The sequence below is a fragment of the Thermobia domestica genome, chromosome 13, assembly GCF_964235325.1.
Source record: "Thermobia domestica chromosome 13, izTheDome1.hap1.1, whole genome shotgun sequence".
Taxonomy (NCBI): Eukaryota; Metazoa; Arthropoda; class Insecta; order Zygentoma; family Lepismatidae; genus Thermobia; species Thermobia domestica.
Genome location: NC_137466.1, coordinates 55,751,499 through 55,823,587, shown reverse-complemented (window position 1 = coordinate 55,823,587; position 72,089 = coordinate 55,751,499). Strand labels below are relative to the sequence as shown.

At 36.5% G+C, this 72,089-nt stretch overlaps 1 protein-coding gene across 2 annotated transcripts; it reads right to left on the bottom strand.

Moving 5' to 3' along the window:
* Window positions 1-12,746: 12,746 nt before the first annotated feature.
* Window positions 12,747-67,950, bottom strand: LOC145669196 (sarcoplasmic calcium-binding proteins II, V, VI, and VII-like). 2 transcript variants are annotated; one of them, XM_081737520.1, is made up of 5 exons: window positions 67,589-67,950; window positions 60,124-60,314; window positions 35,277-35,463; window positions 17,998-18,095; window positions 12,747-13,046 (listed from the first exon to the last, which is right to left on the bottom strand). In XM_081737520.1, exons 1-5 carry the CDS (start codon window positions 67,680-67,682, stop codon window positions 12,918-12,920), a joined length of 699 nt encoding a protein of 232 aa, XP_081593646.1. In that variant the 5' UTR covers window positions 67,683-67,950; the 3' UTR covers window positions 12,747-12,917. The 2 variants fall into 2 exon arrangements, with proteins under 2 accessions (XP_081593646.1, XP_081593647.1); XM_081737521.1 differs by lacking the exon at window positions 67,589-67,950 and adding an exon at window positions 63,778-64,211.
* Between the last annotated feature and the right edge of the window lie 4,139 nt (window positions 67,951-72,089).

Genomic DNA, 72,089 nt, shown 5'->3' with positions numbered 1-72,089 from the left:
AATATTTACAACAGAACTACATGACTGCTTCATTTGTTAGTGTTGATTGCTATCATTGTTTACCGAAACAATCTATTTCGTTACATAAAGTTGTTTGCATCTTGCAAAAATGTAGACTTACATATATTCAAACACTTTATTTGGGCGATGGAATGCGCACACATGATACAAGACAAATATTGGATGTATTTACTGTCTACCATCAAGACTTTACATGTACTGTTAAAAACAATTTCTTAAATTTGAGAAACTGATTCTTTCTCTCCGAGACAATATTTTCTTAGAAATGAGATTTGGCAATTCTCATTCATAAGGAAAGTAACAGTATATTTTCTCGTTTCGTTTTATACAACCTCATCTACTTTTCTTCATTTCTCATTAATGAGAGTTTCAAACTCTTGTTTCTAAGAAAAGATATTCTCGATGCACAGATAAGAAATGGTTTCTCAGTTTTAAGAAAGTATTTTTAACAGTGTGCGTTACACCCAGAGTTTCCTTCAGACATGTTTTTGGGGGGCCACTGCCTCCCCCCGAAGTTCTGAGATTCCCCCCCCTCCGGATGAGACCAAAATAGCCATCTGGGTCTAATATAATAATAAACAAAATAGTACTACCATTGCCCTGCGGAATACTAGGTGTGCTCCACCGGAACACTTTTTCTGAAAGGGGGCAACTGGTTACACCTGCTAATAATATTTCTCTGTTTCCCTTTTTGTCTGCAATTCTTCAGAAACTCACGACAAAGTTTTGCGTCACCTTATTCCAACCTATTACCACGGATGACATTATTGAAGTTTTACAATCTGAGGAAGGGAATAGACCTTTATGCTGTGATGGCTTATATTTCTACTTTCGCAAAACTTACTGCAATTTTGTAGATTCAGTTCTTATGACCTTTTTCAATGCCTTTTTACAAGGAGCATACTTCAGTCAGTTATTTTTAATACCGAGAAAAGACTAATACTCGTACCATTCTCGATTATCGCCAGATTTGCTCCTTGTTTATTATTAAACTCTTGACAAAACTTCATAAAAGAAGACTGAAAATTTGTAACTTATGCGAGCCTGTATCAGATTTGCATCAATTACATAATATATTTTACACTTTGTTTTCTTTATGCGAAACTTTTGCTTATTTTCGCTTGCGCAATCTTTCAGCTAGAACCTTTAGTCATAGATTTGAGAAAGTTTACGACAATTTAATTACTTAAAATTATTTAAAGTATTTGTTGCAGAGTTACAATTTTCCTTTCCCATTTTGTTTCGTCATTCAAAAATTATATGAGTCCGCCACCTTTCAGTTATAAGTTAACCAGCACATTCCTGATATTCTCATTTTAAAATGTTTACGCCAAGGCAAAGTGCTCCAGGAAACCTGAAAATCAGGTTAAAACCAATTTCTTCCAGTAAAAAGTGAAACCTTGAGCGCTTCTAAACTATAATGTTACATTGGGACTGAAACAAGACAGAATGACCCCATAATTTAATATAATTATGGAAATACTTATGTACATCATAGATATATCTGAACGTGGCTGTTCTAAGACATTAGTTTGACTCATCCGCTGAAGACAGTGGATCAGGTTCTTTTATCCCTTTTAGAAGTGGAAACACAAATGGAAACATTTTCTGTGTGTGTTTCTAGGCTATTGGCTCTCTAAGTTTTGAGATTTTTGGATCGCATGTAACGAGCAGGCGTAATAGTACATCTCACATAGTTTCCTCTCTAGACAACTTTCTAGAATAGTGTTCTCGATACTATTTCATGTGCTTCTGTTGTATCTCTTGAGCCTCTTCCGACATTTGTCCAATGAGTAATATATAATGGCCGATGGTCGAGAACTCATGAGCCAGAACTTCGTGAACAGACGCGGGTATGTACAACCACGACTGTAATATTTGAGGTATAGGTGAAAAATGTTGTTTTCATATGCGTGAAACTTGTCTGGATCGGTGGCAATCTCACAAAACAAGGGCTGCAGTACCACGGCAGAGATTCTTCGTTGGATTCTGAAAGAAATGTCGAGCTGTATTGTCGCTATTCGTGGTACCGTTGCCGTCTTACCTCGGTATATCTATGGTGACCCAGAGCTGGACCTTCATGAGCCGTTGTATTTTCTCTTCTGCACGACCAGCTTGTCTTCTTTCTGCATCTGTCATTTGCAAATATATAGTCGGTGCCCTCATAAAGCATCCATGAAATGAATCCACGCATGGAGAGCAGTGGCGGATCTAGGACAGGGCCGGGGGCCTAGGCTCCCTACTTTATTCAGTGACAAAATAATTTAAGCTATTATTTATATCTTTTTGAAAGTTTATATATACCTATCATAGTCTTGGTACTGCCTGGCCCTCCCAGTTTCTACCTTCTAGCAGCGGTGTAGCGTAAGGGAACGCCGGTATGCCCGGCATCCCCTGTTAATAAGAAAAAATACGTATTTCATTGTATATAAATTGTTTGCTTGTAATTATCACAATTATTTCCACTGCAATCTTCTAGATGTGCTCTCTCGCCTTACTTTGATAAGCGGAACCTACGCATGCGCGTCACTCAGATGCACATTTTCTATCTTTCCTCTTGTCGTATGCTATGTTCCTTGGGCATCCAGGCCTACTGCAAGAAACGGGGTTTTCGTCTGCTTTCTGTGGAGTGCGCATGCGCAACTACTTGCTTTCTTAACTCCCTTCACCCCTTGCAACTCTACATTTTGCTTTAGATATACGCTGGCATATCTTCAAGTATTTCCAACTCTATCTATTTTGAACTAAGCTACAGTTTATGTACAGAACGTACGAGCGTTAACGTCAAGGAAAGACAACAAAACAGAAATGGCTAGTTCAATGCCTTTTTGAAGCATGTCGATTATGTAAATAATAGTATAAAAAATAGTTATACTTTAATCGTAATTAAATGCATCGTAATTGTAATCGTAATTAAAGGCAAACTATTAATCTTCATCATAAATACATAGTATGTCCAGTGGCGTGGCCAGAAATTCTTTGAAGGAGCTCACACACACAAGCATAAATATAAAGCATTCTGTAGAATCACGGTCACCGATCTGGTAGACCAAGAGAGCCAGCATTCTCGCCCCTTGCAAAGATTGCTTGGGCCCTTCAGTCATTAGCACATATCACGAGGAGATGAGGGGGACATGTCTCCCTCTTCCACCCGATTTGAAATTGTGATGATTTGCCCGAATGCCACAAAGGAAAGTGGGATGAAATTGTTTCCCTTGACTTGTTTCATTTTAAAAAAAAATCGTGTTTTTTTATTTAATATTTCATTATCATTTATTATTGTTAGTCTATTTTCAACTATTTGTTTAATTCCTGTAACGATTCCTATAATGCTATTGTGATCATCATAATTTTGCTCAAATAAGAGTATTGTTGCGCCATACATAGTTGATTTTCTTTCATAGTTTTGGGGAAGTCATTATTTATATTATTACAAAACAAGTGTCCTAAAATTTTAATGTGGATCATTGTGGATGCGTAAATAGGAACATATCAATTATAAATATGCATGTATTCAGATTTCAGAATGTGTTCACGACACTTGATACGTATCACAATTTTATCTACATCGCCTGGTATATAATATACAACAGGTTCACCTCAGAAATCAGATTCATCTACCGTAATATGAGTTTCATTACCCCTCCCCCCAGAGTAAGCCTCAAATATGCCCTCCTCCCTCCAATCTGCTCTCCTCCAAATGTTGAAGACAACTCTGATCCTCCACAGCATTGTTTTTCAACTTCATAAATATTTTGAACATCGCTTTAAAAAATGGGAACGATCTTACCCGTTCACCGAACGTTGAAGACAGATTTGCGCCCCTGCCTTCAGTATCTGGATATCTGACAACGAAATACATACTCAGAAACAGGCCCCCAGAGCTGGTTTAAGTGTTTTCTATTTACATCTTCAAATGATATACGTATACACTCAGGCCCATATTCACGAATGGGCGTCTGAATTTCGGACTCAAGATGACAAATTTCTAGGGGTGACTTTTTAAAGAACGAGATTGAAGTATGGTATGCGGAAAAAGAAGCTGCCCACGAGAAAGAAATAAAGGGAACTATACTGGAAATAATGTTCATACAACAGCGGAGCCAAGTTTTCTTGTCACACGGTAGTGGTAAGAAGAAGCTGAGACAATTGCTTATTGGCTTCTGACGTAATCCACGCATTTGCTTCTGTATGCCCCACTAGGCCACCAATTAGGGGGCCTCCCCCCTAAATTTTTTACAACCCTATATTTCCCATCGGTATAGCTATGTATTGCTGATTTTAGTAGTATTGTATCGCACAAGTGACTAACTTTGGCATCCCCATTTCGGAATACCACGCTACGCTACTGCCTTCTAGATCCGCCACTGATGGAGAGTAGTCCATCCAAACCAAGCATGGCAAATGTTTGGGGTTTGGAACCCTGCTGTTTCAACGTATTCATCCCATTTTGAGTAGCACCACATAAATAGCAGGTTTCTGCTGACTTGGTATTAATAATGGAGTAACGGTCTTTTCAACCATTGTGAAGGCGCTGGATTCGGTGTTGAATTGACTGGGTTAGAGCACACATTTGGTTCAGCATACGTTCATATTCTACTTGTACCCCTTTCTCTGTTTCGTTTTTGAACTGTATCCTGATAGGACGACAGATTTGTCAAAGATGGCTTTCTATTTTGCAAACCATAACTCGACCTCCTTTATATTATAGACTAGTTGTAAAAGCACAACAGAAGTAAAACATATTTCATCATCTGTAAAACCTTCTTTGTGAATTAACTGTTTGAATTTGTCTTGTGTTTGTATTTGTCCGGTTATCTCATCAAATCCCCACTTGGTGACTAGCTGAAGAGACTTGTGATATACACTGTTGGAACTATCTGGAGCACGCGTTTCTGAGACTACTGAATTATTGCAGCTGTATGGGCTAGGAGAGATTCAAGAGAAACCTCGACTTAATATTCTGTAACTTAATAGCTTCAGTGCGGCACTGTTTCTTTCTTTGGTTTAAGAACATGATTATAGGCTGATATATATCGTGTTATAAATTCCTTCCATCGCTTCTCAGTAGCTGATATTGGTGACGTATCAGTTTTGTTTCTAGTAGTAAAGCGGTGGCCTCCTCCGCAGTAAAACCTTCGCTCATTTCCTCTTGGGAATCTACCCAGGACTTTCTAATTCTAGCAGTCATGGTGTAATTCTTCCTTTTCTTTAAAAACTTTTATTTCTCATGCTGTCCCTTCTCTCTCAATTTCATATCAGCACCATACACTAAGAAACAAACAATCTCTTATGATTGTAATTTCTCCTTTTTTCCTCTTTGAGTGGTTTCCACTATACGTTAACACGTCTTGACCTCTTCCGCCAAAAATTAAACTTTTTAAATTACACTTCTACCTCTTATTTGTAAAACAATATCCTCTAACTCAGTGATAGTTAGTTTATAAAGATTGCAGACCAGGCCAAAATTAGAACCATACTTAAGGGTGAAGGAATTTTCCTTTCTTCTTCCATAATACGATGATTCGTTTTTGCTGCTTCTTGTTTCATGTGTCCATGCCAATTAGGACCAGAGATACAAACATTTGATAGCAAACTATGAAATCTGTTTCTCTAAATAAATAAATAAATAAATAAATAAATAAATAAATAAAAAGTACGAACGACCTTACCTTGCAGAATGGCCTCGGCAACCAAAAAGTTAAAGAAATCTTTTCACAGTTCAAAAACCAAGTCCCTTTTCAGATGTACTACCCAGCTTCATTCACCCTATATCATAGAGTTGAAAAGGAACAAGGCATACATTTTATCATGTTCATTTTAGCGGGCCGGGTGAAATATACTCGCGAACAACTATTGGGTATCATTGCTCTAACAAATAATGATGTAGTCAACTTTCATTCATTCTTGAAATCATATTACTTGGAATCAAGAAAACATGAACATTTTTCTCTCACAAGGAAATCAAATCCCAATTTAGCTTATGCTTCAGAGAAAAATTTTGTATTGAGCTAAGGCATTAAGCTTTGATATTCAGACTTACATGAAGAGTTTGCTAGAAACAAAGAATGTATGTCCTTGTTAGTTGTTTAAGAGTTTGTCCTACTACATGAGGGTAGAGCAATTCAAAGAGTTGTAGGTGTTCATTTTTTTTTTAAAAAAAAATATTATTTACTTTATTTTTGTTGTTATTCGTTTTCGGAAATCCCCTGATAACCGATTCAGCAATTTAGCTTGGTAACATTTTATACCACAAACTATCTTGAACAAATTTGAAATCACATTTGGAATAAAACTATCCGTACTAAGTAATCCAAGAAATTATTTATTAGAGATTTAACATATAACTCCGCACAGAAGGCGTGAATACTCGATTACTATGCCACATGAATGTAGCCGGTCAGTGTAGGCTAGGGAGGATATCTTCGGTTGGAGTCCATTGGCCGGTCATCCTGACTGGGAAGTTTTCATATTGTTTTATTCTTAGTTACACCAGGCGAAAATTAGGATTAAGAATTAGATTTCTGGTTCCTAATGGTCATGTTAGCCCGTCACGTGGGGAAATGGAAGGAAGAAAGAATTGGGGAAGAAAGGAAGCGGCCTGGAACCTATATGTTAGGTACTATCTCGGAATTTGCCAGGAGTGAATGAGCAAAACCTCACTCAAGATGGCTGATCAAAAATATCTTTTACACTTTTTCGACCGAGTGAGGCGAGAGTACGAACAGCGTCTTTAAATGGACTGCCCCTGACTAACATTCTTCGCATTTCCTTTCTCATTCTTGTTGTTGGTTATTGATCATTTCAACGGAAATTGACCTCGAAAGAATGTATCAGTGATAACTAATTAACTAAAAAAATCTATATATAACAAATGTGAGTGTGTTTGTAACCTCTTTACGCCATAACCACAAAAACGATACTTTGCATAATTATCCATCTTAGGTCTCCCACGGATCTTATATTAGTACATTGATAATTTCCGGCATGGAAATGGGTAGGATATGACATGTCAAAATAATCGAAAACCACCAACATTAGTGTCCAATCCCTAGTTTTCGAGACCACTGAAGTCAATAGTGGCACTTCAGATGCCACTTAAGTCCAAACGTTTACCCTACTAACATGGGACTGATAGGTGCGGATGGGCAAGGGGTCATATTTAAATATAATCAAAAACGACTTGTATTAGTGTCCATTCATAGTTTTCGGGGTCACAGAGATCATAGTGACATTTCCGATGCCATTTAAGTCTAAATTTATACCCCACTGGCATGAGGCTAACAGATAGTAATAGGCAGGAGCGATATGTAAAAATATAATCGAAAACGACTCATATTAGACCATAGTTTTCGGGATTGCTGAGATTAATAGTGGCACTTCCAGTGCAAGTTCAGTCCCTATTGACATAGAGGATGGGAACGATGTGACATTAGGGAACTTTATAATTATATTTTCATTGAAATGTGTACCCTAAGAGGGGAGGTTTTTAAATACTTTCCATAAATATTCTTTCCATGCAGAGGAGAGTCATTTAAGCTAGGTAATAAATACATTTAGTACTTGGAACATTTCATTTGATATTATTGACGATTTTGACATGATCTTTAATAATGTATTACTTTAGAACCAGAAGATTGCTGTATGTTATTCCCCCTCAATCACATGGAGTCTATAGTGGACAGTATTCCTTATTTAAACCAGGTGAATGCCGGAATGGTACCTGAGCCGGAATGGAACTGGATCCTTCCGCTTTCTTTTCCATTTTTTAAAAATTAATTGTTAACTATTCAGTGAAAATTGGTCTTATAAGATTAGTCTTGAACATTGTTAAATAATAAATAAATAAATACTGCATAAAATAAATAAATAAATAAATGGATTAGTCTATAACTTGTTTGTATTTTGACGATTTTGACATGATCCTTAGTTATGTATCAATTTAGAAACAGAAAATTCTTGTATATTATTCCATCTCAATTGCATGGAGTCTGTACAGTGGACAATATTCCTTACTTATGTTTGTATTACGTGTGTGTGTGTGTGAATGTGTGTACAGTGAATTGCATTCTACTCTCTGCCCTAGAGGTTTATCTTGGTAGCATCCATCCATTGGTCATTGTGGGATGAAGCAACGCGGTGTTGCGGAGCGTGCCAGATTTTTTTTTCACAACCTTCCTCCCCCTGCCTACATTTGCGTCCAGAGGGGTTCGATGTCCGTTTGCTGAAAGTTTTGCCTGCAGGGTTAACGCAAAACTCCCAGCTAATACTGTGAATCTGGAATGTGGTTGTAGCGATGCCTCCAGCTATACCAATGGATTGATGAAGGCTTATTGTTTAACGGGATTAACACAGGCATTTCAATTGGTCGATACAGTTCTTTTTTCTTCTTTTTCTACTTGCATCCTGGAAAGTACCACAGTATTGTTTCCATTTTCAGATATTTGTAATATTGTATTAAATGTCCCAGCGAAAGGGAAGCCGGAAAACTCGGTGTAGGAAAATTTGATGAAAGGTAACTGGATGCTCTTCGATCTCAGTGTATAGTAGTTTTGGTGTAAGGAAAATTCAGTGTAATTAAATTCCTGTAGTTAGAAAAAGAATTAGGTCTGAGGAATTTTCTGTGTGAGAAATGAACAATTGTATATGATCCAATGTTTAGAGCAGGACAAAACATTTTGAGCTTTATGCAGAGTCGTTCTGACGCGTGATTAGTGCCTTACTAAAGAGTTCGACTAATATATGTTTCCTGCAGTAGTTAGGCCTTTAATATGACGCTAATCATTCGTCAAACATAATATTTTAACTGCTCTACTATATTCATTTTAGATGTGCCTTTAATGGAACTTTGGATCATAGATTTTTTCCCTTTTATTGCTACGAAATAGGAGCTTTTGTTCTAACTACAGGACGGTCTAAATCAGCAATGGTAAAATGTGGCCCTCGGACCGATCTACTCCACGAATAAAATTAAAAATATATGGCTTCTTGCTTTTATTTCTAACTCCCTGCGGAACAGGATGAATGTAGCTGACCATCGTAATATATTTGAATCGCTGGGGTCCCGGGTTCGATCCCAGCCCCTGCCAAGTGAACTTTGTGGTGGACAAACACCGTGCTCGTGGGTTTTCTCGGGGTTCTCCCGTTTCCTCCCACTTTCTTCATTCCACCATTTCACTCATCTCTCATAATCACCGTCTCCTTTAGCCTAACCGGCATAAGCGTGGGACGTAAAACTCAAAGATTTCATTTCATTTTATATTTGAATCGCTATTTCACTTTTAATGGTTAAAATATTTTCTTTAAACTTTTGGATAAAAAGCACAGTCTCCAAGTTAAGATCGTCGGTACCGGATCGATTTTAAGAAAATGCCATTTCATGGTTTTACTTTTTCAAACGTTCGTAGCACAGTCCCTAATTTGTGATTGAATAGGTCTAGGGACACATAAAACAAGAAGCAGGACATGCAAAATGTAACAAAGATTTACAGAATAGAATATGTTCTTAAATGGATATTGTTGAATGTTTTTATCTATCTGGCTCGTGGTGCGTTATAAATCGGTCATAACTGGTATAAAATGTTTCTAAATACTATAAGACAGAATATTGCAAGGATCCCCACCTTATAGTGTACGTTACTTCTACGAACACACGTTACAACTATGAGCACGTGATATTGTTTACCAACACAATTACAAGCAGATGATAGTAGGAATAAACAGGAAGATAGGAAGCCGGTCCGGAGAAAACCGAAGATGGACGAACATCTCAGAGGACATCCATAAATGTCGACCGCAAGAGGATCAAAATATCTGTTCTTGACTGATCAATTAACCTACAACACCTTGCCCTGAGGTCGTTTTGGACGAGAGAGTTTCTAACCAAATCTTATCTCTGGAGGCCGTTCTGGGCAAAGGAGATATCCTTATTACAATCTTCCTTCCTGGGTTGCCATGAGCAAGGGAATACCTTATAAACCGTCTCCCGAGGTCGCAATGGACAGAGGAGACTCTTTTAACAAACACATCCCGGAGGCTGCCATGAGCAAAGGTGTTACGGTACAACCTTACTGAACCTTAAATGTTCGAAGCCATTGCTGTGTGCTAAACTTGGAACCAATGGCATATCCAGGGGGGCGATCGGGGCGATCGTCCCCCCCCACAGAAGAGGAAACTTTCTTATTTTATATATAAATGAAACCCATCCCGGTGTTAGGAGCTTTTAAAAGTAGCTCTAAGTAACAGTATTACAACACCCCCCCCCAAGTCCGTCCTGGATCCGCCCCTGCTTGGAACACTTTTTATATTACAAAGAAACTTTGTAAATTGTTTATAAAAACTTATTTTTTATAATAAATTGGTGATGACTTATCCCGGACCGTTTTATTCTGACTCTACCGTAAGATATTTCGATATAATTAAAAATCCCAGTAATACCATTCAGTGGTGGTTGCGAGTTAGTTTGTATGTTGAAGTTTAGTTATCCTTTTCACCACAGTGGCTATATGAACTGTGGACCTACAATTTGAGGTAGAATCCGAACTACAGAACATAAATGCTTTGGTTGTGAGCTATTTAATGAGTTGGTAGCTATTCTCAAATACAATACTCGTATGAGGAATAAGCATATATTATTAATCCACACAGTATGATTATTCATAGCAAACGCGTGTAATTTCCGTGTACGTAGTCTTGGGTTCGATTCCCGAGGAGGTGTTTGCCATTCTAAGCAGTACCCTTGTCTCACATAGCTTCTGATGTGGGAAAAGATAAAACTCAAGTCACTCAATCTACTTAGTATAGACGAAGCTGATACAATTATTCCTACACTCGTATTTAGTGCTGATTAATTATCCTGATGCCACATATAGTGCATAGCACACACAAATAGTGTGTTGTAGTATAAATGATGTAAAATCAGTGTGTTCAATAAGAAACATAACTTTTGAAATAGTGAATCAACTGTCAGAGGGAGCGCGCTGTGGCTACAGAGTGTATCTAGTGGCAAAATTAGACAACAAACTACCATTAGCCTCGTTTCACTATGACCGTTACTCGCCAAACTACAACCGCTGTAGTGAGGACGTGCACCATCCAAGTTTGATTTCCCCACCATTCAGGCCTCTTCATGCGCACAAATCCTTCTACGTGCTAAAATGTCTTGGTATATACACAATTGTTTGTTTACCACCTGATACAAATTCATGACGGACAATGCCTTTCCAATTAAAAAAAAAAAAAAAAAACATAATCAACATCATCTTATTTGACCGACTCATGCGTGCTTATTTTGGACGAGATCATGAAAGAATTGAAAAGAAATTGGAATGTTTCTGTAAATGATTTTGCCAAGTTTGTAAGAAAATTTCACACACCTTCAAGATCTTTAATTACTACTGTATCTTTAATGCGACGAACAGCTTGTGTACGTCCTCAGTTCAACGACTAATGGTCATTGCGAAACGAGACACACAGCAGTTTACTGCCTAAACCTACCGCTAGATACGTTCAGTACCCACAGCGAGCTCCCTCTGACGGTTAGCGCGCTATTTCAAAACTTCAGTATCTTGAAAAATGAAATGAAATGTTTGAGTTTTACGTCCCACGGTTATGCCGGCTAGGCTAAAGGAGACGGTAGTTCAGTATCTTTTTAAACACCCTTGTATGTTTACCGTAAACGTTCCCTAAATTAGACTCTTTGAAACGTGCTCTGGAACAGATATTGGCAGTCAAGTCAAGCAGAGCAACTCGTGGGAGAAATATCCCGGATGTCATTATCCACTATCGGATTATAATATTTAGCGTTGTAATGATGTAAAAATATTTAGGGTATATACAATATTTCCTTGCATATTAAATCTGTCGTTTATATTGGAACGTCTTTTAAATACCTGAATCGGTTGAATTAGTTACTTTGTTGATTTCTCTATTGAGTATCGAGACCACATGAGACGCGAGCTTCATGTGGGATTCGAGGACCACATTATTTCCTATCGGGAATCGAACCAGGTTCTGCCAAACGTCAGTTCTCAGCATCGAAGCTATATAAAAGTGGATGTATTGTTTAAAGTGAAACATTGAACCAAGAATTGCTCACTTTAATGAATAAGGTAGTCAACCTGTAGTCCGCAGCATGTATGGACTACATGAAATTAGGCACTCTACCTGACTCACTTTATAGAACTATGTATAATTTAAAGGGACACATTGAACCAAGAACAGAGTGGGCAACCTGTAATTCGTAGCAGGAATGGGCTAGATGAAGTTAGGCACTCTATTGGACTCACTTTATAGGCATCTGTAATTTATCCAAGAATTATAGATGGATCCAAGAATTGTTTATAACGATTGAAAATGCAAATGTTCACTATGCTAATGTATGGCACTTATAGCTCTAATTATTCACATAAATACAGAACTCACAAAACAAATACAGAATTACAAACTTGGTTGAGCGAAAGAAAACATAGATACATGCATAAGATAAACTGTAGAATAATTCATTGAAGAGAACACACACTTAATTTACTGTACATACGTAAAGTTCAAATAAAGGTATGATGTTTCTAAGTTCATAAATCCTATTACTTTCTATTAAAATAGAAGCCCTTTGTAAATATAATGTCTTGTTATATAAATTAATTAGTAACAAGCGATATATATTAGTACAAATATTTGATCACATACTTTGCAATCAGACATTTTATAGCATCTGAGGAAAAGCTCTCTCTCACACACACATATTAGTAATCGAAATTCATTCAATGTTACATTTACATATTCTTTTATCTGTACATTTATTGAGGATCCATCATAAACTTTATTCTCTAGATTGTGTAACTCTTCCAAAATGGCGACCATAGTGTCCACTTTCAGACTTAGAGCAGTTTGTCTAGTTATGCAGAACTATTTTCAAACACTAATCTTCCAGTTATAAAATTGCCAAGAGCAGCAGGATTGTCTGATAAAAAATATTCTTCTGTTAACTGACAGAAATATTGGAAATCAACTCGCTTCGTATTGTTCTGGAAGACAGAAAAGAAATTTATGATAAAATGACACGATGCAATATATGCATACAACAATTGGAACTAATTTATTTACGAATCAACACAATCATTTGCACCCTCTCTTTTAGCGAAAAACCAGAGAAAATATAATAAAAAGGATCACTGTTTATTTAAGTATATTTTGCATCAAAATACGTAAATCTTCTAGATTCTCTTTTTATTATTTATTTATATTTTTATTGCAAAAACAAAGATTGCAGAGCAATATGCTAATTTCAGAGTATTGTACTAGCACTAGGTAAAAAATTAATAATGTTTAGAAATGTAATTGATCAGGTATTTGTCGCAAGTTGCTTTGAACTACTCTAATCATATCCGATAGGAGACGATCACAAACACTCATATATTGTATATACACGCCATACATACTTCAATACTACACTTCAATCATATATTGTACACGTTAAATAAATTTACATAAACAGTGTTCGAAGTGGGAAAAAAAGCAGAGGCGGTATGTTTTATTATGATATTCACTCAACATACCGGATATTTAAATATTGTCTTGATCACTGAAAAATAAGAGACGGTATGTCCTCATTACTGAAAAACCAGAGGCGGTATGGCATACCACCGCATACCGTCTCACTTCGACCACTGTACGTAAATGTATGTAGTTTGTAGAAATAACAGTAAACTTCTTTGTAGTTTAAGTTTCTTTTCAATAACTTAAATGTACTTAAATGTATCTATTTAAACATGTGATGTGAAATACGCTTGCTATCACCAGAATTGTATCCAGGACCAAGCACACGCGACAGAAGTTTGTTTTGTCACAAACCCGCCAGGAAGGAAGAAAAAACCTTCGTTAAAATAACACTAAAGCACTTTTAGATAACAGATAACTAAAACATGTTTATAAGTTTACACCCCGAAGACCGTGATAAAGCAAAACACTAAAATGTAACAAGTGTGAACTAAATTAAACCAAAACCAACTAGCCAAATTATTACCCCGCATGCTGACATCTAGAGATGTGCACGAGGCGAGTCGAGTCGAGACGCGGCTCTTCCAATAGAAAAATATACATTTTTCGAGTTGAGACCCCCATCACTTTTACAGCACATTTTCGAGACGAGACAGCCACAAATCTTGTCTCGTGCGCATCTCTACTGACATCAATCTTTAAATAAGTAACTATTAAAGTGAGTTTGAAAACGAAAAACTAAACTTTCACATAAAAAGGTGGGTGAAAGCAGCGGAGATCATTTAGTGGAGTATGCGAATTTCCAAACATCAGACTACTTCTGGAGGAATGGAACTGAAAGTTGTGTTCGTGGTATGTAATTTTTACTTTTTCCTATCTTGAGCTATGGATAGGGTGGTAAAATTGATATCCCGTGAGGGGACAATCTATACTATTTGTTACTACCACTATACTATTTGTTAATTCTGTAAAAAAAATAAATAAACAAATAAAATAAAATAAAAAACGAAAGCTGCAACTAAACACATTTTGTTTAAATTGAGTTTATAATTCAACAACTGACCTTTCATTTTAATTATCACAACTGAAGTCAACAGTTAAAATATTGTACCTCGGAAAGATTTAAAATTCCATTTTTTTTTTAAAAAAAAATTGAAATACTTTACTATTCAGATACTTCTATGTTCAACTATTGGTAGTATTTGATTTGAATTATATATAATCGAAAAACTATATTTTTAAGAACTCTCAAATAGTAGAATCGCTTCTCTATTTCAGAGTATTTTAAAACATAACTTAATATTTTACCTATGAAAATATTTCATGCTCATATAGGAAAGGGAACTCCTTCGTAGTATGTGATTACTGTATGCGTCTGTTGCGCGAGAGACTCGAGTTCGAATCCCAATGGGAGCCTATGTGGTTTGAATCCTACATTAAGTTGTAGGTCCACGTTTCATATGGCCTCAGTAATGAATGGCAAGCTAAATTCTAAATTACTCAACCATTCAAACAGGAAAGTGAAATGAGATATCTTCCAGTTATATCGTCAAATTGCACAATAGAACTCATCATATTCACAGGCGGCAGTCAAATTTAGATTAAAGAAGAGGATAGAAGTTTAACACGTGGCATCATGATTCAGATAAGATATTTTTATTTGCTATTTTACATAAGTAAATAGCCTTTTGAGTTTTCTCCCTCTTGAAGTCTATCCTATAGTTATTACAAAATCTAGACACCACAGTCTGTCAGCCAGAACTAATTTCTACAATGTTATGCAAACTTCATAACATATAAGAATTCCAGGGCGCATCGGCATCCGGGCGAAAATATTCAAATATTCTTCATCCACACTATAAAAGAGAGCAGTTTGTCACTCATCCTACTTGCTAAACGTTCAAAATCAGGCTAATAGATGTCGCTAGCTACACTACCTTCTACTTGACGTCAAGAGATGTCGCTAGTGTGCAGTCAATTTGCTGACGAACCGAAGGCTTAGTGGGAAACAACTACTTTAAATAGTAATCAGGAGTTTTGGTCAATTCATTTTTCTCAATGAAACCGATAATCAAGTTTAGACCATATCTACTAACGGAAATGCTGATTGCAATCCTGAGTCCCATATCATGAAGGGCCCTGATTACTAACTAACTAACTAACTGTGGCCTATGGAACCCGGAGGTTCAATGCCGTGTTCAAGAAAGCTCTCCAACGACTTCGGTCATTAGCTAACTGGATGCAGTTTCTACTTTGTGTTCCTATTTTTGGGAGATCCATCTTAATATTATCCTCCCTTCTGCTCCTAGGTTTTCCTAATGGTTATTGATTTCCAGTTAGACTTCCAGTTAAAACTTTGAAAGTGTTCCTACTTTCTTCCATCCTACATGACGTGCCCACCTGAGCCCCCTAAGTTTACTTGGTGACCCAAACAATGTTTGGTGAACGGTATAACTTACGTAGTTTGTCGTTATGAAGTTTCCGCCATTCCCCATTTCCGTTAGTCTTGGGTCCGAATATTCGTCTCAGAATCTTGTTCTCAAAAAATTTCAGTCTACGTTCTTCTCCCGGAGTACGCGACCTTGTTTCGTAACCATACAGAACAACAGGGATGATTATCGTTTTATATATTCTATGCTTGAAATTCCTCGACAAAATTCGCAAAGAGAAAACATTACTCAAAATGAAAATACATGATTCGGGTTTGTTCCCAACAGTAGCGTCTCCGACGTCTCTAACGTGGATGTTAGGGCGTTGGCAAGAAAGGAAAAGCATATTAACCCTCATAACCATAGGCGATACTAGAGGGGGAGCACCCTCTCCCCAGGAACAAAGATGGGCCCACCCACAGTTTTTTACTGATCGAAAATATTGTGATAAATTTACCTCAATTTACGCATAACTATTTTAGTGGCATTCGCATTCAGCATACGAGTATTTAATAGTGACTATGCCCACCCATCGATTTCTTGAATATAGTCTGTACCTGGAAGTTCTCGCAATTTTCGAAAGTAAGGAACCATGATAGTAATCGCATAATGTCCTAGTTACGCCATCCTATAAATAACAATTTTCTTCTAACAATTTGGTTTGGAAATTATAAAGAGCAATCAAGGAGGATGTTATTACGTAAGGAATATATTTAATTATAATAATTATATCTACAGTAGTAAATATACCCTCAAAATATGAAACTGAAAATCAAAAACAAGCAATTGTTTACTTACAATTACGTGAATTTCAGCTCGAGTCGTCTTTCTTTGCGTAGAAACCTCTGGATTACTGCTTTAGAAACAGTAATAGGGCCCGAAACCGTAAGTCTTGAGGATGACCCACTAACGACAAAGTAAATGAAAATTAGGGAAATAAATAGGCAGAATGAAAAACCGTTCTGTAGCTTAACGTCCAGGCTTTTTTTTTTCATCAACTGACACTTCGAACACAACTTGCATCGAGAAAAAAATTGTTTCTTTTCAGCGTACTCCTTACATGTGTTTTAGGAAGAAGTCGATTGCACCATTAACTTTTGAATTGAATGATATGTTTAGCAATAAAAAAATGCGTAGATCATACTCCCTCTCCCCTCAAAAATGTTTTCCGTATTGCTATAAAATATCTGTACATCCACAAATAAATATACAGACTTGCCAACGCTTGAAGCAGAAAACTCAAGACGTTGATTTCCTAACCAACGCCTTGGATCACAGAAGCACGAGGTGAGAAACACGAAGCGCATGTGCAATAGGAGTCTTCTAAAGCAGTGAAAATTCAGCCAAACCGCTGCCAACGATTTACTCGCAGAGTTGCCTCCCTAAAATATGATGGAGACCGCACAGCACTTCTCTGTTCTTTTGCACTCCAACAGTTGATTCTGTCTTGTTGAAAATAAAAAATCCCAAGTTTTGACGATCCGTTTAATTAAATTAAAATATCGGTACTCTTTTCTTCATTTTTCGTTGGGCGTTAACACACGACTTGCACACCCAGAGAAGACGCTACTGGTTCCCAATCTAATATTTGAAGTCACTATTGAAGAAACGTCACTGTGAACCAAATTATTATTGACCTTTTAGTGAGACGCTATGAAAACTCGGACAGATAACTATTTGTGTAGCGTCATACCTAAAGGAAGGCCACGATGGAAATAAATCAACCAAATAACACAAGATGTTAAGAACTAAAGATACATGCAAATGAAAAGTCGGGCTCACGATAGGGAGAAATGGAAAGCTGTGTGAAAGCAATTGAAGAATTACTGATCCAAAAGCAAGAAGACGTAACAATACAATTATATGTATCGAGTACCTTATTCCCCTTGTTGAATTTATTCAGTGTGTGCTCAGCGAACGAAAATTTTAATTAATCGACGAAGATATCTTCTGTTGAATCTTATGATAAAGACCAACTAGGATTTAGAAGAGGATAGTCCTAGGAAAAAATTAAACTTCAAATAATAATGAAAATATTATTCCACTTTACCTCTGTAAATATAAGCCACGCTTGTCTTGCCTCTTTCTCAGGAACTTCATACATTGATAACACATATATGAATTCCTCGTCATCAATTGTTCCGTCACCTACGAGAACAAATACAATTAGTAGCATGATTATTGGGAGTAATTTCCCACTTAGCAATAAAACGATACAATATATTAGTGCATTTGATAATTTAGTGTTTCAAAAAAAGAAAGTCATCTGTTAGTATGTTTATTGAAGATGGCCTACAAGAAAAAAAAAAGAGACGTAACAACATAAATTTTAATAATGTAATTTGTGAAAGACAATATATTTATTTTTGATCATTTATAAAGACCATACGAGATGATGCCCGAATCAGTTGTAAGTGTAGTCTCACATGGCTTCTTTCCCGCCCAAAGCTAAGTGTTGCTGACCATAGAGGAAACATAATCAATTTATCTCGTATTACAGTAATAGTTGAGGCAATCGGTATTGTCCGGAGGAAATTCTAAATAACTTACTCTCCCTCGAAAAATTGCCCAGAAAACGCTGTATTTACGTTATTATGCTCTACTATGTAAACCTGAACCGAGTAAATCAACACCTATCATTATAACTGCTTTTTTCCAAGATACTAAGAGTTGGTTTTATGAAAACGTCAGGATATGTACGAGTATGTGATAATTCAGTATTAGTACATTTATTCCTAATGCATGAAGTACCCGGCGAAAAATTCTAAATAGTTTACACTAAGGAAAAAAATGTCGGTTATATGTGTAAATCCTGTAGTTTTGGACTTCACGTACTCACTTCCGCAGTAAACATAAGGATTCCGTATATTTGTACAATATATCGCTGTCCGGATAACGGATTTTTCTCAGTGTACAGTCCCATCCCGCCAGCTACCTAAAAGTATGGAAAGTCAGCTGTGTGGATGGTGGATGTGTGAAGGGAACAGACAAGCAAACGAATAATCAGGTTTTTATATTAGATTTATCAAGGAAAATTATTAACGCTTGCAACCGAACTTCATTCAATAACCAACAACTGTTTGAAAATGGTAAATACGGAACTTGTATTTCTGTTATTAGAAAGGAGAAGGAGGAGAAGAAGCGAACTGATACAAAGAGTAATTCTCCCGGAAGTACGTTTTTTTCGCGTACCATTCTAGCCAGCTGTTTTACGCGCTATTCTAGCTAGCTGTTTTAAGTTGGTCACAAAATTTATATCATGGAGGTCAAGATGGAACAAAACGAACTCTGCACGGCTTCTAACCCGTTCCTACTACTACTACTAATACTACTTATCTGCACAAAAGTAAATAAATAACTTTTTTGAGTATTATTTTCATCTTATTTTAATAAAAAAAGGGTTATGAAAATTAAAAAAAGAAATTATATTAATAGATCATAGATAATTCACATTGGCATTAATTAGGTTCACATATTCTCCCTAAGAATTGTACTGACAAAGCAAAGGATTGTTTTTTATTTTTTTTTTTATTTAATATCCCATTATCTTTAAAAATGAAGCAAGAGTCATGATTTATATACTCGTTACAAAAGTTTTCTCATATTTCCTATGTGTGCGCTATGAAGTTCATGTATAGAACCTTAACTGTTTTAAAAGAGATTTTATTCTAAATATAATGATCAAGGATTTTTTTCAAGCAGTGTAAATACATTACGCTTATCTATAAGTGAGAACAAACAAAACAAAACATGAATTTTACCATTTATTTCAGAGCTGAATTTCATATCAAAATACTGAACTACCCTTCTTACGCTTGTGTCTGAGAATATGTCCGCTTGTGTCTGAGAATATGTCCTTTCAAAGAAATGCTACTGCAGGCCTTAGCCGGAACACTAAAACAGAGAACGGTGAGATTGTTTGAGGGGATTAACTTAAGTTCACCTTACATTTTGGACTGCTGACTTATTATATATATATATATATATATATATATATATATATATATATATATATATATATATATATGTGTGTGTGTGTGTGTGTGTGTGTGTACAGGGTGTTAATTAACTATACCGACAAATTGTAAGAGATGATTCCTCACATCAAAATAAAAGAAAAAGTTCATATGGACCTAAGGGGAAAAGTGCATAGTTTCAGAGCTAGTGCTGTCCAAAATCGCGAAAAAGCTAAATTTCAAAAGGTCCTGTTTCGAATTTGAGAAACTATGGATAGTGGTAGTTCTCAGCGTAAAAGTGTCAAGCATACGCAACTCAAAAATGCACATTTCATCAATGTTCAATGGGTGTACAGAATATTCATTGTAGGATATAATTCCCTAACATGCCCTCAACCAGATTTTCAGATGTGCTCTAAATTTATGCTTGGTCTAAAGTAGGCAAACGGTAAGCTTTGACAGTAGTGAACACGAAATCATTTGTCGGGATGTCGGAAGTGTTAAGAACCGTCAGCAGCACGGTCTCTCGTATTCGAGAAAAGACGCACTGCGATGTTTCCTTTCACGCTTATAAGTGCAAAAAATGTGAAATATACCGTGACGAATTAAATCACTGCACACGTTATTCCGAACACAAAAAATCATAGAGGTGCCGGTTCCTAAAACTTTCGACTTCCCTCCGTAGCATTGGATGCCAATTGTAGTCAAGGTATCCTGCCTGTTTGGATCCACCTTATAATCAGGGCATATCTGAAAACACTGTTGAGAGCATATCTGAGAATAGCCAGCACACCCATTGAACATTGATGAAATATGCATTTTTAGATTGCGTATGTGTGACTTCTCTTACGCTGATAAGGACCACCATCCACAGTTTCTTGAACTCGAAATAGGGCCTGTTGAAATTTAACCTTTTCGCGATTTTGGACAGCACTAGCTCTGAAACTATGCAATGCAGTTTTGTCCATAGGTACATATGAACTTTTTCTCTTATTTTGAGGTGAAGAATCACCTCCTACAGTTTGTCGGTATAGTTCATTAACACCCTGTATATATATATCGTTATTTACACAAGCAACTGAAAGTTTTTTGTGTACTCAAAGTGGCCACAAAGAAGTAAACCTTACTGGCCATCCCTAGTTACTGGCTTACGTGAGTGGCCATTATATTTGAACAAGGCTGTACGTACGTATGTTTTATTGTGTCTCGTAAAGCAGTGGGAAAATATCAATGATATAAGTATATATTATGTTACTATACTATTAAAAATTCATCAATACGTGTAACATAAGATGGCCTTTGTAATAAGAGAACCAGACAGAGAAAATTCACGTCGTTGCAATTTTTGCGTCTCTCTCTATGTCCCTAAACCTCCATCGGCATCTATTTCAAGCCATTTTCGTAGCTTAATGTGGTTCTCGTGCATAACATGTTACATATTTTATTGGGTGTGTTCTCTTGACTCCCTTCCTCCAATTCATATGCAACACAAACTCATAAGTGGAAGAAGAGAATAGAGAGAGAGAAATAACAATATCATGGAGGCAGTGCGCCGCTATGGAAGGGGAGAATTTTGTAAGAGAAAGCTTGTGAGAGAACAGATAATGCTTTTGGATAAGACAATAACGTTATTTTAGCGCTGCGAAAACGGTTGGCATTAGCACGCCACTTTAGAAACACAAGGTGTGAGCTAAAAGCTTAAGCGAACGATGACTTATGTTTCTCCTCTTGTTCTACATTTCTCTTCTTCTTTTTCTTCTTCTTCTTCTTCTTCTTCTTCTTCTTCTTCCATGTTCTTTTCCAATAATTTCTCTCTCTCTTCTCCACCCCTTTTAGATACAAAAACATACAAGCTACACAGTAAAGATATACAGATATATTCTGCAAAAAGCGTTTTTGAACTAAGCGAGTTTTGGTCTAAAGCTGTTTTTATTAGACTCCCAAATTATGCTATGTATAAGTGTTGCAAATCTTATAGAACGGCTACATGTTCGTCCGTCCATCTGTAGACAGGTATCAAAACAAAAACCATAAGAGATATAGAGAAGCGGTTCTCTGCAATCGATTTATCGTCCCTAAAATAGGTTCCATCTCCTCCGTTAACCGTCTATTCAAATCGGAAATGGTTCAAATCAGGCATTTTCGGTTTCAACATTAATCACCATAGAATTAAAATAGTAATAGATAACGACAAACGGTTTTCTGGAATCGATTCTGTATGTTACAAGAGCGTACCATCACAACCTGGAACACTCTACCGAAACCGGAAGTAATTAAAATTTACTACTACTTCCGATTTCAATATCGATTTCCGTTGAACAAAAACGCTAAGAGATATCGAGATGCATTTTTTTTTTTTTTTTACAATCGATTCAGCTTCCCAAGAATAGGTTTTATTTCCCCCTTAACCTTCTATTCAAACCAGAAATGGTTCGAATAAACCGATTCCGGTTTCAACCTTTATCGCTATAGAACAAGAACATTATTGTATGGCGAGTAATGGCCATTTAATATGGATTAAGCGTCCGTGCTACCAGCAGTTATAGAAGTACTACTTCAAGTTTGGGTATTTTATTTGCTTAGTTTTGCGAGTCTACTTACTGTAGTTTCACACTGTGAAACGAAACTCACTTACTAATACAGATATTTACAAAATGTTAATGGCTTTGCCAATTCGATTGAACTTTTTCATGGCTATATGGGTGGCTTATGCAACTTCAGTTCGGGACCCCTTGGTTCGATTCCCGGTGGGAAATCCTATAGTTACGTTAAGCTGTAAATGCATGTCTCATATAGCCACTGTGCTGAAACGGGACGCTAAACTGCAAATTAACCAATCAAGCCAGTTCAATTAAAAAAAAATAGCCAAATAAAAGGAATGAACAGCACGCAAGTATGTACACATACAAAGTCGAGTTGCTGAGGAGTTTCAATGCAAAGGTTCATCATCCTAACTTAGGGTATATGGGCTTCGTCCCTCTTATGGGTTCTAACCTATTTTCAGCGTTGACTCTGATCCCAATATCCCCCTTTGAATATAACCTTTAATCAAGGGATTTAGGATTTAGATTTCTGGGCTTTCTGCATCTAAGCCCGTCACGTTTGAGGGATGACGTCGCTCGGCGAGCACACAATCCGGGGAAAGGGAAGGAAGAAAGGATTGGGGAAGGAAGGAAGCGGCCTGGGACCTATAAGTTAGGTACCACCCCGGCATTTGCCTGGTGTGAATGAGGAAAACCCAGGAAAACATCATTCAGAGTGGCTGGCCTGAAAAAGCGTTTCACACTTTTTCGACCGAGTGCCCCCACCGGGAATCGAATCAGGGACCGCTCGCACCGAAGGCAATCTTTAATCAAAGTGATGATTGAAACCTAGCTTAAGGAGGAACGGTGGTTCAGTAGTAGAGCTCTTATCTCTGTTGCGTGGGGTCCCTGCTTCGATCCCCGCCCAAGCAAGTTTGAGTGGATAATATCGTGTCTGTGGTAGTGATGGGTAAATTCCCGGGAAGATATTTTTCGGGAATATTCCCTGGGAATATTCCCGAGAAGATTCCCAAAATGGGAATTTATCCGGGAATTTATGTTCAATCAGAAACAAAAATGCATTCTATTACTATATTATGATTTCAAAGTTGAATTAATTTTTATATCACAGCATATTATTACTTTTGTCCACAGAGGATTCTTTAAAATCTATATATTCTGAAAGGTACTATGTTACTTTATTAACACTTTATTATATTTAGTGAGTACGCATAAATGTATATTTATTTACAATGTGTTCTATCAATTAAATATGTGTGAAAAAATTATATAGTAAATTATACAGTAACAGTTTAAATTTATATGTTTTAAGTGGATTTGCTCAACTTGACTCTATTACTGATATTATAAACACATTAAATTTATAAATGTTATAAACTAATTAGATTGGGTAAATGCTAGAAGATACATGTCTCACCAATTTATCAACATTTGCGCATACATATTTATGTTCACAAAATTTGCAAGATACTTACTTATCTTTATATTTTAGCACGTAACATTGCCACACACGACCTTTCATTCTAACTATTTCTCGAAATTACATACGTTAATTCACATGTAAAAGAAGTTAGAGTACCTCTTCAGAAATTCAAGTCAGAGAGAGGAGACAGACCGACGTCTATTACTAATGGTGATTCAGGGTTTATTAATAGTACTTTACCTCTATTTTTACATAATTCTAAAGTACTTTACAAAATGGTTCCTTTTCATCATTTGTAAATTAGTACTTTGCTAATTTTGGCTGTTCTTTAGCATTGGGGGCCAGGTTTTGCACCTACTTTTTTGCGATATTCTATTCCGATGCGGTTGTTTTATGGTTTCATACGTTAAATTACGTTACCAACATTAAATTCAGACAGCATTGCAGAGCGAGCGTTAGCGAATGAAGGCGGGTTAGAGTCCCGCATGACACGTTGTTTTCTATCTTCGTTACCAACAATTCACTTTCTTTTCTCACATAAATCACTTCCACTTACCTTTCCGTTCTTTATAAATCCCAGAATGCCTTAAAAAATATGTTCGATACTTTCTTGACTACTTGAACATCACTATCAACGCATTTCTTCCGTAAATCATCCTACTTTTTGCTAGTTTTGGCCTCCAATACTAAACAATTACCCTACATTTTAGTGCAAATGAAAATGAAACTTAAAAATCACATTCTTAGTTATATGAAGTACCGTCAAATAATTTTAAATTTTTTAACCTCCAAATTCTCTAAAACCTAGAAGTATATCATAATATATTAAGATAAAGTAATTAGTCATATGGTTCTTATAATTTGGAAGATAAAGTAATGAAATGGAAATAAATTCCTTCCCGGGAATTTATAGGCCAGGGAAAAAAACCGGGAATATTCCCATTTTTAAATTCCTTCCCACCGGGAATATTCCCACTGCCCATCACTAGTCTGTGGGTACTCTCCTTTCCTCCCACATTCTCATTTCTCCGATTCTTTCATCACAATTACCTTTACCCCTCTTAATCCCATAAGTAGGGTTGGCACGATAACCTATTATTCCCATTTAACTCCACTACAAATATTTTGGAGTGCAGTTCATATTTTCTTCTGTCTGGGATTTGCAGGGGGGGGGATGAGGAGAATGTCTTCCTCACTTCCTGTTTTCATTTTCTACATACATGAAAATAGAGGGAGAGAAAAAGTTAGTGCATTCTTACTGTTAGCTGTCAAATTTCTAGGAAAAGCGTTTGTTACTTGCATCTCCCACTTTAAAGTAAGTACAACACTGCATTTAGCTAATGCATTACGTGGTAATGACTTCACTAGAAATGTTAATGCTCAAAAGGAACTTCATTTGAATCAACGCAAGATATTTAATATTGTATTCTATGAAGTGGCGTCGCTTCAGGGCTTAAGCACGCACCGAAATTTTATCGCTTTTTTTTTTTTTTTTTTTATTGTTTTATATATCTTGCAGAATTTTCACATTTCCACGAATAAGGTTAGCAAAGTCCCTCACGAAGCAAGCAAAGCCCCTCGAAACAAAATTGTAATACCCACTGATTCTATGAAATGGTAAACTCAACTAAAATTACATTATTTTATCCTGTACGGAAGCGTTTGGCAAATCTTGTGTTTAATATATCAGACGTATATTTTAAAAGCTATTATGGATCAGACCCCATGTCGAACCCTCGGATTAGAAAAAACAAAACAGCTATTCGGAATAACTTCTGAGAGTATATACCTAAATTAAACAAGTTATCACTAATAGAAATACATAATTCTACACAGACATTTTTTACTCTGTAAGGGCCGAGGTGGCTCAGTGGTAGAGCGTTTACCTCTTGTGTTTGGAGTCTCGGGTTCAAACCCTGCTCCCGCCAAGTGAACTTTGTGCTGGACAAACACCGTGTGCGTGGGTTTTCTCGGGGTTCTCCCTTTCATTCCACCATTTCATTCATCTCTCATCATCACCGTCTCCTTAAGCCTAACCTGCATATCCGTGTGACGTAAAACTCAAAAATTTCATTTCATTTCAATTTACTTTTTACTCTGTGTTAAGCAAATCATTTTATAACATATTAGCATTGTAAGATACCTTCAACGCTAAAACTAAACTCCCAGAGGCGAGCCTTCGCACCTTCCCAAGAATGCGAGCAATCTCCAGCGATAATAGCTTCGCTCCCTGAGCAGCATAGCCCTTGAGCCTGTCTAGCGAACTGGTGAGGCTCAGATGGAAGGGTCTCCAAGTGTTTCCAACCTACTACTATTTTACCGAAAAAAACGAAAAGTTGAAGTATTGACTTTATTTTATAAGAAATCAAAGATAAAGAAAATATATAATAGAAAACAGGGTAGGCCTGGACTCATAGCCTTGTAGTACGCTTCGCCACTGTTCAGATAGACACTAAGTGTGTTCAAGAAGTCACTTCAAAGTTTTCAGATGCCTTGCCGTGATGTGGTCGCAAACAACGGAAAGGTTGCTTAGTGCGAAAAAATAGGAAATGTTCCTCATTCATCCCATAAAAGAGGAATTATTCAAAAACACTGTCAGATTAAGAGTCTTCACTACAGCGAAATTAAACTACCGCTAATTTTAAAGTTTTTCTGTAATACCTTAAAAACAAATAAAAATATTCGAAAAGCAGAAACGTAGTGAACTAGACAATACGATTTTGCATGTGATACCGTTATCACAACTCATCTGTCTGCTTTCGATTTGCAACTGTAGATAGATGTAGCATTTTTTTGCGGTTTCTGTAAATGGCGAGATACCAAAAGGGGATAGATGAATTGTGGTAAACGTATCACATGCAAAATCATATTGTCTAGCTCACTACGTTTCTGCTTTTCGAATATTTTTATTTGTTTTGAAGATATTACAGAAAAACTCTAAAATTAGCGGTAGTTTAATTTCGCTGTAGTGAAAACCCTTAAAGTGTAGTTTTTATGCAGATTTTCATCACCCTACGTTCAGAGATGCATATGACACTCTATATGGATAAAACATTTGAATCCCCTTTACCGTACTTCGCATGCGTATTTTAAAGATTTCCTTTCTCCCTTTAGAAGTGGAATTTTCGAAACACGTGTTACATTATTTTTATTTAAACGTTTATATATCGATTTTCAGATCTTCAATTTAAGCTAGACGCCAGATTCGCGCATTCGGCAACAACAAAAGATAACTGAGGCGCTTAGTATCAAAAGCTGCAAAATCCATTATTATTATTATTATTATTATTATTTTTTTACCCAAATTGAGTTGACTTGATTTTAGTTTAGCGTCCCGTTCAGCAGCGAGGCTCTATGAGACGTGGACCTACTGATTAACGTGGAATTCGAACCACATGAGCTCCCGCCGGGTTTACCGAAATTGAGTTATATATCACTTGTTATATGTTTGATCTAAAGGAATTCCGTGGAACAGAATTTTGTTTAAAAAGCTTAATATTTCATACTAAAAGAACTGTTCAAATATGGAACTTTGTACGCGTGTATATGGAGCTTCACTGCACGTTTTGCGAGATAACTCGAAACTAAGCTAAATGGATATGGCGGATTAGTCGCCTCAAATTCAGATACTACCTAGGTATAAAAATTGCCCCTTTTTGTCCCTTAGGAAGAGAATTTAAAAAAAAAGAAAACATTGAAACTTGTATTCTCGTAGTTTATTGTAACTTAAGAGTTTACATATCAATTTTCATATCTTCAACTTAAGCAAATAAAGAGATGTAAAATTGAATATTATACAGGATCCAGCAGGGAGGTAGGATGGTTTTGAAAAGAGTCTCATGAGCGCTGCCGTGGGCCGAATATGAACCAAAATTGTTAAAGTACTTTTTGACACAAGCCATTTCAGTAGCAATAAGACCTTGGTCTGTAGCGCATCGTGTATTTGTTTACAATGCTTTCACTGAAACGGGACGTTTTGTAGTGCTCACGCAGCGATGCTTTTTCGAAACCATTTTAATGTTGATCGCGTTATGGTAGCGTTCCAAGACGAGATACCATTATGAAGTGGATGAATAACTTTTAAACTACGGGATCTGTAAGACCAGGGACTGCACGAGGAGGTGATCGAATTGTACGGAACCGAAACAATGTGGCGATACGCGGTCAGTGGCGGATCTAGAAGGTAAAATCTGAGGGGGGGGGGGGCAGCCAGAATCCAGGCTGTGATACGTATATCATAAGTTCACTATAAACTTTCAAAAATATATAGATAATAGATTTGACTATTTCTGTCACTCAAAAAAGTGGAGGGGCCTAGGCCCCGAGATAGATCCGCCTCTATACGCGGTGAAAGTCACGTTCGCACTCTCGGAATGTCAGAAAGGTAAATTCAGAGCATATTACTTTTAGACTTCCATTTACATTCCAAATAATTTGATGACTGTTCAGAAACTGCGACTAAACGATTTCATCAGACGACATTGGTTTGCAGAAAGGATCTTGGAATTGTTGACATACAACGCTGTTTAGATAATGAGTGACAAGGCCGAAGCCCGGAACCAGCCACAGAGGTTTGGGGGGGGGGGTATGAATATATTATTGGGGACCAAGTCATGCCAATGCTTAAAAGTTGTATGGATAATTTCACCAATCATCTACAAGAGTACCTGGACAGAAATGGACGCCACCTAAAACTCATGATTTTTCGCGGAAGAGTATTTGTTTTTCCTTATGTTTCAATATGCAACCTCAAATGGCAATGCAGCATTAATGGATAATAGCAATACATTTTGAAATTGGTTCAAAATAAATGTGTGACAGTCTTTTCAAAAACCGTATGCCTGCTTGCTGAGTTCTGTAGAAATGACCCCCCTCCTTTTCTCCCTTGGGAGTGAAATTTTCTAAGCAGCTAAAACATGTACTCAAATTTTCTTTTATTCAAATGTTTATATACCAAATTTTACATCTTCACTTTAAGTGAGTTCCTACATTTGACACTCTGTAAATAAAAGAAAAGAAATTTGAATATTATAGAAACATCGTGCCCGTGGGTTTTCTCACGGTACTTCCGTTTCCTCGTTCCACCAATTCTTCCATCATTATTCACTTCCTTTATCATCGTCTCCCTTAGCCTAATGGACATAATAATGGGACGTCAAACTGAACATTTTCATTTCTTTTTTTTTTTTTTTTTTCATTTCGACGTTGACCGTTGTTTGTGATCACTTATCCTTTTGAAATTAATTTTCAAACGTAATTAGTATCTACATTAAATGTTTTCGTCATATCGCATTGATTAACGGTCGCATCTTAAGGAAGTCCAAAATTTATGACAAAAATAGCGTATTTTAGTTTTCTTTTTTAAATAATTACCTTTTCATTGAAATGGATATCCTAAGGAAGGAACTAGATTCAAACATTTTCCATAAACCTATTTTCCTCGTGCGAAGAACAGTAACGTCAGCTTTGCTTGTCGAGTAACGAACGCCTCTCCTTCGAAGATAAACGTAGATATAGATAAAATGAAATGAAATATTTCAGTGTAACGTCTCACAATGATGCCCCTTAGGCTAATGGAGACTGATGAATAAGGCAAGTGAATGATAATGGAATAATCTATGGAATAAGAATGTGGGAGAAAACTGGAGTATCCCGAAAAAATGTCACGGACACGACCCCGAACTTACTAGGTCGGGGATCGAAACAGTGAACGCACGCACTAGAGGTAAACGCTCAACCACTGAGCCACCATGCCATAGAAACAGGTCATTTGATTTCTAACAGGTACGTGAGGGATGAAAATAGCTGCTTCGACAGATTACCCCTTTTGCTTAGAAGCGTTAGTTAAAATGAGTTTTCAATGCGCTGTATAGTTATCTGGTAAGTTATCAGTTGGATTTGCCAAATACGTTTGTATACACTGTTCACAAATGAAAAAAGCTGGAACCAAAATAAGTTGAAAAATATTTTGGTGCCAACATATTAGAAGGAAATAAATAAGTACAATCAAATGAAACAATTAACATGTTAATTTAAAATTACGTAACTAATACTGCATTAATAAAATGACATCCAATCTCAAAACAAGATATTGACTTCAATGATCGTAAGCAATTAGTGCGAATAATAGAGAAGATGGTTTCACTCGAGCAGACGGTTCTACCAAATAGAAAATTTGTAGGTAAAATATGACGTGTAACATTTTTTCGTGAAGGAATTAAAGTGTGAATATAAGTAATTACTGTCAGTGCACAGCATAGTGAAATGAATTTTGAGTGATAGTGAAAATATTGTATGTGTAAGTGTGCTCTTCCACTATCCTCGAGTATGTGTAGACCCCCTGCCGCTGACGCGCCTGCTCCCTACGGACGTACCCCCCTCACTACTGCTCTGGCCCTACTACTGCGCTCCTGCAATGACTCGGTTATTGGGCATTTGTTCATTTTAGTGGTGACATAGCACAAGTTGGTTCCTATTTTATGCCATACATCCACACTGTATTTATACTGAATCCTCCTGAAGTCAATCTGCAAGTAGTATTGGAGCTATTTATTTAGTGCATGCTGTACCAAAAGAAACACAAAGATCTAATATATATATGTCAAAATTATAGTGGGAGCATATGTCATCCCATGGCAGCTTTTGTGAAGATAAGATGAGAGAGTGATCTTTTGGTTTAGTGGAGCCTTCTGATAAACAATTTCGATGGTGTCACTCACTGGTGAGTGGCATGTAGACATGATGACGTCATCAAAATGGCAGACAACTCAATTCAAGGAACAAGCATTATCTTCGTTGTTTATGGACCGATTTTCTTTTTTCATAGCTCATTTTAAAGGAAATTAAATTTTTCATAAAAACTATTATGTAAGTATTTCCTCTAAAACTAAAGGTATAGGAGTTCTAAGTATAGGAGTTGATAACTTTATGGGCATTTACTTATGAAATAAACAAAAATAACTTCGAAACCGTTAATTCTAGGGAAAATACTTACATAACAGTTTAAACGAGAAATTTAATTATATTTAAAATGAGCTATTAACGAAGAAAATCGATCCATAAATAACGGAGATATGACATATAATATGTTAATTACGTCATCAAAATGGCGGTCAAGAATAAAATTTTACTTCTAAATATGTCGTTTCGTGGCAGCTTTTGTGAACATAAGATGACGGGGTGATTTTTTTTTTAATTTAGAGAAGCCTTCTGGTAAATAATTTCAATAGTATCACTCAGTGGTGCATGGTATGTAGACATGATGACGTCACAAAAATGGCGGACAACTCGATTGAAGAAACAATCATCATCTCCGTTGTTTATGGATCGATTTTTCCACAGGTCATTTTAAAAGAAAATCAATTTTCAATAACATGATATGTAAGTATTTCTTCTGAAACTAAATGTACAGGAGTTATTTAATAATTGATGAATTATTGAACAGTTATTTATTACATATGGTGTTATATCATGGGTTATAATATAAGGAAATCGTAGAAAAAATACTTGAGATATGATGCGTAAGGGTTTTGTGTGATGGAATCTCGGTCAATGGCAGTGATCTTAATAGCAGTAGCGCATCTAGCCAACGCCATGGGGCTGAGCCCCCCAGTTTTTTGATTGACAAAAATAATTTAAGCTATTATTTATATAGTTTTGGAAGTTTATAGCAAACTCGTGATATACCTACCATAGTCTGGATTGTGGCTGGCTCCCCCAGTTCTCACCTTCTACATTAGCCTCTGCTTGATAGCCAAATATACATTACTTTCGCTGTTTATGAAGTGCCTCTTTTCTCTTAATACCTTATTTGCAAAATAAATAAATTTCCTTTGAAAAGTTCCATACTGTATTTTTTGAAAATCGGATAGTTATCTTGAACGGGGTTTTAATATTATTTCTGAAATGAGTTACAGTAATAAACAGTACAAGTATATGAAATCAATTGCATGAATATGATTGATTATGGCTTTGCAGGCTATCTCTAGACCTATCATCTTCACCAATTTCAGAGTCAAATTCTTATTCCATTATATTATTATGTGACAAGTTTTCATAAAATTCCTCACTAGCTCCACACTTACACATTTCAGTGCACAGCAATCTATGTGAAGAGCATCTATGTGGTGGGGCGGATTTGTTTCTTGAGCAAAAACATTTCACCAAATGAAAAATGTAATCTATAGGACATGTAACTGGAATTGTTATTTTCTGCAGTCCATCCATGTCCAATTGCAGATGGAATTGTTGGTTGGGAATTTACAGTCATGATTCCAAATCATAAGTTGATAATTAACTCTCTTCATGGTAGGTATAAATGAACACTTTGTTGCCGCAACTTTTCACAGCTTGTCTATTTCTTCGAGACCACATTACCATCACAAATCTTGAAGTTTGCAAATATTTGATTTTGGTTGGTAGAGTTGGCAGATGAATTTTTCTTGAGCTATCATAATTTCATCAGGAATAAAATCGTGATTGTCTAGTGAACAAAGGGCTTATAGCATATCGTTTAATGCAGAACAGAAAACTTAACAATATGAAATCTTCCATTTCCCTGACAAAATGCCTGTGCTATCACATCCAGAAAGCTGGATGTACAGAAGCTTTTAATGCACATAGAGCATTGAAATGCTCTACTCGAAATTATGTATTTTCATTGGACACAAAACATGACAGCACTGGAAGTTAAGGATATCTTCGTATGTTGAAAACTAAAATATCTGTATCTTGTGCAAAAGTAGAAAAAAATTGTCTACCTTCTTTTCTCCGCGTCGACATAATGGAGAATTATTCTTCTTATCTGCCTTTTCTTGAGTTCTACGTAGATGGTCCAATGAGCAATGTCTAGAAGATACTTCTGAATACCATGAAACCACAAAATTTTTCTTCTTCGCCTTTACACAGTAAAGCATTATCTGGGTCAAGTATTCTGTTAGTTCATCTTTTTGTACCAAAGTGCGAAAGCAGTTTCTGCATCGTGACATTTACTATATTTTTGCTGTCAGTGATTTCGTATTGAGTAGGTATAGTTGTATTTTTTAGAATTTAGATTTCTGGGTTTACGGCATCTATGGCCGTATGAGGGATGATGTTCCTCGGCGAGCACACTATCCGGAAAAAAGAAGGAAGGAAGCGGCCTGGGACCAATAAGTTAGGTACCACCCCGGCATTTGTCTGGTGTGAATGAGGAAATCCCAGGAAAACCTCATTGAGGATGGCTGGCCTTACACTTTTTTAACCGAGTGTCCTTACCGGGAATCGAACCCGAGACCGCTCGCACCGAGTGTAAGCGACTACACTACACGAGACCACTTACTTCTTCTTCTTCTTTGCCTTGTAGTATTCTTTATGGAGTTTTCTTGATAAGTGTTAAAACAAGATGAACTGCATCATAGTTCCAGTACGTCGTTTCCATTTTCTTCATGAATGCTTCTGCTAGACCCTTGCAGTTTTTGATATCTATCCCTTTACTTATGTCAGGTGATTGAAGTTCTGGCATATGCCATCTACGACTGCAACTGGAAACGATCCTTTATCAGTCAAACCTGCTTCCGAATGGAGGTGATTTTACTCTAAGATACTACTGTTCGGTGTGATAGATTTCAAAATCTCAATCAGCATACTTTATCTGGAACATAGTCATTGTACCCTCATGGTTAACAAATCATCACTGAGAGCTGACAACTCGTACTTTCCAATCGTTTCATGTAAGTCGATATTACGTTGTAATGTGCTTATAAGAAGTAGTTGAGGAAGTAGAGATCTATTTGCCTTCAATTCTTTGATGCTGTCGGCTTCTTTTAATTTTATTTTTCTCTTAGAACAAAGATTTAATTTATTCTTTTTGACTGGGTCCCATAAATTTATGGTACGGGATTCAGATATCAACCCTTTGATTTTTGAAATTTTCGTCTAATGTATTTTCAAGCGGACGAATGTTAATGAGACCTGCTTTTATATTTTCTGAGAAAACAGCCTTACTTAGAATGTTTACTTAATCAGAACTGTCATACGAGAAAGGATTTCCTATTCTTGTAAGCTATATGCGTAATTTGTTTAAGGTAATATCTCCCCTGCGTATTACTTGCTTAGAATCATCATTATGTTTGTGCAGTTCGGCTTCTTCCCATCCACACATCCAGCTAATTGCTGTCTCGTCAGAAATTCGTGTAAGTTCTGGTGCTATTAGAAAATACTGTGCTAATGCTGGGAATTTTTGAGTTATGCCTACCAAACCACCTATAACCTTCAAAGCTCAAGTTTTTTGTTCAAATGCTTCATCAGTACCAAGAACACACAATGGAATGAGTAATGCAAATCCAGGATAAAAAAGTAACCAATGATAGCTTCTACACATCTAAGGTGCTCTTCCCAGTCACCAATTCTTATTGATCTTATTACTCCTAATAAATGTTCAAGCTGCTCATGTATTCTCATATCAATTTAAATATTTTGTTATTGTATGCAATCGAATTTCTTCATTTTTTCCATATAAACCGAGATATTGACCGAGATTTCACCATACAGAAACATTATACATCATATCTCAGGTATTTTTTCTCCGATTTCCTTTTATTATAACTCATAATCATTCCATAAACAACGGAGATAATGTCTATTTCTTGAATCGAGTTGTCCGCCATTTTTATGACGTCATTATGTTACACAAAATGCACCACTGAGTGATACCATTGAAATTATTCACCACATGGCTTCTCTAAATAAGAATAAAACACCCTCTCATCTTATCTTCACGAAAGCTGCCACAGAATGACATATATAGAAGTAAAATTTTATTCGTGACCGCCATTTTGATGACATAATTAACATATTATATGTCATATCTCCGTTATTTATGGATAAATTTTCTTCGTTAATAGCTCATTATAAAGATCGTGAAATTTCCAATTTAAACTGTTATGTAAGTATTTTCTCCAAAATTAACGGTTTCGGAGTTATTTTTGTTTATTTCATAAGTAAATGCTCATGAAGTTATCAGATTATTAAATAACTTCTATACGTTTAATTTTAAAGGAAATACTTACATAACAGTTTTATGGGAAATTTAATTTCTTTAAAATGAGCTATGAGAAAAGAAAATCGGTCCATAAAACAATGGAGATAATGATTGTTCCTTGAATCGAGTTGTCCGCCATTTTGATGACATCACCATGTCTACACGCCACGCACCAGTAAGTGAGACCATCGAAATTATTCATCAGAAGGCTTCTCTAAAAAACCCTCTCATCTTATCTTCACAAAATCTGCCACGGGATATGTTTTACGTACATATGCTTCTCTACTAAATGGTATTAATAATGTTAGTTAGTTCTTAACGATTGCATCCTTCTCTTCAAAATATTACCAGAAAAATGTAAAACAACTGTGGTACTATAGTATTTACCTGTACGATCGTATAAATTAAATTTATATCTCAAGTAACTTGTCAGCCATTTTGGAAGTTCATAGGATTTGTCCAATGTCTCTGCTTTGTCGTTTCCTCCAAATATAAATAACCGTGGAAGAACTCGTTTTTCATCAGCACAAGATTTACGTGACATCTGTTTTTGAATGTCTTCCCACATACCAAGCTGTAAGAAGTAAGTAATTCATTTAGTACAGTAATATGAGCTCCAAACAGTAACTAAATAAAGTTTGTGTTCCAAATTGTTTATTATATCTACCGTTCATTCTAAATGTGATAAAAAATGTTTCTGCAGAAAGACTGTCGGGTTTGGGAGGGAGAGGGAGGAAGGATGAGGGGTCAGAAAAGTATATTTTCTCAGTTTTTCGCAAATACCTGGGAAACTATGCAACGGAAAGCAAACATTAACCTATATAAAATAACTAGACTTCAAAATAAATCTTTAAAAAATATATAAAATTAATACACTTTAAATTTTCAATAAAAACAGCCCAATACATATCTTTGCTGCGCTTATTAATTTCCGAGATACTGAGTGAGACAGTGAATTTGGCAAATTTGTTCATGCCATTACAACTTGCAGAAAATCTGTTTTAAATATTTAAAACGAACAATATTATTGAACAAGAGTATTTTCATAATATAAATAATTCTTTAATATACAAATCTTAATATTTAACTATACAGGGTCTTTCAAAACGACACCGATTACGTTTGGGAGGTGATTCCTGACACCAAGATAAAACAAAAAGTATAGGCCAACCTGGATACACAAATACTTCCTTTCGGAGTTTATACTTCTTATCTTACCTTGGTGTCAGGAATCACAACCCAAACGGGTTGTCGGTGTTGTTTTGAAACGCCCTGTATACGTAAAACAAATACAGTAAACTACCGATTATCCTCGTCTTCTTTTCTAAGGGAAAATCTACAACGGTAGAATAAGCGCAAAACAGTTGGCCGATATTTTATGAGAAAGTAAACAACAATGTTGTACTTTTATTAAGTAATAATTTTATTTGTAGGCCCGCTACTATAAATTCAAATGGAATCGGTTTTTGCAAAACTGCACATGATACTTTGTAGCTTCATATAACAAAATGCTCTTTTTGCAACGACCGATTCAATTTTCGAAAAGGGTTTTCGTGTTGATTTCTGTCCCTTCTTGCGAATTGTCTGTTGTTGCAGTGCCACCTAATTTCATGGATAAGCGGGTATTTCCTTCTTTTAAGCAGAAAATTTTACATATCTAGACAGAAATATAAAATGAAAACTATGATTTTAATCTATTAAGTACAAAGATTTATTTTTGCTTCCTTTCTTCATCACTCTCATCAGTATTAGAATTTATTTCAGAAAGCTCTTGCACGTCTTCATCATCTGGCAGCACTAAATTCTCTTCCGCATCAGAATCAATGGCTGCGTCTCTCTTTCTGCATCAATATCTACCGCAGTTGGCACACATGGTTGAGCACTGAAGCGAACTTCTTCGACACTCACAATCGCTCTGATACTCTCCTGTGCATCAACAAGAGATCAGACGTAGTAACCATTCTGGAGCAGCAGCAAGAATTGCTGGTCGCAGATTACCGCTGACCTTCTTCCAGCCCCATTTTCGTAGGTCTTTCTTGAAACTATACCACTGCTGCACTTGATGGTACTTTCTCAATGAATGTTGTCTTGCTGCTGCTTTTGTTGGAGATACAGTAGCTAACTTATCTACACCTTGCACTGGCTTTTTTGCAACTGTCATAAAATGTATCTGGTAACGTAAAACATTTATATTTTGCGTCTTATGGGATCCACATAAAGACAGGATTAGCAGCAGCATTAGCAGCAATATTAGCAGCAATATCCATGCTGCAATATCCAGCAATATGCAGCAATATCCAGCAATGCTCTCCATTAGCAGCAATATCATATGCCTGTGCCTTAGGATCATTGAAAATAAGTATTTTTTCTGAGACATTTTACCTTTCCAACATATTGAAGACATAAAATCACAGACCGTAAAGATATAAACATACAAAGAAAAAAAAAGGTTCATGTTCTCTATTTCACGCTGCATTGCTTGAATATTGTGAAATTTATTTGACTCGTTTCCTCTACCAGGCATAATTATCTTTAAGATACAACGTGGAGGAAAAAGAGTAGTTAACAAAACCAATAAGTTAGTGTTATCACCTATTATTTGAACCTTCATCCTTTTTTTGAACTTCTGCGATAGCTGACGAAATAATCGGAGTATCTGCATTCCCATGCACTTGAAACACGTGACTTTCTTTTCCTTCAAGTATAGTGTCAAGAGGAATATTAGTTGTTTCGGTTTTGTACAGAATTCACTCTACTCAAAGGTGACGTGAATTAGCTCTTCTACTTTCACATCCATGTTACTATCTGAATGAGATCTTGGTAGATGTTCCTCGGCTTTTGTGTTTTCTTTTCTATAGCCATCAAACAGTTGCTTTGCCGTAATGGAAGAGAAAATAATTACTATATTGTTGACAGATTACTTGAAACGTTGCAGGGTGTTGATAAACAACATGATGTAGGAGATGCCTTCCATTGACAAATATGATATCCCCAGGGTCATTTCATCACTAGGAGATGGATTGGTCCCTCCACTTGATAACATTTTTAAGATTGAAGATTTGTTTTCTTTCCTCATCAAATAGTGAAGGCGGATATGCTCATAGTTCATATTTGAATATCCATCCTAACTGTTCTGTTCTTACACTACAAACCACGCGGTAGAGAAGTTGGTCAGGGTTGACATGAGCGATATCATTTCAGATGTTGACAAATTATGTCACGGCTGCTGACGATTTGACGGTGTTCTTTCTTTTCAAGTGGATTTCACTGAATCCCATTCCTTCGATCTCTTTTTATTGCGGAAAGTTCAATAATATAACAGGACTTGTCACAATTTGTACTTGAATCAGCAATATAACTATGGAAAGAGGAAACATCTGAGAAAGTTTTGAAAAAGGATTATGCTATCGAACCCAAGTAAAGAAACCTTTTACGTGCTTGGCATTTCGCTTCTGATTTGCATCATGTAACTCTACATGCTTCTGTGAGGAAACAGAATTTACAGATGCAAATCTCTCATCTGCCTCAACAATCGTGGAGCTCGCAGACATCGATTATACCCAAGTAGCGATCGTTGATGCAGTAATTCCTCTGCCACCAGTCAAACCACCACTGCAATTCATCACTCTATAAATACTTGTTCGATGGTCATATCGCTCCAAGCACTGACTGCAAAAAAAAAAAAAAATGTTACTTCGACGAATGGTGAAAACCCACAGGTGATAAATTGGTCGAACTCTTCTTCGGGCAAAGTGTTCAAAAGATGCAGGCAATCATGCAGGTACACATGTTCCGATTTCGCATAATTCAAGTGCCCTATGAAAAAGGCTGCATTTTCTGCACGCAGTGAATATGTAGATAACAATCTCCATTTTCCTCTTCTTTTATGAATATCTTGGTAAGATTAACCATTTCTATGAATTGGGTCAATAATCTTGTGTTCTATCTCGTGTCTTGAATGATTACTGCTACCCTTCCAAAGTGCTTATCTAGTTTCTGATTGCATTAGACCTCACTATCTCGGACCAGCACTATTTCCCAAGAAGTAAATGAAGAATAGAGTGTCTTAAACTCTTTCTTGTCAAAGAGTTAACGCCGTCGGCTAGGATTCCTCAGCCTGGTAATGTGACTTTGTCGTCAGTTAGTGAACGAACTATATATGTTGGACGTGTGGCATTTTTAATGTGAATTGCACGAGTAGGATGGATGTCATGGACCGTGAGTTCCTCCAAAACTTAACGCTCTGTAATCGTGGGATCGACACCATTGATCTCTACTGAAAGCAGCGGCGTGAGTTTAGGTTGTGAGTTTAATTATGGCTTGAAGATTGCAGTAATTGGACCTTTGCATCGGTGCCAAACAGCTACCTTGTAGATTAGATGCTGAAAGAGACTCGGATTAGTGGTTTTAAGAGTGATCCCGTTCTGCGTTTTAATAAGTTGGTGTAAATCAAATCGAGTACAATATTGTATCAGTTTCATATAGAATGATTTTACATTATATACGTGTGGTATCGCCTGAGTGAAGCGTATGAAGATGATTCCTAAAGCAAATCTTTACATAGACAAGACAGAAGATTTATCGGCTGTTAGTTGGGTGTCTGTAGATGCTACGGTTTTAGGTGAACTTTGAAAAAAAACTTCGTATACGAAGGACGAGCAGGGGGACTGTGAACGGTCCCGATCTCGAGGAGGAGAGCTGTCCGAAACTTGAGAACAGGAAGTTTTGCGATTCTTGGCACGGATTGTTTCCCGGTGAGGTTCTAGTTGTGGCATTTCAGTTGGTGATAGTCCTGAGTGTTTCCTCTTGCAGATGTGAAGTCCAGTTTGCGAAACATTGATCGTCGTCAGTAACTTCAGATAGGCTAGCCTTTTATTTGTCGTGTCAAAATATAGAATAGGAAAAAAAAATCTCCAAAAGGCGTAAAATCCTTTTGTTAATCCTCTAAAGAGTATACTTGTACCATTCACGGAAGTACGTATACTATACTTCATAACCGATTGTGCAATAACTGCTCTGAGAGAGACTAGTTTTTTTAAATGATAACGTAACGATTTTTTGTAAGGAACTTTTCAAAAACCGTTCTCCTTTTTCCTTCTTATAAATAAAATGGCAGCAAAAAGGCATTAACAGCAAAGAGCAGTTTCTAAGGCTTTCTTATTTTTTAAATGCTATTTCATTCCCATCCGAAAATGGACGGGCGGAAGAAGGTAACATCTTCCTTGGGGTCATGAGCATTCATTTATTGGTAGCATCATTGGGAGATGGTATCAGAACTTATTTATTTATTGATATATTTATCGGGTTCGGCATACAGAAGAAGCTGACTTGAGCATGGTATGCAGTATGTAATGAAGTGATGTTAGTTGTGAAGATAGTGTTAATGTTTTGCTCTGGGACTACTCAGTGGGTTTAGACACTTGCAGTCTTGTTAGAAAACCAAGGGAATGCACTCATGAAATTATGTGCAATGGATGAATGGATGGCGACAATATATACAACGACAGGGGGTTATAGTGAGCAGTGGGCAGACCATGTTCATGCACAGCAAGTAAGTAATGTAACCGTGAATATGCATAATGTAGAAGAGATGGAATTTGATCTAAGAGTTGATGGAGAATTGGATAAGCGTCCGCTATGCGGCGTTGAATGCAACAAGAGGGAAGACTGTACAGATGTGGTAAGAGCATTGGTATAGATGTGTGACGGTAGACCTCTTGTGTTGGCGTAAATAGTGGTAAGGAATAAGGAATGTGTAAGACACGGCATTCCAGGGCTTGTAGTTTATCATAAAACTTCTGTCGAACCAATAACCAGGCGACATGTTCATGCATAAGGGCAGAACGAACAAAACTGTGTATGCATAAAGAATAAGTTGGGTGTTAAGACCCCGGTTAGTGCCTTTCAAACTGCTTAACAAGTTGATCCGACGTCGAACATTATCTTGTAAATTGGAGAGGTGGGCATTCCAAGAGAGATGTCGAAAGTGACACAAAGGCACTTCATGCTATTTTTTACTGGTAATGGTGAAACTAGTAATGTAAGATGCAAACGGTCTCGATTTTGTACTAACCAGTACTTGTTTCGTAGGATCTTGGGTTTTTGCGGTATTTTTTAGACTTTCAGTCTAGCTGCTACTGGATCGTCACTATTTATCTTAGGAACATGGTTCATACCTCATTCTCTTCAGAGTAGAGCAGGCTTTCAAATGGTACCACTTACATGCTCATACTATGTACTAGAAGAGGAAAAAAGTTAGGTTAAAGGGAAAATTTCGGGAATTTTTTTCACAATTTGGGCCCCTCTGGAACGGCCCTGTGTGAACGTAGAGGTCTCAAAAAATCTGATAAATACTACTCGGTAGACTGAATGTGTGTGCCAAATTTCAAGCTTCTATCTTGAATAGTAAGGGCGGGAGAAATTTTGTCAAGAATCCCCACAATGCCCCAGATTACCGCAAAAGACCGTGATCTCAAGTGAAAAATTTCCTGAGACATTCCTATTTACTCTAGGATTATAATCCGCCAATCATTCTCTTCAGAATAGAACTGCCTATCAGATGGCACCATTCACATGTCTCCATCATGTATCTAAGGAGGGAAAATCCCGAAGAAAGCGATTTTTGGTTAAAATATCCCTTTTTAAAACTTTTTGCCCCTCTGGACCCCCTGTTTTAACGCAGAGATCTGAAAAATCTGTTAAATACTACTCGGTGGACTGAATGTTTGTGCACAATTTCAATCTTCTAGCTGCAAAGTAAGCCCGCCAAAAAAATATATACCGATAATACCCCATATTCCCCTATACAGAAGGATATTTTGATAAAAATTACATGAGACATCTCTAATTACCCTAGGATCATAGTTCGGCCATCATTCTCTTCACAACAGAACTGCCTTTCAGACGGTACCATTTACGTGTCTCCATCATGCATCTGAGGCGGAATAATAGTGGAAGAGGAACTTTTGATTTTTTTTAAAAAAAATCTTTTTTTTTTACCTTTTTGTCTCTCTGGAACCCCCTTCTGCTAACGCAGAAATCCGAAAAAAAATCTGGTAAATACAACTCAGTGGACTGAATGTTTGTGCAAAATTTCAATCTTCTAAGTACAAAAATAAGCCCGTCAAAAAATAATGAACATAGGCTTAATAAAAGAAAATATATTGTTTAAAGTTATGACGTCATCACCTCCTATGTTTGGACGCAGGAAGGTATAAAACCATACGAAACGTCTTCTACAATGCCACTGGACTTGAAAAAAAAAAAAAAAAAAAAAAGACGAGAAAACTAAAATAGGAGGGTTATAACGCAATGTACCATGAAACACCCGTATGGTACAAATTGTATATACCATAAAATACTAAAAAGGTTAAGTCTAAATAACGTCATTTGAGTTTTCGATGGATTTAATTAAGTTTCTAGTTTAGATACCAATTGACTAGTTTTTATCAATTGCTGGTTGTAATGCTGCGTTTGTTCGATGTACTGAAGAACCTAAAGCGGTGTATGCTGTATCGTCAGCAAAGAGCATAAAGCGAGATCTGCTGTATCATCAGCAAACTGAAGTGCATAAATTGGTGGTTCTGATATTGGGATATCAGCAGCATATAGGATGTATAATAGTGGTAACAAAATAGAACTTTGAGAAACTTCGGCCTGTAGGATGACTAGGAGACTAAGATACTAAAACTAGTTGCAAATACTAGCAGCAAAAGTAAGCCCGCCAAAAAAATATATACCGATAATACCCCATATCCCCCTATACAGAAGGATATAGTCTTTCGCTTGGAGTCAAGGGCGCCCATGTTGTAGTTTCCAGGGGGGCAAATATAAGTGACGTTTCAAAAATAGTTTCAAATTTTGCTGTAACTAATAAAAATTCTATTGGATTTTCGATATTCTGAAGTACAATTTCCTCTAAAGGGATGAGCGCCCCACCTTGCTCCCCCTCTGATGAGCTAACTTGCTTGGAGTTGATTTCCAAAGGCTGGAAAACTGCAGGTGAAGAAACTATGCTTTCTAATGTCGCTGACACTAAAAGAATAATCGTTATTAGAGTCAGTCTTGAGGAGGCCTGTTTGCACGGGTTAGAAGAAAATCGTAAGCTAGCAATCAGTAAATGAAACTATTAAGAATGATGGAGTGATTGGGCTGCGCACTATTGAGGAAAAATAGAAGAAATCACAGACGTGATTATCATCGTTCTAATAGGGCTCATGTTAATTGAGTATACACAACACGCTTTACAAGCAGATCATTAAGGATTTATGTATTTACCTTTTTATATATATAGGAAAGGAGGGCAAAGCGGATCACTTAACTTCAAGGGCCTCAAATGGCAACTAAAATTAAGACTAGGAAACCAAAGTTTTGAGGAAATATTTTATGATTATTAAACTTTCAAATAACAATACAATAGTAACAAGGATTGCATATACATAAATGATATTGCTTAATTACTGAACTACTGCAATTTATTCACTTTGCCCCACCGGTAGGGCAAAGCGGATCATGATAGTGGGGCAAAGTGAATAAGCAAAAACTCATACATTAAAAGTCAGTGTTTAATACAGATATGCAAAATAGAAATTGTATAGAAGAACAATATATGTGTACACAGTCTAAGATCATAGAATGACACCTAAATGAACTGCTTTACATACCAGAATATTAAAATGTTTAATATTTTGTGAGTATTAGCCTAACACATTTAAATATAGAATTAAGTCTAGACAAAGCTTGCATACACATGATCCCTAAATATGTTTAAAAAGCTCAAGTCCATAGAAGTTTTTTTTTCTTATCAAGTAGGCATCTAGTATCTAGTTTCTTTCAATCTATAGTAACCCTAATGAGTACAATCTATGAGTAGCAAACAGATTGAAAAAAAACAATAATAAGGCTTAGGGCTGAAAATAATATCACATCACACGCTTGGTTTGCACAGATCACAAATGTAAATGTCTTGTCCCTTATAATAACCGGTACAGTTTTCGTGAAACCATGACAGAAAAATAGAACACTGAATCCAGTCTTCGTTAAGTGGATCTGAATAATATTCATGACAGAACTTTCATTGGTAACTACCGTCTCCTTCTGGTGATTTTGAATGTTTTTTCTTTGTAATTCCAGATGTAATTGGGAGAGCTATAGCTTCAGCAAAGCATTTCTTCTTGCAGGAGAACCTTGAATGGTAGATTTCCTTCTTTTCTCTGGTACTTCATTTACGGAAGTTGCACCAGTACTTGGTTCGGTAGACATAGTAGACTTGCTATACTTCTTCGCACTCTTCTGTTTTAAATATTCCTTGATAGGGGAACTCGTTAGTTCCTCTGCACGTAGAGACCTCAAGATTCCCCCTCCCCGAACAAAATTTCACCGTACGCCACTGTAGTCATTAGTACTGAACCTGTAGGGAACATTTTACGTAAATTGATTCGAGGCAAAAAGTAGAGAAACGAAGAAACAAACAAAGAACTGAAGTTAATTAAAATCATATTAAAAGATGTAAAATCAAACTAATAGTTTCTTAACAGTGGTATAGAACTACATAGTTTAATACGTACCGCCAATACCACATTTAGTGCCAAACAGATGTTCTAAAACAGTACTGCATTATGCTTGGGGCAAAGTGAATCGCTATTCGCTTTGCCCCTTTTAAAATTATTCTCTTTGCCCCACACTACCACATGAGACAAAAGACTGTCTACAGCATATGGACGACGTATTTACGATAATTTTCAAACATGATAACAAAGGTAAGATCCCACCCTGTCCATGCATAGTGTGTTCGCAAACATTCTACGGAATAGTAAGAAATTCTTTCAAAATCCTTACCTCTTGAATTTTTTAGCAAAATGTGTATTTTCTTTTTTTCTCCTCTCTCGTCTAAATAACAACACGTACACACAAAGCAGTAATGTTCTTCTCTTATTTCACTAGTGACGTCATAAACTGGGGCAAACATTTCCTGCCCTCTGTTTTCAGTTGACTGTAAATTGCGTTATTCGCTTTGCCTCATATATTCAATTTGTCCCCCTTTCCTCTAGGATTGATCAGTCTATCATTCTTTGGAAACTGTAGTAAATTATGAGAAACAGATTCTGAACGGAAGAGATAATAAAGATGTGGAAGAATAAACTCATATATTTTTTAAAATATTAGTTCTTGTGATTCTTGTGCAGACTAACTCAAAAACGAGGCCATACAGAGGAAGTAGTGGGATTTCATGATTTAAGCACATCTAGAGAACCAAAATATAATTAATACAATTATCTTTAACAAAGGATTTAAGTTTACATTGCTCACTCCGAAATATTGACCACAGCAAAACTGTACGAGGGTCACTACCAAAGTTTTGAGATACGCATTGTTGTGGCACACTACTTGAATTCCAACAATTGCGTTCGGTAGTGGTATCCAGAGCGAAGAAGCGAAGCAAGTTTCAACTCGTCTCGCTTATTGGCGTGGCCGTATCGCCTTCACTTGTTTGTTGATGTGAGCAGTATTCGGCTGTCTAGAATGGAGCTCGAAAGGGAACATTTTCGGGCAATGATCCTTTACGATTTCAAAAGTGGTTTGAACGGGACACAAAGCATTGATCGTTTGCAGCGGGCATTTGAGGAACTTGCTCCTTCCCGTGCTACAATTTTTCGGTGATTTGACGCCGGCCGACAATCAGATTCCAATTCAGAAGAGGCCGGACATCGCTTAAAGATGAAGCGAGAGATGGACGTCCGGCAACAGCTGTGTCAGATGATAACATGCCGCTGTGGAACAAATGATTCGAGAAAATCCTCGAACAACTTTCAAGGACATTGAATTTACAGTGAACAGTGGATCGCCAGCAGTAACAAAAATTCTTCATGATCATCTTCGGCTAAGGATGGTTTCATCTCGTTGGGTGCCTCACACATTGACTGAACAGCAGAAGCGCATGCGTGTGGAATGGTGTGAAGAAATGCTTGCAAGATTTGATGAAGGCAATTCTCGACGGGTCTCTGACATTGTTAGTAGTGATGAGACTTGGATCTATCAATTTGACCCTGCAAATAAACGCCAGTCTACAGTTTGGATCTTTCCAGACGAAAATCCACCCACGAAAGTGAAGCGACCGCGAAGTGTGGGGAAGAAGATGGTCGCAACTTTCTTCTCCAAATCTGCCCATGTTGCAACTGTTCCACTTGAAGAACAAAGGACTGTTACTGTTCAGTGGTTCACCACTGTTTGCCTAACAAAAGTGTTCCAGAAGCTTCGTGAACGGTGTCCAAGAACTGGATTGTGTGGGATCCTGCTTTATCATGACAACGCGTCCGCACACACGGCCAACATCACAATTCAGTTTTTAGAATCTACGGAGGTCAAACTTATGACTCATCCGCTGTGTAGCCCTGACCTAGCCCCGTGTGATTTTTTTCTGTTCTCCAGGATCAAAGATCGCATGCGTGGGAAGAGATTTTGCAGCCCTGAAGAAGCTGTAGTGGCTTACGAGAATGAACTTTCAATACTTGAAGAAAAAGACTGGCAACACTGCTTCCAAAACTGGTTTTCGACGATGTAAAAGTGTGTACAGTGTAATGGTAAACACTTTGAGAAAATGTAAGTGTTAAATTGATTTTAAGTATGTAAGTTATTTCACATCTCAAAACTTTCGTAGTGACCCTCGTATTGGTGTATGTTTGTTTGAAATTTAGGGTAAATCCTATTTCAGGGTACACATCTCTTATCGTGATTTCCATCAGAAGATTTGCTTCTTCACTGAAGATCTCTACAGCTAACCAGATATTCATACATACTTATGTTGATTTTCGACACGCAAGAGCCTACGCCACTCTCCCACCTACATTTCTCTTGTTATAGTTGTTATCAGTGCCCCCCTCCCAGGTAATAAGACTTATAGGATTTCATTTCAATCAGTTATCAACTAGTGATTGAAACAAGTTCAAGCAACATGGACATGCAGTCAGGTGGGCCGATCCTGGGGGGCCAAGGGGGCCCGGGCCCCCGAAATCTCATGTTGGCCTCCCTTATTGTATTTAAGAATATACAATACTAGGCATAATTTGAATGAAATTTGTCTTTAAATCCTCATATATGCCTTCTGCATCTGAATGGGTGCCCCAAATTTACAGAGAAATCGGCGCCCTTGCATGCTGTAGAGATTAGGCAACATGAACACCTTTACAAGCATTACCAAACTTAGTACAACTATTGCTACTTACAGATTGCAACGATTTCTTCTACAATGTCATTTGGCTCTAAAATTCTCCGGTACGTGCGGAGACAATAGTAATATTGGTAAAATGGTAATGTAAGTTTTTCAGGTCTTTCTTAACAAACAAGAGTACTTATGAGGGGTCGCAATGGCTCAGTGGTAGAGCGTTCACCTCTGGTGCATGAGGTTCTTGGTTAGATCTTAGCTCGCGCCAAGTGAGCTTTGCGGTGGACAAACACCGTTGTACGTGGGTTTTTCGGGGTTCTCCCGTTTCCTCCTACTTTCTTCATTCCACCATTTCATTCATTTCTCATCATCACCGTCTGCATTAACCTAGCCGGCATAACCGTAAGGCATTTCATTTCATTTACGAGTGCTTATGGGAGTTTGTTAATGCGGTGAAATCATACTCTATGAATGAAATGTAAATATCTATTAGTATATTTCCTTTAATGTTATAAGTAATGAAGAGTTCGATTTTATGAGTATTACAAATTGTCTTGTTGAATGACAATCTCTTTAATAGTCGAAAATTTACGTGTGACAAATTGTGCATTAGCATTTCTTATACACATTTACTTATTAACCCCTTTCTGCATGGTTTTTCTCTTTTAGCGAAAAAAAAAATCAGTATTGGAAATCCTCATATGGGAACTTGAAAAATGAATTAAAACTTGAATTTTAGATTTTTCACTTAATTCTGACGAGAAATAAATAAGTGCCATATATGACACACTTACAACTCACAAAGAACATGCCGATAACACCAAAATCTCTTATTCATACACGTCAATATCTCACACAATAGACAAAACAGTCGTTTAGTGCCTTTGATAAATCACAAAAAAACTAAAGTGAAAAAGGGATATGGGCCATATATGGCACTGCTTGCGGTAAGGGGTTTATTATGAACAGAAAATACATTACGCATCTTGTTTGAAATATGAAATCTAACAAAGATGCTTAGAAAATTGCAAAATTTAATTACACAACATATACAGGTCTTTTCTTTTCTTTCTTTTCTTTTAATTACGTAAATCAAGCCCATTTTCCATCATGAAGTTTTTAAAAATGTGTGACTATAAAAAGTAACAGAAGATAAATTTTAAAATTGTAGTGTACTTTCCTTTTGGATATAACATAGTTTTCAATATGATTATTTACTGCATTTATCTACTATATATTTAATTTTTTGATAGAAAACTCAAATTTAGAATTATAATAACAACCAATCTACACTACTTTTTCTATTAAAAAAAAAAAGTACAGAACTTAACTGCAGATAGTTACTACAAACTGTAGGAAGAAATCTTCTAGCCAAGACGGGATTTTGTTTACGGTAACAAAATTAACATACTTAACATATAAGCCTATACTAAGTTACATACTATTTAAAATTACATTCTTGTACCATCTATGATACAGAGCCTATATGACTAAAAATTTTTTCTCTTTTCAGCAATTGCCTAAAAATGATTCGCATTCCTCTCGAAACACTTACATCTAATATTAGCAGTGTTACCAGACCAGCCAGTTGGAAAAGCAGGAGATTCGAAGACAAAAAACAGGAGAAATCAGTAGACATATACAGTGTTGGCGTTTGAATGTAAATCCGAGGGGAGGCAATAAAATTTGCCATTATTAAGGGGGCAGTAGTCAAAACAAGCAGTCCAGAATTCATTTCCGATGAACTACGTTGAGCAAATGAAAGGGAAAAGTCCCGATTTTTATTAATATTATTTGATACACACATGTATCACCGTAAACCGTAGTGAAAGAGCAAAGTGGAGTGGGAAAATGTCTTTTCATGCACGTAGCGATAACGTAACTGTGTTGTGCAGTCACACGTGATCGTGACGTAAGACGATTTCTTGCTGACGATCGTGGAGAAACGATCTAAGCGACTCTTCCAACCCAAGTCCCAATCTAAACAACACTTACTTGTAAATCTTCCAGAAAGTCATAAAAACGCTAACCATAATGCATATAGAAGATGATGTACAATTGTATTATTTGGATTCATATTATATACAGTAAAACTCGATAACTATATGCTCTACAGAGCTTTGTGAATTATAACAGAGAAATTTCGTCTTTTTATGTGAGGAAACATTGAAAATTCAATATTAATAATAATATATTTCTTTAACTTCTCGAAGTAAGGAAAAAGCAGGAGATTGTTCACTTTTCATTTTCTTTCGCAGTAGATCAGTAGAACGTAGAAAAAGCAGGAGTTCTCCTGCAAAATCAGTAGATCTGACAACACTTAATGTCCATAAAAGGCATTCACATAAACTTATAATCCTGACTACAGCGTCTGTACTTTAGTTTTAACAAGTTGGCAATCTTACTCCGCATACGTAGGAAAAATATAAATACCCGAAAATGACAATCCCATTTCTTAATATATGACCATAATGTTTAATCTATTTTTTTTTTTTTTTAGAATCGTTATTTAAGAGTCCTTTTTACTTTTGATACGGATTGAAGCTAAGAAATGAAAGTAAAATTACTTATGATCTTGGCTTCCATCTAACGGTACATTTTGTAATATAATGTTACTACTTGAAATTATTATAGGATTTAGTTTTTCAGAACTCTCCACGCAAGGCGTAATTTTCAAAATAATACTTGTTTGGTAAGGTGTATCTGAATCCAAATTTGCACTTATTTCATTAGGTGAGTCTAGGGGTCGTGTAAAGCGGCAAAGGGAGGGAGAGGGGGGGTTCGGCCTTGCGTTACGAAGTGCGAAAAGGGGGAGGAAAGTGTTACGTCTTCGTTACGTAACGCATGTTTTTTAGCTGTAATTTTCTTTTTATTCTCAGATTTATATACAATCTTTTAAAAAATAATTGTAATCAGTTCTTTTCTTTTTTTATAAATAAGTAAATAAATGTTTCTATTGTTTTAAGAAATTGCGAACTATAGCCTATGAATCATGCAGAAGGATTCGAAGATGTCACTAGACACCAGCATAGCTGGTGACGAACCCTGCGTGTATTACAATACAATAAAACTCCGTTTTGTGGCTATTGCCGCATTGCATTTACAGCACACGCTTTTTTTGGTGTTAGTTGTTAGCAATCGCAACCACCGCTTAAAAATGCCCTCGCGTTCACACTAGCCCTTCAGTACACGGGTGAACATGTTACGTGAGTGCACGGGTTGTGCCTGTGAGGCACTACAAAATCTAATTAAGTTAAACATATATAAAAGACCTTTATGAATAAAATGCTTTTATGTTTCAAAGAATACATATGTTAATGTTCAAAACACGAAACTCAACATTTTTATGGGGGCCGCGGTGGCTCAGTGGTAGAGCGTTCCCCTCTGGTGCTTGGGGTCCCGGGTTCGATCCCACCCCCACCAAGTGAACTTTGTGGTGGACAAACACCGTGTGCGTGGGTTTTCTCGGGGTTCTCCCGTTTCCTCCGACTTTCTTCATTCCACCATTTCATTCATTTCTCATAATCACCGTCTCCTTTAGCCTAACCGGCATAACCGTGGGACGTAAAACTCAAAGATTTCATTTCATTTTTTCAACATTTTTATGTTGTTTTCCGAAACTTATTAAGCATGTTTGTTTTCCTTTATTAATAACGGATGCAATCAAATCTTATGCCATAAAATTACGACTTCCGAGAAACTGCATCTGATTGCACGCATGAAATATTAAGAATAATGTGTGTTAACATAAACAAACGTATTGAGGCTTATAAGTGTGCGGTGTATTGTTTGAACCACAGGTCAAAAACGAGTCATTTTCATCCATACAAATTGTCCTCAATTCATTCCGTGCATAACATTGCTACTTTTTGCACAACTTACAAAAGCCATGTTCCATTGTTTTTGCACTTGCAGCATCTCCGTCTTTTTCTTTGCAGTGGGTCTTCCTTTTGTTCTGGTAGTTTTGCAGTGGAATCCTGATGTGTTCGCGGCAGATAACGCAGCTAAGCTCGTTCCCTCATTTATTCGGTAACTAAGTCCTAAGTTCTTGACAAACTCTCTTCTTGATAAAGTGTTCTCTTGATTAGTATTTGATCGAAACACAATATAGGCGTTTATTCAAGAAATGTTCATCAGTATATAAAACAAAAACGGTGGCGGTCCGCCTACATTTGTGCTTACCTTATATTCTGCGCACATTACATCTGCCGCATCCACCCGTCCCTTCGTCCTGTCGTAAAATCTTATAATTTCAGGTTTTCTATTATCACAGTTTTCACTGTCAATATTGTCATGGTGGTACATTGACGAAAGTAACACTTCTCCCTTTCTTCGGAATACAAAAACCTGGGGAGCTTTGTTACGCGAGCACACGGGTGGTGCCTCATAGGCACACAACGAAAACAATACCTTCCCGCTCACAGACAACTCAAGCACGAACTATACAAATATGAGCAATTCACTCCCTGCAATCGTAAAGGAAGGTACACTGAGTGGCACAATAGTATCTATCTGTCATCCATTGGAAAAACAGCAAAATATATTCTTACTGCTTGCTGCGTGCTTCTCAGACATAACCCGTTTACTGAAGGGCTAGTATCGTTGTTTCTGAGAATATTAAATTTTTGATTTGAATCATTACTCACTTTATTCTTCTAAGGGGTTTCGCATGTGAAACAGAAGAAATTCTTTTTCGAGAAATAATATTTTCCACGATGGAACGATCCACGATTTGCAGAGCGAAATAAGATATCACACAACTCATTTGTTGCATATTCATCTCGCACTGAATTTTGTTATTTATGTATTTGAATATTTCTGTAGAAATCGAGTTTATTCGCATTCTGGCACTGATTTAGGCAAGAAGAATTTGAAGTTGAAAGTCCAAAGAAGACGCTCGAAAGCTTGTTCACAAACGAGATATCATTGCTTCTTCAATTGTACAGCTATTTCGAATCTGTGGTCGACGAGGAAGAAAACTACTTTGCATCCTCGACTGTGGCGAACTTCGCATCCTAGATCCCGAAAAAAAAAAATGTCGATTTGTCAGTTCTTTAGATCCTGTTTCACCTGCATCTTCCAGAAGTATTTCCTCTTTGCCAATCATTGGTTTCCTAAAAGCATGTGTGCGATCTCCTTGGGAAAACAACAGTTTGGAATTTCGAAGAATTAAGACTGGTTAATTAAATAACCTTATGAGATTAAAATATTATTATGGTGGTACCATTTTCTAATACTTTAATTTGTTGGCGGAAAACACTACAAATATATTCAGAATACAAGTATTTTGTAATAAAAGTTCTAAAGATAACTCCCAAAAGAAGTAAAATTGGCTAAAAAAACAAAAATCAAAAAGTGTTACTAACAAATGGGGGAAGGGTTCGGCCTTGCGTTACGAAGTGTAACAATGGGGAGGGAGGGGGTAAAAATTGGTCAAAAATAGCGTTATGTAATATGTGAACGGTCCCCTAAAACGTTGCGTGGCTTTTGCTCGTCGTGATAATTGCCTGTTGTGGCTTTTGCCTTAAATTCAGTGGTTTTCTACTTCTGACATTGTTTGAAAGTTATGAGTCTAAGACTAAGATTAAAAAATTCCTTTGCTCTATTTAAATCGCAAACAAAACAGAACAAACTTGAAAAGGTTTTGGAAATTGCTTTTCCTTCATCTTCAACTGAAGCAACGACACATCATAAGTGTATACACAGTATGCCGGAAAAATCACGGAACTTTTTAAATTAAACAAAACAAATTAGTTATTTAACCAACTGTAGTTCTTTTTATTCAAAATACATCCCTTCCTCATCAATATACCGCTGGACGCGTTCAACCAATGGGCTTTTAATGACGTTTTTCGAAATCGCCTCAATGACCCTCGTCACGGCGTGTGTAACAGTGTCACAAAATGTTCCTTTCATGACCAATTTTAATTTTGGGAATAGGAAATAGTCACACGACGATAAATCAGGGAATACGGAGAATGTGAAAGCATATATATATATATATATATATATATATATATATATATATATATATATATATATATATGCTTTCACATATATATATATATTTTGGCCAAATAGTCACGAACTGCTACAGTTCTGTGAAATGGTGCATTGTCGTGCAATAAAAATCAATTGCCTGGCACTCGGTACACCGGTCTTACGCGAACGATTCGCTTCCACAAACGCTCCATAATACCCAGATAATATTCACTACTAACAGTTTGATCCTGTGGAACGAAATTCCTAAGTATAATACCTTTAGAATAGTAAAAACAAATCAACATTGTCTTCTCACGTGACTTTTGAATACGCAATTTTTTTGCTTACGAGGAGTCTGGGGACTATCACCTAACACTTTTGCGTTTTGTTTGGGGATCATACTTGAAGCACCAAATCTCCTCACCAGTTACAATCGATTCCAAGAAGGTTCTGTCAGGCTGTTTTAATCAGGTCCTTGCAATGTTCAACGCGAGCTAGTTTTTGGTCGTCAGTTAAGGTGTGTGGAACAAAGCGACCACATACTTTCCATTTCTTCAAATTCTTTGTCAAAATTTCGTGAATCATGTCTTTCGTCGTATTGAATTCATCCGCCATCCATCTCATAGTCAAATTCGCATTGTGGGCGATCATTTTACATACTTGTTCCACCAACTCATAGCGATTTTTGTTTTTCGGTCTGCCTGGCTTTGGATCGTCTTCCAAGGACTTACGACCGTCCGGGAATCGCGTATACTACTCGAACACATGTGTACGTGCGAGATAAGCACTCATCACCATACACTTGTTTGATCATTTCCAATGTTTGTGTAATTGTTTTACCTCTTAATATTTAATATTAGCTTTTTGCTCCATTGTGTTTTCGTGACGAGGTAACACCAGATACACTCACTTTTATTGCTATAACTTGACACTCCGTTAATTGGTTCCTATGATTGTGGTCTCGTTTTATTGAGCAGATATCCAGATTTCCAATGATATGTTGCTTCAATAGAAGGAGCTAGTGGTTATCTGTTAAGAAAAAAGTTCCGTTACTTTTCCGACATACTGTATATGTATTTTAGATAAAGAGCTATATGTTTTAAATATTATAATTGAGATGAGAGGAGAAGAATAAGTTTTCTCTGGTTGGTTAGGTCTATCACGTCCTTACTTATTTTCTTCGTTTCTTTGAAAGAAGAATATTTTCAAAATTATTTTTAACTTTCAGTTTCTTTTCAAATATTTGATATTAAAGAAAGGTCGACATGTAAAGGTGGATCACTATGTGTTCTCGGTGCTATGCTATACACTGCTGGAATACTTCGGCATTGCCAGATAGTTTCGAGTTTTTACTGGTGCCAGATAATAAAGGAAGTAATCATGGAATTCTGCTTGGATACTTACTGGAGAAATTAGTTTTCGACCCTTACCGCAATACACAGTTACGTTTCGCTTCTCAAACTGTAATGCTAAAGTCCAGGAATCTTATTATTGTCACTACCACAGTAAACGTACAAATTTGACAACAACGCATTATGGCGTTCTGCTCAAGTTTCTTCTCAAAATCTATTTCCTTAAATGTAAATTAATATTTAAATAAAATGTGAAACATAACACGAAAAACGGTCAAACAATATATCTGTTTCGCAATAGGATCGTTACTTTAAAATACTTTACACATACAGACAACATTTCATAAAACTGAGCACATCTAGTAAGATATAACAGCAAGTGCCATCTTGTGTGCTCATTGTAAAACGAATCAAATATTTTCTTTTATTGGTTATCTTTTCCGATATCAGCTGACACAACCAAATGAATCAGTGTCTTGTGTTGTAGCTGAAACATAACTCTATCTTATAGTACAATATTTATAATATGTAACGTTTCATTGCGCAGTTGTTAAGGGAATGAGCTAAAATATGTACTGACTTCCGGGTGGTGATCCACCTTAAAGAAAATGTACTTTGTATGAAGCGTGAATACGTACATATGTTTTTGATTTTTACTTTTCAGTGCGTTCTTCCATGGATATAGGAGTTCTTTTATTGTATTTTTTTTTCTAGTCTTCCAGAGAGTTTCATTCTAGTTTTAGTGCTTTTGCTGCAAGGGTGTACCCACGAAGGGGTAATGGGGTCCGGTCCCTCTAAACAACTTCCTGACCCCTCCAAATGGAGTTCAACTGTTAGGTGTTTATTTAAACATGTTTACTAAAGCAAATGATGAAAGATTATAATAGAACAAATGGAAGTTCCCATTCTGCACACGAGAAGAAAGAATAAGGTTTAAATTAATATAAAACCGGAAATTTGAATTTTGTAAAAATAGTCTCTTTTTTATATTTTATAAGCGGAATTGCCGATAACGATGCAACACTGTTTACTCATTTTCAACGAACTTAACAAGTTCGTTACTGAATTTTCTGTGTATGTGTGTGTGTTATTTGTAATTTTTTCAATTTGAGCCCTTCATTCGATAGAACATCAAAAACTATCTGAGAAAAGTGGTGGAATTTTTCGCGTCACACTTACCGTTTCCGAGATATTGGCCCAAAATGTTCGAATTTCGGGAGATTTAAGGAGCTATCTCTCGGGAATCGTAAGTCATAGAGAGATTATATTGGTGATGATCAATACCTAAGAGAATGGTGAATATTTTGGTACCAAATAGTAACCGGCGGCCACTGGCCAATTGCCCACCGTTCTCCAGATATTGGCCAAAAAAGTTGGATTTCGAGAGATTTAAGGAGCCATATCTCTGGAGCCGTAAATCATGGAGAGATGATATTTTGCGAATTTTTCAATTTTGAGCGTCTTAGTAAAACATTTTATATCGTAGAACGTTTTAACAGAACTCATAAGCAAAACATGTGGAAAAAATTCAGTACTCGAGCAAATTATAAATGTACAGATACAGTATATTACAAGAATTGTTTAATGAGTATAATAATAAAGTATATAGAACAATTGGTATAAAACCTGTAGAAGTTAATAAGAAAAATTAATTCTTTTTAAGTTCGTTCTGGCAATGCTCTTGGAACATTCTCAACTGGTTTATTATATGTTTATTCGAGGGTGGTTCAAATATAAATGGGATTTTATTTATTATTTAAATTCATTTATTGAATACCACAATGCACTTACAATCTATTTTTCCACATAGTTTCCTCCTTTGGAAATGCATTTGTCCTAGCGTATGGGCAGCTTTTTGATGCCCTTATCGTAAAAAGAACAGGGTCATGTCACCAGCCAGTTGCGCACAAACTCTTCCACACTCTCGCCATCTTAAAATTGTTGCCCTCCTAGAGCTTCTTTAAGCGGTCCGAACAAATGGAACTCGCAGGGCGATAAGTCCGGGCTGTAAGGAGGAGATTCAAGTGTAGTCCAGTGCATTTCCTGTAGCTTCAAGACAGTTCGAGCTGCAGTATGAGACCGCGCATTGTCTTGTAGAAGGAGGATCTGTCGAATCGATTGGTCTCGTCTTTTGCGGCGATATGCAACTCTCGCCTTCTTCAACAGCTCGCAGTGGTATTCAGCATTTATTGTGCGTCGCTCATGTAAAAGGTCAATCAGCAAAATGCCTCGCCGATCGGAAAAAACGGTTGAAAGAACCTTGCCAGCTGACAGTCGAGTCTTGGCTTTTACTGGTGCTGCCTCCCCTTTCCTCCACCACTCCTTACTGACTTGTTTGGATTCAGGAGTGTAGTGGTGAACCCATACTTCGTCGCAGGTGACGATCCGACTCAAAGAGGCATCACATTCTTCCGCAAACCTTGCTTTAAGCCTTTGACAGACCTCCAAACGTCTCAAATTCACATTTCCCGTCAAAAGGTGAGGGACACATCTGATACACACTTTACGGAACTGTAGGTCGTTTTTGATGATTGCTTGACAACTCCCATAGCTGATTCCGACTTGTTCTGCAATTTCTGATACTGTTACTCGTCGATCGTCGTCAACAATGCCTTTAACCACACGAATGTTTTCGTCCGTAATGCTGGTCCAAGGACGGCGATCGTGTTGCTGATTTTCCACACGTTCTCGTCCTTCCTTGAACTTTTTATGCCAGGTATACACACCCGTCCTTGACAATGTTTGATCCCCGAACTGTACAGTCAATGTCTGGCAAATTTCTGCCGCTGTAACTCCTTTACGAGCAAGAAATTTTATAATTATGCATTGCCCAGTGGAGGGGTGCACCTGTTGCTCCGACATCGTGAGCGGTACTGACGAAATGGCGGGAAATATCTAACAACATGCTGTCTCCACCCACCAGCGGTCCCGCCTAAACATATCAGAAGCGCGCAGCCAGTGCTACCAACTGTTGATGTTCAGGAACAAAAATCCCCTTATATTTGATCCCCCTTCGTATGTGGAATTTTAGGCCTCGATCTTAAGCGAATACTCGCATTAAGCATTTTCTCAATAAAGAATTGAAAATTTTAATACTTGAAATTATCTCATTTAGAAGTTAAAGTTTTGAAAAGCTGAAACAAGCTTTCGATTAGTTGCAATTAGAAGTGTTTGTATATACCAGACTTCCTTACCTTGAACTTAAACGAATACTCCAATGGAATTTTTCTGTATAAAGAATTCGAAATTTGAATATTATAGAAATTGATCTGTTTATCAATTAGAAGTTGATTTATCGAAACGTATTCTCTTACTTTTAAATAAAAGTTTAAATATCGAATTTCACTTCTCTAACTTGAGTGAATGCTCACATTTGGCAGTTTTACAATAAAGAATCGAAATTTATAAGATAGAAATGGCCTCCTTTTCGCTATTTAAGAGCAGAATTTTCGAAAAACGTTGAAACCCAACTTCAGTTATTTTTAATTGGAAACTCTTATGCCAAGTTCTATCTTCCTAATGTAAAATACATCATTCTTGGAAAAAAGATTTGAACCCCTTTTAATCTACCTTGGGATACGTATTGTATAAAATCCTTTCTTATCATTCGTTTACATGGCAAGAGAGATTCCTGTCCAAATTTTATGTTTCTAGCTATAGTAGTATGGCCTTTATATGTTGATGACCATACTACTAATACATACATATACACATGCACCAAGTATCATGTGGCGTCTCAGGCTGAAGTGTGAGTCATATGGTCGGCTAGAGTACTTCATGGGCTCTTGTAATACGAAGTTTAGCATTTTATTTCAGTACATGGAGGTGAGGCGACTTGCAATTAAGACAGATAAGAAAGAAGAGACATGTTCCTTTCAGTTTTCTTTAGTTGCTCAGTATTAAAATACTGATGGAATTCGCAAAAAAAAAAAAAAAAAAAAAAAAAAAAAAAAAAGTAGTAAATTAAACTTCCTGACGCTATAGGCATGAAAGACTATGACAGCCGATAATGACTCACGTTCAACTGAGTGATGAATGGCCACGTATCGGTTCTCAGACGGCATTATTTCTGGCTTTTTGGATCGGAGTTTGCTACCTCTTAATTCGGGTTGCTTTCCAATTGCTTCATGATAGGGGGTCAATACAAGAAAATTTTAGTGCTCTGGGTGAGAATAGGGCTATGGACCATCCACAATGAGGTTGCTGAATAATAATAATACTGTAATAATAGACCCTAATACTACTACTACTACTACTACTACTACTACTACTACTACTACTACTACTACTAATAATAATAATAATAATAATAATAATAATAATAATAATAATAATAATAATAATAATAATAATAATATACCGAGCGAAGTAGCTCAAGTGGTAGAGCGTTTGCTTCGTATTCGGGAGGTTGCGGGTTTGAATCCCGCTGCCGACCATCCTGACTGGGGTTTTCCAGGGTTTTCCTCAGTTCTACCAGGCAAATACCGGGATGGTACCTACTAAACAGGCCCAGGCAGACACCTTCCAAAATCCTTTCCATTGTTGTTGTTGTTGTTGTTAGATATCCAGTATAAAATGGCCTCTGAGCTGTATCTGGTGGTTGTTAAATAAATAAATAAATAAATAAATAAATAAATAATAATAAATTAAACATTTACTTCCTTTTTTAATGCTCTCAATTTGTACTCACAGATGGTAAATTTTGATGCCTACGGTAATCAAAAAAGTTGAAAAAGATTAAGAATACAATATACAATATAACTAATCTGCTAAAGGGTTAAGAGGGGTGTAGGGTTAAGAATAGAGATTATGGGAAGTAAGTTTCTCTTTAAATATCTCTTTGTAATGCTTCTTTTCCATGACAAATTGTGTCACAAATGGAACAGTACATGAAAGCAGAATCCATTTCGGATCACTGTACGAAAGAGGAGAGGACTTAAGTCGAGTCGGTATTTTTTTTAAATTTTTTTTTAACCTATGACATTGATACTAATTAATCATCAACTTTCTTACTTTCATTTAACTAACTAGATGCACATATAGTAGCTATTTGAGGCACACAGTAGCTGATATCAAGAAGTAATAGCCGTTCACCGTCCTTAAATAAGAATATTGGCCCTTCAAAATCATGCACTTTCTCTGCCGCATCTTTATATGCATCACTAGTGTTTCGACTACAGTTAATTTTTTAAACTATAGTTAACTTTACGAACTAAAGAAAGTTAAAAATATGAGTTTATATAAGAATGATGGTTGAAAATTATTCAGTTGAGTGGAGAGTAAGAACTACGAAGTTTAGGAAAATGTGGGAAAGAAAATAAGGTTATTGGGATCTAAAGTACGGATGGAAACTGATTACAGGTTGAGAATAGTCTGTATTTCGTGAGATGCAATGGAATGTGTGATAGAAAAACTGGATGGGCGGCAGTAGAAGATTGGAGTCGACACACATAAAGTACAATGATGTTGACTCCAAGTGGAAGTACACAGAAGGTCGTTTCATAATTATGGAAACGAATTCGACTACTACGTAATGACACCGGGGTTGCTTGCCCTCTTCTCCCCCTCTAGGGTTGTCACTGAACGACTCTGAGCAATGGTGCATTTACCCTAATTATAGCGATATTTGGCTTATATAAGTCATAAGGCAACGTACTAAATTAAAACAACACAGTGTAAAATGAAATCAGTTTTTCAAAACTGAGAAATCCATCTATGTATTTAGTACTTCTTACCGTACCCACTCGTCAACAGTAATCTTCTCATCCCTGTTGATATCAGCATCTTGTTTTAATGATTTCCACATTTCGCGGAATAGGTCTTCGAAGTCTTTGTACTTGCTGTCTCCAGGTTGTAAACCACTCATTTTACATATCCTTGATTTAGCCAAGAGCAGATCTCGAGCATCTAAACAGCCATCTTTGTTCAAATCTACGTGGAAAAATAAAACAATTTGGTAGATTTTCAACACATCATTCCCATACAATAAATACGAGATCATAAGAGTCAAAGTTGGGGGAGGCAGAAATGTTGAAAAAAAATCACACTGGAATGTTTCGACATGGAGAGTTCACATATTGGAACATCCGATAGTTCACATATTTGATTTATGTAAGATTAGGAATACCTCTCACCACCAGTTCATTAACTACATATGAAGTACATGTTATAATTACATATGAACTACTGTAATTATTTTGTAAACTTCTGGCAACAGTGGAACTTGATTCATCCCCCCCGTGAGTTACTAGTTGGATTTTTTTTTTTTTTAATTATCAAAAGGAACTGCCAATAACTCCCCTCCTCAGGAATTCACACCCTGTTTTACACAATATTTGCTCAGTCATTCTAGTCCCGCAAAGTTTTATCGTTGCTTCCATAACTTCCTATTCTGCTAAAATCAATGTATGAATTGTATCCAGAATAAGATATTCTCAATTGCCTTCTTCGTTCCTTGCTGACTTCTTCTTCAAGTATGTTTTATATGAAGATATTATGTCACAATAGATGTCCAATGAGCCTCATTCGTCTCTTCAGTATTCGTTACTCTTTCTGTCTATATTTTTCATGATCATTTAACTGCTACACATAAACTTCCTTCAAACCCATATCTTACCTGCTTCAAGTAGTTTAGCTCTTCTTTTTTCCTATAGTTCGTGTCTCGCATATGTATGTTCCTACTAAGGGCGCCGATCCTAGGGGATCGTGGGGGACCGGGCCAATCAATGCTTATGTGGGCCCCATGTATTTTTATGAATATGTTTTTTATACGTATATGTTATTGTTATAGACCTATGTATTGTTATATGTATTTTTAATGAATACACAATGTTTGGCATAATTTCAATTCAATTTGCCTTTAAATCCTCGTATATTCCTTGTTAGGCCCTTGTCTGTAACCAAATAAACATCTGGATGCCCCCCTCCCAAAGTTACAGAGAAATCGGCACCCTTGGTTACTACATTCTACACGAAAGTTTTGAATTTTCTTTTACGAGTTTCAGTGCTTCATAAAGCACAACAGATGCTCCACTATGCTACGGAGGCTGTTCAATGTTAATATGATTGTTAAGTAGGAGCTTGTTGGGTCATAAATTATAATTTTAAAACTACATCTATAATAAAGTTACCATAATGACAACCTATCAGGGACATTTGTAAGAGACAGTAGCTTTCTCCAAGCTATTTATTCATCTCTCACTTGTTTTAACTATAATTTTCCCATGTACCTAACTTAAGGCAATTATATATCATAAAATCAGCAGTTCATGCAACTTATCATTTCTTTTCGCAGAAATCATTATATTCTTTTTGTCAATCAATTACTTGATAACTTCCATCTTCAACAGATGCTTCTGTTATTTTGAGAAGCTTACTCTGTTTATGAGGTCCAATACAACAAGACATTACGTCTATGTAGAATTGAACCGGTGTTACTCTACACCCGAAAAAATATAGGCTAATTAATCATTAAGTATTGCTACCAATATTCTCAAAAAAAAAAAAAAAAAAAAAAAGATAGGCTAAGTAATCATTAAGTATTGCCACCTATATTCTCAAATAAATGATAGGTTACGTACTCATCAAGTATTGCCACCTATATTCTCAGAAAAAATGATATATTACGTAATCATCAAGTATTGCCACCTATATTCTCAGAAAAAATGATAGGTTACGTAATCATCAAGTTTTGCCAGCTATATTCTCAGAAAAAAATATAGGCTAAGTAATCATTATGTATCGCCACCTATATTCTCAGAGAAAATGATAGGCAAAGTAACCATTAAGTCAGGGCGCACAATTTCAAAGCCAGACGCACTCACCAATCCAAAAATTATGGTCGCCAGTATCTCTCACGTACAAATTATGAGCCTCCCTCCCCCCGCACGGCCTTTGGTTTGACAAAGAAAGATTACATCAAGGCATAAAATTTCAAAACCAGACAATTACATTCAAGATAATCAATTTTGAATTGGGCAATTCATATACATCTTAAGAAATATCCTACCTTTTGAGACTTTACGTTCGTGTAACGTTGTTTCTCTTCACTGAAGTACCACTTTTCGATTGTAGTTTACTGATCAAAGTCCTTAAGTAAAGGAAACATTGATAGAAATTGTCAGCAAATCGTCCAATGTGCCAGTTTTCAGTAAATTTCTGTAGGCAGTTTTAACTCTGTTGAGATTATTGAAGCCTCTCTCACATGAAGGTGTACTCACAGGTAAAACTGCACAAAATGTGACAATTGGAAGTAAATTTGGGAATCTCACAATGAAGTTTTCGATTGAGGGTAGGACAGGAAGGGCGAATTATAACATTGTGAAGACTTCACTTTCAATGTCCGTTGTGAAGACTTCACATTCCGCGTTTTCTCTCGCTCAGTGACAATTATTTTCGTGCGAAACAGAAACTGCGCAGCCCTATGAGTTTAGATCAAGGATCTTATAAAATAGAGAATCTGCCCATACGTATCTTCATCATATGAACTTAATAAAGCCAAAAAACAACCGAACATCGTCTGAGCTGGCACGTCTGATTGGCTTCTCTTGTTTCCGCCATGATTGTTGGCTCGGAACATTGCGATCTTAGTGGCTCGGAGTGGGCAGACTCGGTGTGGCGAAGCTGTGACGTATGGCTTCACGATTTTGTTGTATGGACAGATCCTCTATTTTATAACATCCTTGGTTTAGACAGAAACCATTTCTAGTAAACACTGGTCGCCAGCTCTAAATTTCCAGTCGCCAATAGTAACCTGGCGACCGGAAATTTTGCGCCCTGCATTAAGTATTGCCACCTATATTCTCAGAAAAAATATAGAACTAGATTGGGTTTATAAGGAGATAAAGAGTAGAAATGAAGTGCATCTATCAAAATGTTTAGGCTGCCTCAATTATTACTCTGCTAAACGACTATAGTTTTATTAAAATATATGTCGAGTTACTAAGTTTTTTGGGGGATCCAGAACCAATGGATCCCCCACGCGAGTGTGCCAGTACTGCTAATGCTATCGTTAATTTTTTATAAGCATTTTGGGCCTTATGCAAAGTCGTTCTGACGTGTGATTAGCGCCATAATAAAGAGTTCGACTAACATATGTTTCCTGCGGTAGTCAGGCCTTTAGTATGGCGCTAATCATACGTCAAAAGGACGTTGCATAAGGCTCTTATCGTCTTTGGCCAAGGTAACTCGTGAGGAAAATCACACCGTTAAAAATTAATATTTTTCGCTTGAAACTGAAACAAACGAACAAAAAACATTCTTAATATACTGAATGTTGTATATAACAATTAATACATTAGATTATCTTTATTTTGTTAGTTTCAAGCAGTAAGACTATTTTCTTTTACCAGTGTGACTTCCTTCACGAACTGCCACTGTTTCTCAATTATACTACCTAAGTAACATTGTTAGTTGTATATAGTTGTAAAATGTTACGAGTTTAGCGAGTGGTTGAGAGGGAAATGCAACCAATGGGGTGTTTTCGCCCTTCCCCCCCTGAGGGTACTTCAAGAAGGCGTCACCACTGAACAAAGCTCTTATTTGAAGTAGCTGAACTGCAACACACTGCTCCAACGCAAGCAAGTTAATAGTATTTCTCAAAATAATTGATTTCTTCCAAGGAAAGATGAAGTAGATATGACGCAAATGAAAAGAATATCCATTTATATATTTCAGACAAAAGTGTCTACACTGAAATTATCCTTTCAAATGGACTAAATACCGGATGCATTTCACTTTAAATGGCTTCCAGTTGAAACGCAACGATATTGCGTTTTCACGTTTCCATGTTCTGTGTCGAGAAACTAATTTCACCAGTTCTTTCAGAAAAAAAAAAAAGAAAGAAAGAAATCTACGAACACGTGCAATCGAACAAGTAGCTTAATAGCAACACTGCAGAGAGTTGAGGAGAAAACATTCTGGACTATTGTATACATATATATAAAAGTTCATAATCCTTAGTTTAGTTTACCGTTCAACCTAGCGACAGTTCAGTATGTATAGTTACTTACTTACTAAAAGCTTTCAAGGAATTACTGACAGATGGTGCACAATGTATTTACATTTTTGGGGGGAGGGAGATTTAATTCCGCCTCATGTGACATGACAAATGAATAACAATGTATTTTCGAGAACATGTCAACATATATTTATATATATATATATATATATATGTGGTGCATTTTCTTGTGGAAAGAGTTAATCGAGGAAATGGAAGCTGGGTTTTCCGTAGTGCGTTTGGCAATTTATGACTCGCTGTTAATAAAGAACTGTCATATGACAAAGATGTAGTACTTACAACTTCTTCAGTCTGTTCTTATAAGAGAAAATTTTCGTTCGTCGTTGACGGGGAAAAGTGATTTTACCAAACCGTCCAACGAATGGAACTACTTGATTTTGCTGTTTTCTCTCTTCCCTCCGTTCCTTCGAGTTACCTTAGTTTGTTTCTCCCTTCCAAACTATGAATCTGACAAGAAGTAATTTATCATATTATTTCAACTTGAAGTATTGTTGAAGTACTCCTGGGTCTTTTCTCTCTCCCTTATTTTCTTCTTTCTACCTCATTCCCCTGTCCTTCCTACGTTTTTTTTTTCCTTCAACCTGTCCTACAGACAGGGAATTGCAGTTACAAGACTTGCTTGTTCGTTTCTCTCATTTTTGTTGTACATGTTCTTCATCATCTTTCCTCAGCCAATTTCATTCTTAAGTACCTGGATTATTTTTTTTTCTAATGCTTCTATTAATATGTACATTTTCCTACTACTTCGATGAAAATTAAGAAGCCAAATAGAGAATTTATATTTCAAGAGGTTTTCCCCTCTCAGCCAGGGGCGAATTTGGATGAATAACAAACTCTACTAAATTACAATAAATAGGATCACACGAAACGCACATATTTCCATGAATATGAGGTATGGGATATGGACAGACATCGTTAAAGTTGTCGTTATTCGTGAAGATGTTAACGGTTTGATCCCATTAACGAATTCGATCGACATATTCATTTTAGGTATCTATAGTAACAAGTAGAATTCTAAATTTCGCTTTCGTTCAAGAGTTGTGTGAAGTAACGGACAAACGAACGTACTAACATTACAACCTTATTAAGTCCACTAGTGATCTAATAACATTACAATCTTATAAGGCCCACTAATGATCCTAATAACTTATGAACCTTATAAAGCCCACTAGTGATCCTAATAACATTATAACTTATAAGGCTCACTAATGATCCTAATAAATTTACAACCTTATAAAGCCCACTACTGATATAATAACATTACCATCTTATAAGGCTCACTAGTGATCTTAATAGCTTTATAAAGCCCCCTAGTGATCTAATAACATTACAATCTTATAAGGCCCATTATTCATCCTAATATGTTACAATCTTATGCGGTCCACTAGTGATTCCAACCACTTATGAACCGTATAAAGCCCACTATAAATCCTAATAACATTACAATCTTGTAAGACCCACTAGTGATCCTAATAACTTTTAAAGTCCAATAGTAATCCTAATAACATTACAACTTTATATGGCCAACTTGTCATCTTAATAACATTACAATCTTACAAGGCTCACTAGTGATCCTAATAGTATTACAACCTTATAAAGCCAACTAAACATCGTTTGCGTGGAGTTCCTCGGGGTACGCCCGTTTCCTGTCACTTTCTTCATTCCACCATTTCATCCATTTCTAATCATCACCGTCTCCTTTAGCCTAGTCGGCATAACCGTGGGACGTAAAACTCAAAGATTTTATTTCATTTAATTTTATCAAGCCAACTACTGATCCTAATAACATTACACCTTTATAAGGCCCAGTATTGATCCGAATAACATTACAATCTAATAAGGCCCTCTAGTGATCCGAATAACATTACAATCTTATAAGGCCCACTAGTGATCCGAATAACATTACAATCTTATAAGGCCCACTGGTGATCCGAATAACATTACAATCTTATAAGGCCCACTAGTGATCCGAATAACATTACAATCTTATAAGGCCCACTAATGATCCTAATAACATTACAATCTTATAAGGCCCACCAGTGATCCTAACAACACTACAATCTTATAAAATCCACTAGTAACCCTAATAACATTGCAATTTGATAAGGCCCACTAGTCATCCTATTAAAATTACAACTTAGTAGAAGATCAAATTTCATAACTCGTCTAACATTTATAGACATTTCTAGCAGAACTACACTTGTTTAACAGAGAAATGAGTGATGTAAGCTGAAGATTTAGTTTTACGCCTCATAAAAACAATCTAGTTCTGTATCATTTTTTCTAAAAGTATAAGTGATAGCAATTAATAATTACTTATCGTTCTTTTAGGTGGAGAATAAGACAGGTTCAATACTACAACGTATTGGACTCCCCTATAAATACTTTCTACCCCTCCTAGCAAACATTTTTCGTTGTTAGCCTGGTTGCTGCTTATAACAACCAAAAATGTGACCGTTTATAAAAACTTCACATAAATGGGACAACTTTTCCTTAAGGTGTATCATGACCAAATCTCTTAATTTCCGGTCATTAAAATAGTTGGACAGCTTTACGCGCCTCCAGCGACGTAAATCAGGGGTTGATTTTCGATGGGAATTCATGTGATAAGAATTGCACTTACGAAAATGAAATGAAATTAAATTTTTTGAGCTTTACGTCTCACAGATATGTCGAATGGGCTAAAGGAGACGGTGATGATGATGAGAAAGGAATGAAATGGTGGAATGAAGAAAGTGGGAGGAAAGGGGAAAATCCCGAGAAAACTCACACTCATGATGTTTGTCCACCACAAAATCTACTTAGTGTGAGCTGGGATCGAAGCAGGGATCCCACGCACCAGAAGTGAACGCTCCACCACTGAGCTATGTCCCAAGAATTGCATATATATATAGGGCTGTCAAACAATCAGTATCACTTATGAGAAAGTGACAAATCTATTGACACTTCACTTATGAAATACTGCCAAACCGTTTACGTTCTACGTGGAAATATATAATTCGAAGACTTAAAAAAATCCATACGATAATGTGAAAACCATTGGATAGAAAAAAGGTAAGTAAATATAATATCTTCTCGTGCAATGTTTAGCATGAATATAACTCTAAGCTTTTGATTTTAAATTTAATAATGCATACTAAAAATAAAAAAATAAAAAAGTTAACGAAAGTGTGACGTCATTGCTTACCGAAGAAAGTAAAAAATTCATGTAGTAATTTGCTTCTTTTGAATGGCGACAATTTCCTATTACGAGTGGAAAACGTGTCTAGAAGACCACCCATAATTGCAATATTAAATATTTGTATATAGCCTTTCAGAAAGCTGTTCACTGCCCCATATAGGACCACTCACTAACCTCAACCGTGTCCCATTCTCTGTATCAACGAGCACATAGTTAGCACATACAACTGGCCTTTTTATCTTCTTCTCTTTTTAAACCTCTTTCTAATTACTACTGTTTAGCGTTTTAACTTTCCTTCGTATCCTCACATGGTTACACACACATATACACGACCGCATACATATATTCTAGTACACACATAGATACACACACACACACTGTCTGGCACCTTTTACCATTTTGTGCATAATAACCATCTTCAATAACGCTACACCACGCACACACCTGAGCACACATATGTTTCATCTATGCGTTGCCAATTTTCCTTTATTTACACGAGTAAAAAAAAAAAAAATGTAGCAAGTTAATGTTATCATAAAGCAGAAAAGAAGGAAATCTTTTCAATGACATAGTTCTTTCATAATCGGAGTATTATTTCATAAAAAAAAATAAAATAAAATAAACTGCAGGATTAGCTACAGCATACAAGATCAGGACGTAGTTAAAGATAAAATAGAATCTCGACTCTATCCGTGAATGCCCCCATGCCTGGTCACGCTACCCTAAATTCTTTTAATATAGTCCTCAAAGAAAATGAATATCATTGTTTAGTTTTCTAAATATGTAGCTCTTCTAATACCCGGCTTCGTGGTCAAGCTATCCGCACATTGTACTGACATTTCAAGACCTGTCTATTGCTGGTTCAAATTCCGCTAAGGACATGGCTCTAATGCAGACCTACTGTCGTTTTACTATTTACTTCATTATCACCACACACATTGTTTTATTATGTCTCCTTTACCTTAAATGACATTTATGTGGGGCACAGAACTCAAAAATAGGAAATTAAACATCTTTCAGTAACACCTCCCTAAGTTCCTCAGTTCGCTGTTATATAAATTAAACATTTAGAAAACATTTGTTAGTTGCTAACTTGCTTTAAATATTTAAAGTATATTATTTTTTTCTCAACCCACCTCAGAAATTTCAATGACGCTTTTCGAACAAAGATCCCTTCTTTGAGCATCCCTGTTCGGTGAGGTAAGATATTGTTATGCCCTCTCATAAGTCTCAATATGAAGTTGCGGACACTTTTTTTCCCCACAATCAGAATAGTCCTCTAGACCTCTAAATGCAGCTTTATCAGACAACCTGTCAGTAGAAGACGAGCCGTTTATGGCATCTTGCTTGCAAACTCACGCTCGCTGATCAACGAATTGATGATACAAGCATCAACCCATTATCTCTCTCTCTCTCTCTCTCTCTCTCTCTCTCTCTCTCTATATATATATATATATATATATATATATATATATATATATATATATATATATATATATATATATATTAGTAAAGAGGCACTATCGATTATATTTCTGTTTTGTCTATTTGTTTATTGAAGTGTTGCGTTCCTTTTCAGTAGCGGGACTATACGTATAAGACGTGGACCTACAGGAGATTAAATCCAAATAGGTGGTGATAATGATGAAAGTGGATGAAACAGGAACAATTCTTTTAAAATTCCCCACCATAATATTGTATCCTTAAGCTCTCATATAGATGATTATCGATTGGTCAGTTGATTGATTCAAGTTTAATGTTCTCTTTCCAGCATCAAGGCCATATGAGACAAGATCTTCTGTAAAAGTCAGATTCAAACACGGGCACACATCCCCCAAAGTGTTTGTGCACAAGTTCCAAAATTTACCATTCTTCCTCAAATTTAGAATTCTTCTCTCCAAATGCATCATTTTACCCTATAACATTACCTCTCTTCCATTAAATTTACAATTACCATCCCCAAGTCTATATTTCTCAACAAATTTAAAATTCTTCCCATCCAAATTTACTATTCTTCTCACCAATTTACCGTTCTTTCTCCAAATTTATCATTCTTCCCATCCAAGTTTACCATTCTTCCCATCCAAATTTACCATTCTTCCCATTCAAATTTACCATTCTTCCCCCAAAGTTATAATTCTTCTCATCCAAGTTTACAATTCTTCATATCCAAATTTACCATTCTTCCCATCCAAATTTACTATTCTTCTCGCCAATTTACCATTATTCCCCAAATGTATCATTCTTCCCATCCAAGTTTACTATTCTTCCCATTCAAATTTACCATTTTTCCATCCAAGTTTCCCATTCCTCCCATTCACATTTACCATTTTTCTCATCCAAACTTATTATTCTTCACATTCAAATTTACCATTCTTGCATTCAAATGTGCCATTCTCTTCATCCAAATTTACCATTCTTCCCACCCAAACTTACCATTCTTTCCATCCAATTTTACTATTATACCCACCAATATACCATTCTTCCCAAAATTTACCATTCTTTGCATCCAAATTTATAATTTGTTTTGATTTTTGAGTTTAACGTCCTTTCAGCAGCGAGGCTATATGAGACGGGTCTCACTGATTAACGTGAAATAACCACATGAACTCCCGTCGGGAATCGAATCCGGGTCTCCCACACCAAAGGCGCGTACGCTAACCGCTTATCCACGAAGGAGCTCTCCCAAATTTATCATTCTTCGCATCCAAATTTACTAATCTTCCCATTCAAATTTACGATTCTTTCCACCAATTTACCATTCTTCCCCCAAAATTTATCATTCTTTTTCCAAGTTTACTACTTTTCATATAAATTTACCATTCTGTAGTTTAAGTGTATGATTTACAAAGAAAAATTATATTTCCTCAAATAATCATGAGCTCCAACTGTACCCTAAAACCCGCCAGTGAGTTCTTGTGGATCTGAACAGCTACTTGTGCCTTTTTCCGAAGCAAACACACCTGCTCAGTAGAACCCGTAACTATATGCACAGAAAGTACGGGCATCGGCCACTTAGCTGCGAAGGTGGAGGCAGAAACCGACTTTACATTTCCCAACAGAGATATGTATATACTTTAATCTTCAGTCACAATGACCAAATTATATTATAAGATCACTTAGAACAGTGATATGGGCAATTTACAAGGCACTGCGAACCAAATACAATATAAGAACCATACTTGGGGACCACTGCCCATTTTCCTTGCCCTTCTGAGCGATAGCACGCTAAATATCTACATGTTTCACCTTTGTTCTATTCACTGAGTTCTCTTCTTCTTGTCTAATGCATCTAGGGCAATTAGGATTTGAGCAGTTCCTTTTCAGCACCCAGGCTGTATGAGGCGTGGCAGTAACTCCATGAAATCTGCACTTTTTTTCAATCGTCTTACCATGCAGAAGGGACTGAGCAACCGAAAATGAAATGAAATCTTTCAGTTTAACGTCCCACGGTTATACCCTGTAGACTAAGGAAGATGGATAATTAAGGCAACTAAATGACGGTGACGGAAAAGCTAGTGGAACAAGAATGTGAGTGGAAACGGGAGCAACTCGAGAAAACCCACGAACATGATGTTGTCCACCACAAACTTAGCTGCGAGGAAGTTCAGTGCCATGCTGTGGGAGCGAGCGGGGCGACGACCCCGGGCGCCGAAGTATGGGGGCGCAAAATTCGGGAGGAAAAAAAAAGAAGGAAAGATAAAAGATAGAGGAAAAATTACTTGGAATATTTTAGATTAACAGTACTATTTTTCAATCTAATATTTAATTTGACTAGGATCCAGGAAGTGGTCTATAATGTTGTTCATATTAGGAAAATGTATGTGCACACATATAAAATGGAAGGAAAAAAATAATGGAAAGTGCTCAAAATCAAGGAAAAACAGGGTTTATTTTTGATAACTTTTTTACGCTTCGCGCCAATCATAGTGAAACTTCGCGGCTGGTCTGTCGACCTCACTCATATATACAGGGGCGCAGTCGCATAATCTCGCCCCAGGCGCTGATTTTCCATGGCACGGCACTGAGGGGGTCGAACCAGGTTAACGGAAAAATAATGTCTAAAGATTAGTCTTATACCAATCGTGCGTAGTTTCTGAGAAAAAAATTAACGAAAACGAATTTATTTGTAAAAATAAAATTAATTCTCTATGGGAGCCATGTCGCATATTGGAGTGAAACTGATAATGGAATACAAAGCTCATTACGTTCTTCATTATGACATAAGGAAGACTACAACACAACGTATAGTTAATTAGATAAAGCCTCAATTTGTCGTTAGCAGTTAAATATAAATTTCTGTGTAACAAACATTGACTAAAGATAAGACATGTATCAGTCGACAGATTACACCGAACTGAAGAAAACAACGTATTTGTGGGTAAATTTTCCATGTTTTTGGTTAGATTGTCCATGCTTGTGCGTAAATTCCCCATGTTTTTGGGTAAATTCCTCACGTTTGTGGGTAAGTTCCCAATGTTTGTGGGTAAATTTTCCATGAGTATAT

Bases quoted from the DNA above. Each gene is read 5' to 3' on its own strand.
- LOC145669196 (XM_081737520.1), bottom strand. From the start codon at position 67,682: ATGGGTGGTCTTCTAGACACGTTTTCCACTCGTAATAGGAAATTGTCG. The intron at 18,096-35,276 runs GTAAATACTATA...TTGTTCTCGTAG, and splicing joins TAATTTATACGATCGTACAG to GTGACGGAACAATTGATGAC. The intron at 13,047-17,997 runs GTAAAGTGGAAT...TCTGTCTTCCAG, and splicing joins CGTGGCTTATATTTACAGAG to AACAATACGAAGCGAGTTGA.